Source organism: Homarus americanus, unplaced genomic scaffold (assembly GCF_018991925.1).
Source record: "Homarus americanus isolate GMGI-L3 unplaced genomic scaffold, GMGI_Hamer_2.0 scaffold51859, whole genome shotgun sequence".
Classification (NCBI taxonomy): Eukaryota; Metazoa; Arthropoda; class Malacostraca; order Decapoda; family Nephropidae; genus Homarus; species Homarus americanus.
This window is the reverse complement of record NW_024711292.1, coordinates 8,352,911-8,424,999: the sequence shown is the minus strand read 5'-3', so window position 1 is coordinate 8,424,999 and position 72,089 is coordinate 8,352,911.

The following is a 72,089-nucleotide window of genomic DNA, read 5'->3' as shown; positions in this document are numbered from 1 at the left end:
CCAGGGGTAAAGGACGTCTCGGGGTGTGGAGACGTCTCCAGAGGGTAGAGGGGTCTCCAAGGGGTGGGGGACGTCTCCAGGGGTTGGGGACGTCTCCAGGGGTGGAGGAAATCTCCGGGGTGGAGGAAATCTCTCGGGGGGTGGGGACGTCTCCGGGGGTGGGGGACGTCTGGGGACGTCCCGGGGTGGGGGACGTCTCCGGGGGTGGGGACGTCAGGGGGTGTGGGGGACGTCCCTGGGGGTGGGGACGTCGTCTCCGGGGGTGGGGGACGTCTCCAGGGGGGTGGGGGGGGGGTGGGGGACGTCTCTGGGGGGGGTGGGGACGCCCCGGGGTGGGGGACGTCTCCGGGGGTGGGGGGACGTCTCCGTGGGTGGGGGATGGGGGGGGAGACGTCTCCAGGAATGAAGAGACGTCTCCCAGGAATGGGGAGACGTCTCCAGAGGATGGGGGACTATCCTGGGGATGAGGGACGTCTCCGGGGATGGGAGCCGTCTCAGGGGATGGGGGACGTCCCAGGGGATGGAGGACGTCTCAGAGGATCGAGGACGTTCTCCAGGGATGGGGTATGTCTCCAGGGGATGAGGGACGTCCCAGGTGATCGAGGATGTCTCCAGGGGTGGGGGGACGTCTTCAAGAGGGTGGGGACGTCTCCAGGAGATGGAGGACGTCTCCCAGGGGATGGAGGATGTTCCAGGGGATGGAGGATGTCTCCAGGGGTGGGGGACGTCTTCAAGAGGTGGGGGACGTCCCAGGAGATGGAGGACGTCTCCAGGGGATGGAGGATGTCTCCAGGGGATGGAGGATGTCTCCAGGGGGGTGGGGACATCTTCAAGAGGGGTGGGGACGTCTCCAGGGGATGGAGGACGTCTCCAGGGATGAGGGACGTCTCCAGGGGATGAGGACGTCCTCCAGGGGATCGAGGACGTCTTCCAGGGGTAGGGGACGTCTTCAGGGGGTGGGGATGTCTTCAGGGGGTGGGGGACGTCTTTCAGGGAAGTGACAGGCGTCAGTGACGGACGTCAGGGGGGAGACGTCTCTAGGGGTGGGAGACGTCTTCAGGGGGGTGACGTCGGACGTCTCAGGGGTGGGGGGACGTCTCTGGGGAGACGTCTCTAGGGGGGTGGGGGACGTCTCTAGGGGTGGGGACGTCTCTAGGGGGGGTGGGGACGTCTCTAGGGGTGGGGGACGTCTCTAGGGGGGTGGGGACGTCTCTAGGGGTGGGGACGTCTCTCTAGGGGGTGGGGGGACGTCTCTAGGGGTGGGGACGTGGGGGAGACGTCTCTAGGGGGTGGGAGATGGGGGGGGAGACGTCTCTAGGGGGTGGGAGACGTCTCTAGGGGTGGAGACGTCTCTGGGTGGGAGTGTCTCTAGGAGACGTCTCTAGGGGGGTGGAGACGTCTCTGGGAGGGTGGGAGACGTCTCTAGGGGTGGGAGACGTCTCTTAGGAGGGGTGGAGACGTCTCTAAGGGTGGGGACGTCTCTAAGGGGTGGGGGACGTCTCTAGGGGAGTGGGGACGTCTCTAGGGGGATGGAGGATGTTTCTAAGGGGTGGGGGCCGTCTCCAGGGAATGTCTGAGGTTGAGATGACGTTTTCAGTAGAGAAAAGTTCATGCCTCTCTGCAGTTGCCCAAGAGGAGGCAGTGCGACGTACTGTCAGTATGTCTTAATGTGTCCGTCTTTCTTCCTCTACCTCCAGGCCCCACCAAGGGTCGGTCGGTCGGTCTGTCTGTCTCTCTCTACCTCCTGGCCCCACCACGGGTCTGTCTGTCTCCTACCTCCAAAGCCTCACCAAAGGTCTGTCTGTTTAACTGGTTTTCCCTACCTCCAGATCCCACCAATGGTCTGTCTGGTTTATCTGTGCCTTCCTCTACCTCCAGGCCCCACCTAGGGTCTGTCTGTCTGTCTTCCTTCGCCTCCAAGTCCCGTCCAGGTCCCATCAAGTCTGTGTGTTTGCCTGTCTAGTGTGTCATACTGTCGTGGGTTGTCCTACTTCGCTACATCGTTGTTGTGTGTTTTTATGCCTCATTGTCTCCAGCGCTTATCACAGGCCTTTGTTTGTGATGCGCGACCTCTCTTCTCTCCTCTTTCTCTCCAAGTAACAGCATAATATAGCGGTATACAATGTATCCATACTCAGTGAAGGGGTGGGGGGGGGAGAGATGGAATGAGTGGAGAGGTAAGTGAAAACGAAAGGGAGAGGAATGACGGGGAGGGCTGGGAGGTGAAAGGAGAGAGGGGGAGGAAGGGTGGAAGGCGCCACACACCATATTTGGGGAGAATATAAGGAGGAGGGAGGAGGGAGGGAGGGAGGAGGGAGGAAGGGAGGGGGAGAGGAGGTCATCGAGTAGGAAGGGGAGAGTGAAGAGGGGGTGTGAAGGAGAAGAGGAATAGTAATGGAAGAAGAGACTGAGTAGGATGAAAGAGGGTAGGGGGACATGGGTAGAAAGGCGAAGGCTGGAAGAAGGGGGAATGAAAGAGGGAAGGAAAAGAAGAGAGGCTGGAAGAGAGAGAAGGGGAGGAGGGCACGGAAAGGAGGCAGGAAGAGTAAAGGAAGGGGCCAGAAAGGGGTAAAGGAAAGGGGCAGGGAGGGGTAAAGGAAAGGGGCAGGGAGGGGTAAAAGAAGGGGGGCAAGGAGGAGTAAAGGAGGGGGTTGGGATAAAGGAAGGGGCAGGGAAGGGTAAAGGAAGAGGACAGGGAGGAAAATGAAGGGGGGCAAGGAGGGGTAAGGGAAAAGAATAGGGCAGGGCGAATAGTAGAGGAGTAGGGAAAGGGGGAGGTAGGACCAGGGGGGGGAGGTCAGTGGGTGGGATGATCGCGGAAGTGAAACGTCCCACCAAAATTTTAGGCATCCAGTCTCTCGCATGCCCCTGCCTACCTAAGACAAATTTCCTTTACTAATGACGTGAAAACCTGGACTAATTATCCTAAGTTCAAATTATCTCCTTACTGATGATGCGAGAAACTAAGGTACCCAAGTTAATTTTTCACTTAATAATGCGAAAAAGTTTGGCGTCGAAATCTCAAAGGTTAGACAGGCAAATTTCGTCATTTAAATGCATGGTATAATCTTGTCTGAGAACGCATCAAACTAGCCCGTTGGCACAAGTGTACAAAGGATAAAATGGCGTTGAAAATGCATGAAAACCCGACACTAATGATGTGCAGGGCTGATTAGAGATTACGATAAATTAAATATTAGGTAAAAAGAGAAGCCCCACTACTAAAGTAGCTCTCAGTCAGGTCAGGAGAGATGGAATATAAAACAAGCCGAAAATTCACTGACAAAATAAACAAATGCATCAACTGATATCAATCCAACCTTATGAAAGAAAAAACAACGGAACAAAAACATTAAATACTGCACACAACACACTGTTGCCAACGCGGCGTCACAACACTCTTGGCAGTTGACCTTGAAGGAGTGAGGGCCTCGGGTTCGAACGCCGCTCCGGACAACCCACGTGTGAGTGCGTCTACCATAACAACAACAGTAATAACAATTATGGTCATTGCCCACCACGTGCTGCTGGATGGAGTCTTTAAGTGGGCAATGATTTAAGCCCCTTTCCAGGCGTTGATTAAAGCCTCTTCACCTGGCGTTGATATAAGCCTTTTACCTTGAGTTAATTAAACTCTTACCTGATGTTTACCTGGCGTTGATTTTTTTTTTCCAAGGCCTCTTTCCTGGCATTAATTATAGCCCCTTACCTGATCTTTACCTGACGTTGATTTAAGACTTACCTAGCGTTGATTCGACACTTACCTAGCGTTGACTTAAGCCTCCTCCCTGGCGTTGACTAGAGCCTCTTACCTGGAAAAGAAAGAACAGATTCAATTAACACACTATTATACAGATTACAGTCAGCAGCTAGCATATATTAAGCATACTCGTATATACAACAACACACATATATATAGCTCCATCACCTGGGTAAGATTATGACATCAATTCATACCTGGAAACATTTACATACATATAACTGAAGAAATTATGTAATACCATAAGAATCATGACATTGAAACCCCAACGTAGAAGATAACCAGAGACAAACAATAACTACAGTGGGACTTAAGTGGCATACATGTGAGATCCATAAATACGGGTAAAAACGGTGAATACAGCATGAGTACAATCACCAGGTTCTGTAACGTTAACAAGTACAGTAATAAAGATGTGTACGTACTCTCGCAAAGAAACAAGAGTAGTATTAGACCTAAGTGGTAATTTCAAGAGTACATTCGAGTGATAAGAAATACCAATAGTACTATAGAAATACACTCCTCTGTTACCTCAAGTTAAGACTAATAAGTATAATGGAAAATAAGTTATTAATTTGAAATAATAACTTCCAGAACGATATTATATTACTTGGTGTAATAATAAATCCCTTGAATATTATAATTAACCACCAAGGCTTTTAGTACAACAACCCCTTGAGTACGATAACTAACCCAGTGAGTACGATAAGATTTAACTGCTTGAGTACGATAACGACTATCCCCTTGAGTATATCCGATAAAGACAAACCCCTTGAGTACGATAAGGACGTACACCTTGAGTACGATAGCTAACCCCCTGAGCACCAGGACAAATCCTTTGAGTATGATAAGGACAAACCCCTTAAGTATATACGATAAGGACTAACCCCTTGAGTACGATAATGACAAACCCCTTGAGTATAATAATAACTAACCCATTGAGTACGATAAGAACTTACCCATTGAGTATGATAACTAACCCCACATAGTAAAACGATACCTCCTGGGACGACTCAATCTTGGTGTATGATAACCATCTTGGCTGCGACTTCCTCACAGTGACGCACTTACTACCATCGTAACCAACAGGGATCTAATTCTTAGAAGACTTAGATTCTTACGTTGACACATTTCTTAGTAACAGGTGAAAAAAAAAATAGGCATCTGGTTATGGTAAAGATTCAATGATAAACAAACGTCATTGTCCACTTTCTTGCGTCAGTTGTTATGTTTTTCCGTCTCGTAAGTTATGGCAAGAAGTAAGATGATATTTTTTATTGTATCTCTGTCTAGTACTGTTCTCTAGAAGATTCGGTTCAGATAGTTAGTTGTGTGTTCTCTGAAGTCCTAGTTGAGGAACAAAAATATTCAAGGAACATGTAAAACAAATCTCTGTAAGAATCTCTTGAGCACGGATCTGTGTACGAGTCTCTTGAGCACGGATCTGTGTACGAGTCTCTTGAGCACGGATCTGTGTAGGAATCTCTTGAGCACGGATCTATGTACGAATCTCTTGGGCACGGATCTATGTACGAATCTCTTGAGCACGGATCTATGTACGAATCTCTTGAGCACGAACCTTTTTTGGTGCAAATCTTTGTAAGCAAAAATCTGTCAAGCACAAACCTCAAACACGAATCTCCTGAGCACGAATCAAGCAAAGGTTACGTCTAACTTCAAGTTTAGATAACGACATTTTGACAGCTCAACTAAGGAAGTAAAGATACATTCTCTCATTACCAGTTACGAGGAATAATAACACACGTAGGAAGTTCTGAGACTCAAGCCCCAAACTATATAAGTGCCTTCGTATCTACCTGCAGTGACGGGAGCAAAAAATTATCCTACTGATCTTCAGGAAAAAAAAAGGAGGAGAGTGATTAGAGGAGAGGAGAGGAGAGGAGAGGAGAGGAGAGAATTGTTCAGATCACACAGACACAGGAAAACCCATAGCTTGCTAATATTCCTCCAGTTTTAAGCTTACAAAACAATATGAATCTTCAAGCACTCAACTGGCTGGCCGTGTTCGTATCTCCTTACGGAAAAAAAAAACATTAACATACAAAGCTTTTGAGAATCTGGTCAGCGGTAGCCAGTGGGCGCCGTGATAAGCGGTTATAAACAAGGCGCCTGCTACTAGTGGACACCCAGGTAACAGCTATACTAGATCACAGGTAACAACTCGACTCGATCACAGGTAACAGCTATACTAGATCACAGGTAACAGCTATACTGTACTAGATCACAGGTAGCTGTTATACTGTACTAGATCACAGGTAACAGCTATACTATATCACCGGTAACAGCTATACTGTACTAGATCACAGGTAGCTGTTATACTGTACTAGATCACAGGTAACAGCTATACTAGATCACAGGTAACAGCTATACTGTACTAGATCACAGGTAGCTGTTATACTGTACTAGATCACAGGTAACAGCTATACTAGATCACAGTAACAGCTATACTGTACTAGATCACAGGTATACTAGATCACAGGTGCAGCTATACTGTACTAGATCTTGAGCTAGCTACACTAGATCTGGGTAACAGCTATACTAGATCTTTGAGTAAACAGCTATAGATCACAGGTAACAGCTATACTGTACTAGATCACAGGTAACAGCTATACTGTACAGATCACAGTAACAATATACTGTACTAGATCTTGAGTAACAATATACTAGATCACAGGTCACATTATACTGTACTAGATCATTAGCTGTTATACTGTACTAGATATGAGTAACAGCTACTACTAGATCACGAGAAATGTAATATACTAGATCACAGGTAATATACTGTACTAGATCACAGAGTAACAGCTATACTAGATCACAGGTAGCTAGCTATGCTAGATCACAGGTAACAGCTATACTGTACTAGATCACAGGTAACAGCCTACTAGATCACAGAGTAACAGCTACTAGATCTGGGTAACAGCTATACTGTACTAGATCTTGAGTAGCAGCTATACTAGATCACATTAACAGCTATACTAGTTCACGGTAACAGCTATACTGAATCTTGAGTAACTTGGCTACTGTACTAAATCACAGGTAACAGCTATACTAGATCACAGGTAACAGCTATACTGTACTAAATCACATGCAACAGCTATACTAGATCACAGGTAACAGCTATACTGTACTAGATCACAGGTAACAGCTATACTGTACTAAATCACAGGTAACAGCTATACTAGATCACAGGTAACAGCTATACTGTACTAGATCACAGGTAACAGCTATACTAGATCACAGGTAACAGCTATACTGTACTAGATCACAGGTAACAGCTATACTAAATCACAGGTAGCTGTTATACTGTACTAAATCACAGGTAACAGCTATACTAGATCACAGGTAACAGCTATACTGTACTAGATCACAGGTAACAGCTATACTGTACTAAATCACAGGTAACAGCTATACTGTACTAGATCACAGGTAACAGCTATACTGTACTAAATCACAGGTAACAGCTATACTGTACTAGATCACAGGTAGCTGTTATACTGTACTAAATCACAGGTAACAGCTATACTGTACTAGATCACAGGTAACAGCTATACTGTACTAAATCACAGGTAGCTGTTATACTGTACTAGATCACAGGTAACAGCTATACTAGATCACAGGTAACAGCTATACTGTACTAAATCACAGGTAACAGCTATACTAGATCACAGGTAACAGCTATACTGTACTAGATCACATGTAGCAGTTATACTAGATCACATGCAACAGCTATACTAGATCACAGGTAACAGCTATACTGTACTAGATCACAGGTAACAGCTATACTAGATCACAGGTAACAGCTATACTGTACTAGATCACAGGTAACAGCTATACTAGATCACAGGTAACAGCTAAACTAGATCACAGGTAACAGCTATACTGTACTAGATCACATGTAGCAGTTATACTAGATCACAGGTCACAGCTATACTGTACTAGATCACATGTAGCAGTTATACTAGATCACATGCAACAGCTATACTAGATCACAGGTAACAGCTATACTGTACTAGATCACAGGTAACAGCTATACTGTACTAGATCACATGCAACAGCTATACTAGATCACATGTAGCAGTTATACTAGATCACAGGTAACAGCTATACTAGATCACAGGTAACAGCTATACTAGATCACATGCAACAGCTATACTAGATCACATGTAACAGCTATACTACATCACATGTAACAGCTATACTACATCACAGGTAACAGTTATACTAGACCACAGGTAACAGCTATACTAGTTCACAGGTAACAGCTATACTGTACTAGGCCACAGGTAACAGCTATACTTGATCACAGGTAATAGCTATACTCGATCACAGGTAACAGATCTTAGGTAACAACACCGATACCTCACAAGTAACACGATCACAGGTAACAGCTATACTAGATCATAGGTAACAACACCGATACCCCACAAGTAACAATCAACTAGAACAAGTCGGCAAGAACAAACGTCAGTCGGGTGCTCGTTAACACTCACCGACCGCTGGAAAAAAAACAATGGTTCCTGTACGAGTATTTTCATCCAAATTAACTACCTGACTACCTACATGGCCACTGTAACAACGTGCCTACCTGTTACTACTTGGTTTGTTAGAATTAACTTCTGTAACAACCTACATGGAGGCAGCTACGACATTCTTCCTGCTCAAAGTTTCTTCTTCAAAATCTCAATTCACTATCTTGCTCAAAGTTTTAAAAATATTTTTTTTTTAAATTCCTAAACCAACTTCCTTAAAATATCCAAACAGTCGTCCTTTAAAAATACCCCAAACTACCTTTCCCAACACCTTATAACATGAACTACATCTCATATCAAATGGTCAACGTCAGAGGCACAAGACCAACCCATTGTTAGATCATCAAGGGCGTTGGGGATACTTGTGCACCACTGAGAACAAACCACGGTTCATTACGGACGTGAGGGACACCTGTAGGGCACCAGGCACAAAATAACACTGACCATGAACTATTTAGGACACAGGGGACACCTGTATGGCGTAAGGTACAGAGAAAACACGGGCTACGAGGCCAAGTAGAACATACCCCTGTAGAGGACACCTTTACGGCGCCAGGAACAAGTCGTGAACCATTAAGGACGTCGGGGACACCTGTAGGGCGCCAGGTACACGTCGTAAATCGTTAAGGACATAGGGGTCACCTATGTGGCGCCAGGAACAAGCCAATACTCGCCACGGACCATTAAGGACGAAAAGGATACCTGTGTGGCGCCAGGAACAAGCCGGGGACGAGAGTAAAAAGGTAACTAGGAGGCCGGCGCCGGGTCTAGCCTCATCTACATAGTCGCCTGGCGGTAAGTAAAGGCCACATTGTATTGTAATGTTGATGGTGCGCCCCACCGACCTTATACGGGGGTCCGGCGCGGGGCTGGTCCAGGCGCCCGTCTCCTGCCCTCCTCCTCCATGCCTTCCCTCCCTCCTCCTTCAAACCCTCCCTCCATCCCTACTCCTCCCATTCAAGCCCGCCGCCCTCTCCTTCCACCCCTCTAATCATCCCTCCCTCCCTCGCTCGCTCCCTCCACCTTTTCTGCCCTCCCAATATCCCTCACCCTCTTACACCTTTTCTCCGTCCATGCAGCGTCCTCTCCCAGCATCCCTTACTCTCTTGCCCTTCCATCATTCCTCCCTCTTCCTGTTTCTTACACCCTCCCTCCTCCTTCCTATGCCCCCTCTTCCACCACTTCTCCTTCCTCTGCTACCTGTCCTTCCTTCTTCAACCCTCCTCTTACCCTCCCACCAGATCTCTCTCCTTTGTCTCCCGTTGTTTGGGTTTATCTTTAGTCTTTCTCAACACTTCTTCCCTTTGTCCACTTCCTCTTCCTTTTCATCCTCCTAATTATCTGATTCCTTTTCCTACTTCCTATCTCTCCTCCATCTTCCTTGTCTACCCTCCCTGACACTTCCTTCTCTGGTTCCTCTTCCTATCTTGTTTCTGTCTCCACTGTCTTTTATTCCTGTATCCCACTTCTCCCCCATTTATCTGCTTCTCTCTTTAGTTTATCCATTCCTATCGTACGACCGTGTTTTGTCTTGTTTGTTTATTTTCGTTTCTCTTCCTGATACATTCAATACTCTTCTTTGTTTCAACCTTTTCTCTCTTAATGCATTCTCTATTGTTCTTCCTTCTCTTTATTCTCTTGTTTCATTATTCGTCTGCTTCTGCTTATTTTTCGTAGTAGTCGTATTTCTCGTTATTCAGTCGGCCATTTCATTCACAGTCAGTCAGTCGACCACCAAGCAATCCTTCACAGTCAGTCATAGGCAGTCGGTCAGTCAATCATAGTCAGTCAGTGTGTCAGTTAATCAATCAAATCAGCTCCTCCCCCTTGCTGAATTCCCCTGTACCACCTGATCCAGTTCTTAATCTCCCCACCACTACCTTAAGCTGCCATGATCCACGTATTATTAAACAGCAGACGCCACAAGCAAGACACATCCAGTTTTTGCCTCCCCAAGCACGACTCCCGGCACCGTTGTGTCATTCGCCAGTCAGACGGTGATAAACTGTACACATTGGACGGTGAGTGGTGCTCTCTGTTCCACGTAACTGAGGCGAGCCGTGAAATCTGACTGTATATGTAAACACTGAGTAATGGTTTGTTCTGTCTATCTTACGCCCGCCGCAGATATCGGACTTTTACAGACAGACGCTGAGTAATGGTCCGTTATCCGCTACATCGGCGAGGAGCGGATATCGACGCGGTTCTGATGGGGTACCTATACTGACGGGCGTAAAATGACTTTTACGACCTTTTAAAATTTGACTTTTTTTTCGGGGAAAACCCGAGAACCTCAAGCAATGTGTTTACACGTGTTCGTAAACCACCAATTTGTCTTATGGTCAAACAAGGCGAGAGAGAGAATGTGTGTGTGTGTGTGTGTGTTGTGTGTGTGTGTGTGTGTGTGTGTGTGTGTGTGTGTGTGTGTGTGTGTGTGTGTGTGTGTGTGTGTGTGTGTGTGTGTGTGTGTGTGTGTGTGTCATTTAGAGTCACATTACAACACCGTGGCACACTTTCATGGCAGACTCTCTATCTAGCCTATGGCGTCTAGACGTTAATGTTAATCATCTTCACAGACCGTGACACCAAAAGCATTATACACAGGCATCGGGAAGAAACCATGCACGTACAGTATTGCGACATGAATTTCTAAGGTGCTCCCTCCCCACCCCAGCTCTCATTTTTTTTTCATAAGTGTGTTCTTGGAAACGGGTTATGCTGGGGTTATGCCGAAAGCGCCTGATGACTGCCCGGGGGCCGGATATTCACGCTTGAGGCTCTGCTCCAGGCGACGCTCTTATTAACTCGACGGTGCAAGCAGTAACGCCAAGGAGTCACGGTATTAGCACCAGAAAAAAATGTGCCTCAACGACAATACGGTGAAGCAGCACTACCCGACCTTGGAGCACCACTACCCAACCTCGGAGCACCACTAACCAACCTCGGGGCACCACTACCCAACCTCGGGGCACCACTAACCAACCTCGGAGCATCACTTACCAACGTCGGAGCACCACTAACCAACCTCGGAGCACCATTACCCAACCTCGAGGCACCACTAACCAACCTCGGAGCATCACTAATCAACCTCGGAGCATCACTAATCAACCTCGGAGCACCACTAACCAACCCCGGAGCACCACTTAGCAACCCAGGAGCGCCACTAACCAACCCAGGAGCACCACTAACCAACCCCGGAGCACCACTAACCAACCCCGGAGCACCACTTACCAACCCAGGAGCGCCACTACTTATAACCCCTGAATCATATTTCAATAATAACAACCCAACTTTTACATCCATCTTAGTTAGGTTAAGTTATGACTATCTTATCTTTATCCTATGGTTAGATTAGGGAAGGAATATAATTATCCTGGTATTATATTATATTCGGTAACTTTTATCCCGGGAATACAGTAGGCGAGGTTAGGACTATAATCATCCAAGGATTAGGTTAAATGAGGTTAGGTTATGGGCTCATACCTCACGTATTGTTCCCTAAGTCCCGCCCAAGTTACTCCTTGTGTTTAGATTATTTACATTTAGGGATAATTGTGGATTGATTTACCAGTTAAGAAATAAACTATAAAATTTTAATTGAGTTTTATTTGTAAAAAAAAAAAATAAAGGATATAGCTAACAAGAGTCCATCACCATGAAATATTACGTTAATTCATTTTTTTAAATAATCTTATAAACATCAACGTGATCAAATCGATATACAGTAACAGACAAATAAAGAGTACATTTACACAACAAAAAACACCATTGACATTCCCTTCCGCAAAGCCTATTGAAGAAACTCATGACAGTTGGTGGAATCAATATTTATCTATAGTAACTTTGTTTTGACCTAGTCTCACTGCACCTCCCGAGTTTGTTTACTTGTGGCAGCCCTTTGCACCACGTCACGTGTTGTTTGCAGTCTGCAATGACTGCACTAAGTTTTTCAACATATTTACTTAAAATACTATAACATCCTTAAATATCCTAAGAGCAAACGAACAGGGATATTTGTACGCTTTACGTTCAAGTCTGCAAGTACAGAATACACGTTGTCCTTGTACCAGGATTTTATATATACAATTCGCAAATCTAGGAACTGCGGTATTCTAGTGATTTTCTTTATTGCAGATGATACTATTAAAACAAGTACTAACTAAAGAAATATGTACATAAGTGGACGCAACATCCAGGCCATCATCTCGTTATCTGGTGTAAAAATTCCCATAACATGTAGTCCTTTGTATCGCCCGCCAGCTTCACATCTTTGGCTTTCGCCGCCATGATTTTACGCAACAGTTTACTGCAGATGCGCGGGAAGTGACGTCACGTGTTTACATTCTAAAAAGTTCCCGCTATAAAAAAGCTAATGCCTCACATTAGCTTCAAATGTCTTATCCAAGCGGCTGTACTATATATTAAAGTTTAAGGTCAATGACATTGCTCTTTATCCTTTTTCTATTTAAAGATCTAGTAACTTAAAATAGACCAGACAGCTTTATCATTAGATAGCACAGCGTAGCCTAGCCCACCATCACCACACTGTACACCCTGCCCCAATTTTCTTGGCGTGTCTCATTGGCAACGCTGTCGAGGCGCCTGTAAGCTTAAGACAAAATCCTTTAAACCTTATAAATCCCCTAGAGCAATCGTGTAATCCCTATCCTCTCTGAGGTAAATACCCAGATGACTAAAATCCTATAAAGTTTGCCAGCCGACCATTACCCCTCCCGACAAGTTGTCTCCTAACCCAGAGACACTGACGGTCACGACACACCTACACACACGCAGCCATTTACGCCACCCTACACATGTAACCACCTACTCTACCATGTAAACAAGACTATGGCGAGGACCCACCCAGGTAAAGAGACGCCAGAGACACAACAGCCCACCAGCAAGAGACAAAGAGACTAAGCGAGAGGTCCTCAGGGGGTCCCCGCCATAAAGCCTTTGTCCTGTTGTATCATTACAAGGATCTGAACTTAGGGGAAAGTTTGCCTTAAGACCGTCTGTCTGTCTGGTGGCGGATGTGAACGGCGCCAGCTCACGCTTTCCTACTCCTCCTCCTTTACCCACCCCTCCCTCTCTCCCCCACCCCACAACTATCCCCTTCTCCACCCTAAAACTAACCCCCTCTCGCAATCTCCTCCACCACTCACATAACTACTAATCCCCCAATTCCTCCTCCCTCCACACAACTATCCCCCCCACCCCCCGTGTCCTCCGCTTCCACCCACACAACCACCCCATCCCCTACGCTGCCCTCCCCTAAAATATATCCACTTGTTCAATATGCTTGGGCAACGCACACGCGAAAAAGGTACCCTGTATTGCCGCTTTTGCGTACCGTACTGTACCAGTCATGGGGTTCAACATGGCGTATCTCAGGGTTTAAATTACGTATCTGATCTGGGAGTTCCACATGGCGATCTGATCGGGGAGTTCCACATGGCGTAAATGGGGTTCACATGGCGTGGGTTCCACATGGCGTATCTGGGGGCTACACGTGGCATATCTGGGGGCTACACGTGGCATATCTGGAGGTTACACGTGGCGTATGTGGGAGCTACACGTTGCGAAGTACCTGAGGGCTACACGTGGCGTATCTGAGGTTCAACATAATTAAAGACTAAGGGTCGCTCAGAGTTGCCCCCGTAGCCTCCCTCCCTCCCTCCTTCGTTGGGAACTGTAAACGCTTTTGCGCTTCACCTTACACAGGATATAAGGAGGTGCCCAATAAACTAGCCCCCTCGCGGGGCAAATTCTAATTCTCCCTCCTTCAATCCTCTCTTCCTTTCCCCCTTCCTTCCTCATCCCTCTCCCCCAATCCTATCTTCCTTCCCCTTCCATGCTCGTCCCCTTCCCTCTGTTATTCCTCCCTCTTTCACCCTTCCCCTCCAATCATCCTCCTTCATATCACCACAGTGACATCACCCACATTACTCAGACCTATATATACTGTTAATGAATATGATGTATTTCTTTGTGTGCGAGCCTCTGTCCTGCATGACAGTGAACAGCGACATCAACCCACATGAATCTAATATATATATATATATATATATATATATATATATATATATATATATATATATATATATATATATATATATATATATATACATATATACTGATAATGAATATGATTTATTCCTTTGTATGAACCTCTGTCCTGCATTGCAGTGAGTAGTGATACCACCCTCAGTGTCAAGACCTGACTGAATTACTCAGAATAGGCAAACTGTATTCCAAGCTTTGTCAAAATATTTGTTAAACTAAAAAACTAATCCTTTCGCTCTCCACCCCCTTTCCTTCCCCTACTTCCCTTCCCCTCTCTCTCACCCACCTCCAACCTTCCCTCTCTCTCTCCCACCTCCAACCTTCCCTCTCTCTCTCCCACCTTCCCTCTCTCTCTCCCACCTCCAACCTTTCCTCTCTCTCTCTCTCTCTCCCAATTCTTCCCTTCCATCCAGCCATTTTTATCTTAGTTGGGAGCGAAGGGGAAGTAGACGGAGACCAGGGAGATTAAAGGTTGAGAGACTTTGTATACTGTAGGTGTAGGGTATATGTTTCTCAAAGTGGGATTTGATGAATGTGATCTCTCTCTCTCTCTCTCTCTCTCTCTCTCTCTCTCTCTCTCTCTCTCTCTGCGGGCTTGAGTGGTGTGTGTGGTAAAGAGAGCTAGCTAAGCCAGGCTGGCCATTAGGCGTTCATTATGTGTATCAACAGAGGGGCGGTGCCTCTCTCAAAAGCCTTTGAGCTTCGGGGGAAACCAGGTGTGTTAGTCCATGTTTGTGACTGCCTGGTTCCTATCCTCCCTTTCTCTCCCTTTTCCCCTCCTTCCAATCCCATCCCTCCTTTCCTCCCCTACCTCACCTTCTCTTCCCTTCACAATCCCACACATCCACCGCTCAGTGTCAAGACCTCACTGAACTACTCAAAATAGACAAATTGTTTTTCAAGTTTTGTCAATAAAGTTGTTACATTTCCTCCTCCTTCCCTCTCTTCTTCCTCCTCCTCATCCTCCCTCCTCTCTCTTCCTCATCCTCCCTCTCTTCTTCCTCATCCTCCCACCCTCCCTCTCTTCCTCATCCTCCCTCTCCTCTTCCTCATCCTCCCTCCCTCTCTTCTTCCTCATCCTCCCTCTCTTCCACCTCCGTCTTCTTTCTCCTCCCTCACCCCCTCTTCCTCCTCCTTTCTCCCGGATGCCACAGCAAGGAGTGCCAGGCTGGCGACCTCTGCTCCGCCATAAAGTAAGGTTCTGCCTGGGTGGGTGGGTGGGTGGCACTGGGTGGTGATAATGACTCGAGTGGCAGCAGGGGTGGTCTGATTGTGGCAGGGGTGGTTTGGGTGGCGGCAGGGGTGACTGGGGTGGCGGAAGGCATGACTGGGGTGGCTTAGGCGGCTGTCTGGGTGCCGGCAGGGGTGGCTTAGGTGGCTAGCAGCATGGTAGGTCAGGTGTCAAAAAGATCGTGGCTGGCTGGTTGGCAGCAGGGTAAATCAGGTCATGCAGGTGTCAGGAGTTTCTGGTGGAAAGTGGTTCGGTGGTTGGAGGATGGTGGCTGGGTGGCAGATGGGGGGGGTGGTTAGGTGGCTGGAGGTGGGTGGCTGGAGAGTTGCTGGGTGGCAGGGGGGTGGATGTGGTTGGAGGAGGGTGGCTGGGTGGCACGTGGAGAGTAGTTAGGTGGTTGGAGGAGGGTTGTAGGGTGGCAGGAGGATCGCTGGGTGGCAGGTGGAGAGTCGTTAGGTGGTTGGAGGAGGGTGGCAGGGTGGCAGGAGGGTAGGTCAGGTGTCGGGAGGAGGGTGGCTGGGTGGCGCCGGGTGCAGATCAAAGATAAGGACTCGTCGCCACTTGGCTCCCCCCGCCGGCGACCGCCCATGATAAGTGTGCTGGGCGGCCACAACTTGTAAACAAGGAGTGGTCTTACCCTACACTCGAGTGAAGAACACCCTTGAGGGGAGGAAGGCAAGGGGTGGGGGAGTCGTCGTAGTAGTAGTAGTAGTATAGTAGTAGTAGAGAAAAAGTAGTAGTAGTAAAGAGAGAGAGAGTGAGTTCCATTACTCTCTTAATGAAACCCATCTTCCTTTAAACACAAGCATATCTATATCCTCAAACGTTTTCTAAAACACAGTGATGAATTTTTCCCCTTGTACTGAGTAACTGTGAATTAAGAAAAATAGTTATTTTTCCGTATTAAGGATGTTAAAGCCAGAGCAGTTTTAACTGTACTTATAGTTAAGTTAACGAAAAAATCCTTACAATGGGGGAGTAAGAATTAGCTCAAGGTGTGTTTACCCTTACGGAGGAATCGTGAACTAACAAAGAGGAATTAAGGCACTTCAGCTTCATCAACACAACACACTAGGCTGAGACTGGCGGGCAGCGTAGCCATGTGCGGCGCCACCATCCAACTTCACCACTCGACTCACGGCTTAATTTATTACGCCCCAGGGTGTCCTCACCTCTCAGCCAACACGAAACTTATAATACCGATGAATTTATGCTCGACGACGGCACCACGGGTAGCCAAAGTCATCCACACAGTGCTACCTGATTTTTTTCTTTTTCTTTATCGGAGAATTTATGAGTAACTAAGGCATCTCGGGTAGCCAGTCATCCTCACAGTATACTACATGATCCCCTTTTCACCCCATCAGAGAATTTATGGTTCACTACGGCATCACTGGTAGCGAAAGTCATCCTTATAATGCTACCTGATCCTTTTCAACTCGGAATAAATGAATGCCGGAGCCCCCCATAAAACTCAGTAAAATTTATAAACGACACAACAATAACCAAACGTCACAATGCGCGCGCTATAAAGCATTCGATCCCGCAAACATTAATATGGATCGTAAACCCCGCCAAAAAGCAGTCATGGCTTTTATTGCTCCATTAAAAAATTAACAGAAAAAATAACGACAGGAACGAGCTACCGAGACCCATTGCGGTGCATCAGTACTGGTTTCGCTTCAACCACAGGTATTTAAGTCGACAAAATAACATATAACGATCTACATTCAAGAAATACAGGACATTGAGAAGTAAAGGAACAAATTAATATCACAACTGACTAATCATATTCAAACGGAGACGACAGCTTCATAAAATAGCAGAGAAGGAAACAGATTGCAAACACCACAAGCCACACTGGTGAGCAAACAAGAGCACCCCGCCACGATCATGAAGCATGTTAAAAATGCTGATACGAGTTGGGTAAACAGGGCTGCCAACGTGGGCCAATAGGCCCGCTGCAGTCCCCACAATTTTTATGAACAAACAAGAGAAACTAATTACAAAACATCAACACTGGCAAACAAACAACTGATCTCCCCAGCACTATCAAAAGGTGACCAAGAAAAAGCAAGTAAACATACATACAAACAAAAAACAAGAAACTTAGTCAACAAACAAGACCTCCCCAGTACTATCAAAGGGTACCCCAGGCAGCCTTCACATGCCCAGCGGTCTGGCGGAGATTAGACACAGGCGTGTACCAGGCATGACGTTCCAGGAAAATGCCCACTTCTTTCGCCTTTGCTGTTGTTTCCTTCTTTCATTTCTTTTTTCATCCATTGCATATTTCCCTGTTGATTTAATTCTTTTGTGTCTTTTTGTGTTTGTTTCTTTTGAAGTCTTTTTTTTTAATTCATTTTATTCTCAGTTTCTCCCGGTGGCTATTAATGTCGCACTTTATCGTAATATATTTTTCATTATTTTCTTTCCTTCTTTTCTTTTCCTCCACCTCTCTGTCTACCAAAATATTCCCATTTTTCACTCCTTCCCACTCTCTTCATTCATTTTTTTTCTTTCAAATAATTTCCACGTTTCTTCGCATTTTCTCATCGTCGCTTGCTCAGTCAGTTCTTTGTATGAGTTAAACAAAGGGTTGCTTCCTCAATCAAACAACCAATCAAGGTGCCATCATCATGTCTGAGGGTTGGCGACGACAACCCTCCACTACAAAAAAGTCAACAGGCATCCTCCTAAGCCAATACAAGTACATAATCTGTATTGATTCAGAGGCTGAAATGATAAATACAAATACCAGCCAGACAACCACAGTGATAGAAAGACATACAGACACTGACATACTACCGTAATATCCCAACATTAGGTATATATAGAAATTGGTCAACTAGATTCATGACTCTTTTAACAATCATGATAACTTGACATAGACAATAAACAATTAACTGTAAGTAAAGAGCTACCAAACGACCCCAAACTACTCACGAGTTCAATCACAATGTCTTAAACTGCCTTACTCAATGACAACCTTAACCATGCTATAAATCACTTCTATGAATGTAACTATCATGCCATAAACTACCACACTAACGACCGTAACTACCATGCCATAAATCAACCCCCCCCCCTCCTCAACGACCGTAACAACCATGCCATACAGTATTGTTACCTCCCGAGCAATCGTAACACCATTTCGTAACAATAAAGTGTTTACTTTACTGGTTTTAGTGTTACATATTAAGTGGGAGCATACAGGTAAGTCGAACACCTTGGGTTGTTGGGGGTGGGTGAGGTACAGTGTGGAGATGGCGGAGAAATTTGGATCCTCTCTCTCTCTCTCTCTCTCTCTCTCTCTCTCTCTCTCTCTCTCTCTCTCTCTCTCTCTCTCTCTCTCTCTCTCAAATTGGCGAAGACTTAGAACAGCGACTTAGACATACAGACAAGGGGAAAACGAGGAAGGGAAGATTTAATCCACTGGCAAACTTAATTGCGGGAGATGAGGTGGAGAGAGTTGAGAGGGAGGTGAGGGGAGTTGAGAGGGAGGAGAGGTGGAGGTGAGGGGAGTTGAGAGGGAGGGGAGGTGGAAGTAGCGGGAGTTGTGAGAGGAGAGGTGGAGGTGAGGGGAGTTGAGAGGGAGGAGAGGTGGAGGTGAGGGAGTTGAGGTGGAGGTGAGGGGAGTTGAGAGGGAGGAGAGAGGGGAGTTGAGAGGAGGAGGTGGAGGTGAGGGGAGTTGAAAGGGAGGAGGTGGAGGTTGGGTGGAGGTGAGGGGACTTGAGAGGAGGAGGGTGGAGGTGGGGAGTTGAGAGGAGGAGGAGAGGTGGAGGTGAGGGGAGTTGAGAGGGAGGGGAGGTGGAAAGGCAGGAGTTGTGAGAGGGAGAGGTGGAGGTGAGGGAGTTGAGAGGGAGGGTGGAGGTGAGGGGAGGTTGAGGGGTTGAGGAGGAGGAGGAGGTGAGGTTGAGGTTGAGGGAGGAGAGGTGGAGGTTAGGTGGAGGTGAGGGGACTTAGAGAGGAGGAGGTGGAGGGTTGAGAGGAGGAGGAGGTGAGGGAGTTGGAGGGAGGAGGTGGAGGGGAGTTAGAGGTGGAGGTGGGGGGTTGAGGAGGGAGGAGAGAGGTGGAGGTGAGGGGGAGTTGAGAGGTGAGGAGTTGAGGGAGGAGGTGGAGGTGAGGGAGTTGAGAGGGAGGAGGTGGAGGTGAGGGAGTTGAAGGGAGGAGAGGTGGAGGTTGGGTGGAGGTGAGGGGGACTTGAGGGAGGAGGGTGAGGGGTTGCGAGGTGGAGGTGAGGGAGTTGAGAGGGAGGAGAAGTGGAGGTGAGGGGAGTTGAGAGGGAGGAGAAGTGGAGGTGAGGGGAGTTGAGAGGGAGGAGAGGTGGAGGTGAGGGGAGTTGAGAGAATGTTATTAAAGAGAGAATCAATTATTCAAAGCCTAAATTATTTTTAATGCACTCACACTAAATGAACACCACAACAATTTAGCCTAAACAAAAGGTATTACTTACTGACCAATACCATCGTCAATCCAGGCCAGACACGACACACGGGCCCGGCCACACACAGAACCATCCACCTCAAAAATTTAAGACATCTTACGACACTACTGAACAAGACAACACTAACGACCGTAACTACCATACCATAAACTACCACACTAACGATCTTAAGTACCGGTACCCTGCCATCTACCACCTAAAACAACGATAAATACCACAAAATTTCACGAAGGACCCTAATTACCACAAACTGCTACCTCATTAACGATCGTAACTACCACGTCTTAAACTATCTCATTGATTACCGTAACCACCATGGCGAACCACCCCACTATCAAAAACACCAAGACACCTAACAATACTCCAATAACAATCGCAAAAACCACGCCATTAACCATCATAGGCTAATTACTGTACATTACCGCATTAATTATCATAATTGGTAGGCCTTACTAATGACTGAATGACCAAATCACCACGGAACTACTCCTAAAACACGGGTGATTAACAGCAGTTCGACTCCCGTGTATAATTAAAAGCATCACACTGTTCGCAGGTGGGAGAACATTCATGTGACGCCGTAGCTTTACTAAGGTGAAAAGGGAGAAACAGGAACGCCTGGCGATGGTGAATGCCAGTGTTGACGGTAGCTTGTTATGGGTACGGGAGCCCAAAATTCAGTCCTTGACGTTATCGGATCAATGGACGCCTGAGTGGACAGGTCTACTTGAACGCTCAGATGTAAACAAACAATGAAATGCTGACGTTCGAGACGAACGGCAATGAAGATAAGGAAGACTTGGGAGAGAATGAAGAAGAAAAATAAGGTAAGCGGAAGAGGAATAAGAGAGGAGGTAACTGATGCGGAGAATGGAAGTTATGGAGAGAGTGAGAGTATGGGAGAGGTGCAGGAGAGAGAAGAGGAGAGGCTAAAACAACCTGTTGCAGGATCCACGTGGGATCTTCCCCGTCACACTCCCCCCACCCACCCTGGCTTTTCCTATCCCTCCCTGGCAGCAGACACACAGCCTCTCTCTCTCCTCCCTCCCTCTCTCTATCTCTTTCTGACCATACTTAACGTCTCCATCACACCACGGACGTCCTCCTCCCCGGCGCCATTTAAATCGCACGGCGGTGAACTCTGACCTTAGGTGTGAACTTGACCTTTGACCATCTCGGGCCAGAGTTAATGGCTTCTTCCACGGCCAACACACCAACGCCCACACGCCAAGTTTTAATAAATTCGGTCTTACCATTTTTAGGAGGCAATTTCTTCATATACAGACACGGACATACATAGATAGATACATACATAGAGAATAATAATAATAATAATAATAATAATAATAATAATAATAATAATAATAATAATAATAATATTAATAATACTAATACTAATACTAATAATAATAATAATAATAATAATAATACACAATCGAAAATAAGAATGTGCAAATGTACACAACCACAAACACACACTTAATAAACGATCATAATACCCCCCCCTACCTCTTCCAGGCTGGGGGAGGGAGCCAGGAGGGGTATCTAGGCCCAGTCTAGACTAGGTCATTCACCCCTCGACGTCGGGCAGAGGGAGTAGGAAGGGGGACCATGGAGAGAGGGAGGGGAGGGGGAGAAAGAGGGGATGGTTCAGGGTGAGAGGAAGAAAGTGGGGATGGTAAGAGAGTGGGGGATAGAGGGAGGTGAGGAATATATCCTCCATCACTACGCAACACACACACTAAGCACCATCTAAGCACTTGTAATCTCGGCCTGTCTAGATAAACTTTGAAGACAACACCTAGGGGTCGCTCCCTACACCACCCCATGTCGTCACTGCTGGACGACGTGGTCGGAATCTGTGGTCTGAAACACGACACTTGATGGTGGCCGTGTTGTTGTTGTTAATGATGTTATTATTGATCTTGCTGTTGTTATTGACATTGTTGTTATTATCAATATCATCGTCATAATTTTTTTTACTGTTAATACTATTCTTTTTGAGTCATTTTTATACTGATATTATTTGTATCTATAAAGACTAATCATTATTAATTTTTAACACATATGTTACCATAATATACAGTAGTTATTTCCAATATAATAATAAATATTTAGGTTCAACTGAAGAATCTTTACCCCACCTTAATTCACCGAAAGATTAACACCTAACACTAATGCTAACTACACCTAACCTCACCCCCCCCCACTAATACTCCGGTGTTTATTCTTATGGTGAAAAAAGCTAAGGTGGAGATTGTTCAGGCAATTCATTCTTTTTAACTATTCTTTTTTTCCCCTATACAGTTTCACATTATTACACAATATATTTTATAAGGTTGAAACTATATTCAAAAGTGACAACCCTTTAAATGTTATAACTCCCTTAACTGCGACAACCCCCTTACATTTAAGGGGTCGAATAGTTGTTAAATTTCAAGTTGTCACAAACGTCATACAATAATAAACTTCCCTATTTGGAGCCTAGAAAATAAAAAATAAATCGTTTAAGATTCTTCAGAGCAATATAAGGGTGGGGACGTTGCAATATAAGGGTCTGTATTCTGAGGGTGGTACCGCGCAATATAAGGGTTAAACGTTGAAAGTCTAAATTCTAAGGGTGAAGACGGTGCAATTTTAGTTTATTTTGTGCAATATAAGGATATATTCTTGGCAACATCATTGTTAACTCTAACTGCCAACGCTGCAACAAAGGGGTTCATGGCAAACGAGAGAGCCATGCAATTTAAGGGTCGCTGGGGTCATCACATCAAAATAATTCGAGGATGGCGGCATCCGCTGAAGTGTATTGTTGCGACGGCGTATGTAAACAAGATTACACAATCAGTCACACGTTTAGCCTCGATAAACCGACATGACAGCCGATACCCGGTAAATACCCGCGTAATTACAACCAAGTATCGCTTGTTATCGCCAGGAAAGCTTTAAAACATGACAAACTAATAAAATGTCAAATTTACGATGAATTTTGAAAGGTGACAGGAGAAAATTTGTAATGTCACACAAACTTCAATCCCAGCAGAATGAGACACCAACATGGCGGACCCACAAAGCTTTAAAAAAAATTGAATCGTATTTTCTAAAGAGTAGAGGCGGTACGTATAAGGGTTTACGGTCAAAGGAGTGAGCCGTGCAATATAAGGGTTTATTTTGCTAAGGGTGGAGTCGTAGCGATATAAGGATCTATATTCCAAGGGTGGAGTCACCATGGTATAAGGGGTTCACCTTCATACCTCCTCTCTGGAGAAGTTTAGAGGTCAGGTCTTAACTAACACACCACCACACAACTTGGTGTACTGTACACCGCCTGAAGGCCTCCACCACCTCTCAGGTAAACTTAACTGTCAGAGTAAATGTTATTAGTGTATTGTACATTACTACTACTGGAGTTATTATTATTATTTGTTAATTGAATTAATACCATTATTATAAATTATTATTAGTACTACTAATACTATTATGAATCACCTGAAGACTATCAACCCCAGCTTATTTCACCTAAAGATTAGCCACCCTTTAATTAAAATAAGCTGGAATTTATATTCTTTCGGTGATACATTATTAACATCATTATTATTATTATTATAACTATTAGTAGTAGATGTAATGCACTAATAGTAGTATCAAGGTATTACTAATATCATTAACTACTAGGCTCTCTCATTGTCACTTTAATTTCAAGTTCAGCAACCTTCCAAAATCAATTCGATTCAATTATTTATATCAACATTTCTTTGACATAAACAAATATGCATGTGTGTGTGTAAGTCTGAGCATTTTTCTCTCCACATTCCGATTGCGCAAGCACACTCACGCACGCACGCACGCGCGCGCGCGCACACACACACACACACACACACACTATTCCCACGATTACAATCAGATCTGACAAATCCTTCAATGTCAATCAGATACATCTAACACCAACGGACAACCAATCAGACCAGTCTAGTAAGTAAAAACAAGCACCCAACTCCTTCAGGCAACCAATCAGACTATTCTAACATTTTTTACAGACAAATCACACGTCCCTCTCTTCCCATAGAGGCAGACACACAGACGTGCAGCCACAGACATATAACCAATTAGTATAACACTCACAGACAAAATCAATCACACGTCCCGCTCTTCCAAACACAGACAACCGATCAGACAGTCTCGCAAGTTCCAGCCAGGACATCTAGCTAGGCTTCCTTTCCTCCCCTGTGTGTTTCTCAAGTTACCAAGCCGGTATCACCTCCAGGCCCTGCTCCGCCGCGAACCCCCCAACCACCACCACCCACAACCCATAAGGGAATCCATTTTAAGCGATACTATCTACCTCTTCTTGCCTATTATTCCAGCCTTCAATGTTTACAGCATCCCTGTAAACAACTATTTACGTAAACAATTATTCCTGTGTACACTTCTTGTAAACAAGCATTCCTGAATGTAATGTTTACCACATTCCAGTAAGCGATTCATGTTTATAGTGACTATAATCTAGTAAATAATGAATATTTTATTGTCTTTATTATCATAATCTCTAAAAGTCATCCATTCTACAATCATTCCATTGAAATAATTATTACCATGACCTAGTAAACAATAAATCTCGGGTACAGCTAATGTTTACCAAAGCCTATCCACGTAAAACAACATTCATCTGTTAACCCTTTTACACCGAATCCAAATATGGCACACATAAAAAAAAATGCCCTCAATTGTCACATGTAATTTTCTGGGGAACTGACCAGATTTCGTTTTATTCATTTACTACACGATATTAGAAGTCAAAATTAAAGGTAACAAAAATGGAGATTAATTTTACAGGGCAGCTAAAGATAAAGTTGGGTAGCCCTCCGTAAGCTAGGTGTCATACCGCTCTGCACCCTATTAAAACCAGCTATGGCCTCGGCGACAACAAAATACGAAGAAACACCATTCCTTGCACATCGTTTTACTACAGTTCAGATCTCTAGGTGAGTGTATCAGCCTTTCTAGAGCTTCTTTTTCGAGTATGACAAAGTTCTCCAGCTAGAAATGTAGTAACAAACAAAGCTCGGGGAGCGAGGGTTAGTTTGTGGGGCCCGCTATCCCCGCCGTGTCGCCACTGAGTCGCCTCTCCCCACACCCTCCAACCTTGCTGTGCCACCTAAACCACCCAACAGACCTTTCTATTGCCTTCAACCCTATGGAGTTCATTATACACTGTGTTAAATAGTGAATAAACATCTATTGTATTGAAGTAAGATGATTATTCACGAAACATTACTGAAAAAACTTGAAAAGTCCGCAATAGCGAAGTGGAGTCAGACTGGCGGCAAGAGAGTTACCAAATGCTATAATACCTCTCCACGTATCATGGTGATTTCACAGATAACGGGAAGGTCATTAACTGATCTAATTGATACTAGATATTCGATCTAGTGCGGGTTTACCCAAGGTACGAGTTAACCAAGCGGTGAAGCTCGCAAAATCCAAATGAAAATACATTCCTCAGGAGTGTCTTGCGAACTATGGCATTCAGGCCCGGGTAGCCAGTCTGTTGGGCGTCTGCCAAGGTGATGAACTGTGGCTCTCGAAACTCTTGATAAATGACAATAATTACACTTGAGACGCCACCCGCTCAAACCAGGCCACCCAAAACTAGTCTCGTCCTCCAGTCTGATCCACTACTACCCTTCACAACCCTAGAAACTGCAGGGAAATAAGTGACAAGGGGTGTAGGTTTGCCTGGCCTCCCCTCAACCCCAAGGGCAGCTGGCACGACTGATGCCTACTCGGCGCCGCCTCACCCCGCCTCCCTATAGTCACCATTCCTATCAAGTCCTCGCCACAGCCGCCGTCTACTGCTTTATAATTTACATGAATATGGTTCGAGAATACCATGACAATTACTTAGTCAACTGAGCTCGAAATGGTGAGGTCATTTCTTTATGAACACGCCGCAGTGCATGCCGACGACGCGCGCGAATACCAAGTGGCGTTGAGGACCATCATTATAGATTCCGGGTTTGGCGCGTATTGCTACGAGAGAATACAGAATGGGTGGCGTTGACGTAGTATGTGGATCAAGTGCGTGCGGCTCCAAGGGGATACGCCGGCGACCTTGTAAGGCTGGCCGCCTCTCCCTTGGCGTACACCAACTTGTGTGTGTGTGTGTGTGGGGGGGGTCGCGCAGTGATGCACGTAATACACACCTCTTGACGTCTTGTGTATGTAATGCATGTGTGGAACTACATGGTTTTCGCACAATGAAAAGGCTGCTAAGATTAGGGAGGCTGTGTGTGTGTGTGTGTGTGTGTGTGTGTGTGTGTGTGTGTGTGTGTGTGTGTGTGTGTGTGTGTGTGGGTCGGTCTGCAAGATTAGATACCGTATGTGCTCAACTATTTGGGGTAGAGTGCGTGCGGTAATGCATGAGCTATGAGCACACCCCTTGTGTGTGTATGTGTATGTATGTATGTATGTGTATGTATGTATGTATGTATGTATATATATATATATATATATATATATATATATATACTTTATATATATATATATACACTGTATATATATATGTAATAACAATAATTAACGGTTTATTGAGAGAACATGGCAGCCAAAAAGGCTGAAAAATATACAGATAACAGAAAGAGTGTGTGTGTGTGTGTGTGTGTGTGTGTGTGTGTGTGTGTGTGTGTGTGTGTGTGTGGTAAGCCCAGTAACTGCACCAACAAGCAGAATCTATCTTATATTACCAAGACACTGGGGCTCCTAGTCACAGGCCTGGCACTTGACATTATTAGGGACCTACGCTTTGCTATAAACAGATGAAGAAATGTGCAAAATTCCCCCCCACCACACTCATCATTCTGTCCTTTATATAACTTGCTGACAAACCTATGACCCTTCAGATCTTCCACGCCCTTAATGCATGAGTCATAAAGGCAAGCATGAACTTAACATGCTTCCCAGTTGGGCACTGCAAACGCTTTGCGTTTCACCTTGCACAGGACGTAAGGGGGTGCCCAATAAACTAGCCCCCTCCGGGGCAATCTGAATCTGAAGACACTGAGGAACCAACCCTACACTCCTCCACCTCATTATGAACCACACAAATCTTCCTCGTGTTGGCTGGCTCAGAGAGGGAGTGATGGAAAAGGGGGAGGGGGAGGGGGAGGAGGGGGTCCAGGACATGAGGGTGAAGGAGACGATGTGAAGAAAAATGTGAAGCAAATCTGAAAAACATATAAAATAAAAAAAGATGAGGGGAAGAGGAAGAGGGTGTAGTATACATTGGAAGAGTGGAAAGCCAATTACCTTCATTCTTATGTTCTATGAAAGCCAGGATGGGGAGGAGGAGATGAAGGAGAGGGCGAGCATGGAAGAGGAATCGGTACGAAAGAGAATGAGTAAATACTACTAGAATGATTAATAACACACATAAAGATCCCCCAGAAAGGAATATTATTCAAATATAAACAACACACTGCATGTATTTATAAAAATTTGCAGGGATTTTTTTTTAAATGACTTACTGGTCATTTTGATACTCTTGTAGGTAAGTTCTCTGCACGAAAGTGTTATTAGACTTGGATCATCACAGTAGATGATGGTATACTGTATACTAATCAAGTCCAAAACTAGTGAACTAACACTGCTCACAAAACCACGAACCACATCGACCCCATAGGTAACGCTACTTTTTTTTTCTCGTTTTTTTTTTCGGGGAGGGGGGGGGCTACTGTGTACATAAGGAGCAACTAGGCTCACTCTCGCACCTTAGTCTGTAGACGACGTAAAAAAAATACAAATACCAGACTCACTTCAGCTAAGACACAAATATGGTGAACAAAATGGCATTATAATTGTACTGGGATTCTTACCGTTACTTTTTTTATTCCCAATTACCAGAGAACCAACGGGCCAAGGACCTTCAAAACCCAAGGGCACGGTGCTCCTGACAGGGTAAGTATAAGTCTCTTTAGTCTGCACCAGAACCCATCACCCTCACTTCCTCATTTTCCTCCTCTAACTTTCTTTCTTTACCCCTCACCCTCTTTTCTTTCTTTCACTCACTTCTTCACTCTTCATTTCCACTTACCTACCTCTATTTCTTCCCCTCCCATCCTGCCTTTTACTTTACCAATTCCCTCCCGTCCCCCTCTCCACTCTTCCTTTTTTATATCTATCTTTCCCTCTTTTCCCTTTACCACTTCCAGTCCCCCATTCCCCCACCCTTCCTCCTCCCCATTCCTTTCCCCCATGTTTCTCTCTCTACCTTCGCCCCCTTTCGCTCCCTCCATTCTCCTACTCGTCCTTGTAATAATAATAACATCGATATTGATATTCATATCAATGATATTAATATCAGAACAGATAACAGTGCTCCGACATCAGTATCGACTTACAACATCACACGATCGATATCACGTTTTCCATTTATCCGTGTATGTGTCAGTCTCTGTGTGTGCAAGTGTTTTGTGTCTGGAAATATTCGTGTGTACCCTTGTTAGTCTGTTTCTGTGTTTATACATATGAGTGTGTGTGTGTGTGTGTGTGTGTGTGTGTGTGTGTGTGTGTGTGTGTGTGTGTGTGTGTGTGTCCGTGCCTTTGTCTGTGTATGCAGATGTACGTGTGTGTGAGTGTGTCCATTGGAGTTTATTTTACGTTTAAGTGTTTTTTTAATGTGTAGATGTGTGTTTGTGTATGTGTGTAAATATGTACGTGTATGAACGTAACGTACATGGGTGTATGTGTAAGTACAGTATGTATGTGAGGAGAGGGAGGGAGAGAGAGAGAGAGACTGCTGTATGATCCTTGGCACCCAACACCCTGGGCGTCGTCGTTGACAACACTGCCGTCACTTTGTTCTGCTCAAACAAGAAAAACTTGCCTATGTAACCGATTTACAAATGGGAGACTTCACCTTCACCATCAACGTACAGGGCCAACATTCTATCACTGACGTCAATATCTTACGTCACTCTAGGGTCATATTCTCACGTCGTCCTTTGGGACCAAATCTTGCTACCCTGGGGTCAACATCTTGCTACCCTGGGGTCAACATCTTGCTACCGTTGGGTCAACATCTTACTATCCTGGGGTCAACATCTTACTACTCTTGCTGTCTTGGGATAAAAAATGTACCTCACTATTGGAGGATCAAAATTTTGTCACACCCACCACCACTTTACTACAGGTCAAGACCCTTCTAGAGGAGCCAAAATAGTCAATACACATTTTTTTTCGCCGAGTTAATAAGGACAAAGAAACGAGAGGAGAGAAAGATAAAAAAAAAGTTCAACAAGAACAAAAAATGAAAATACGAAGAAAAATAAGTAAGGAAGTAAATTAAGCCTATGGGGGCTAAAAAACCGCTTGTGGATAATATTTTAACTGAGGCAAAATAATTACGGAGTTTTTGATGGGCTGTAGCCTAACACACTGCTCAGTTTCCGTGATAAAATATAACAACCACAGATGGTCCACTTCCTTTCACAAATGAAGTATACTGTACAGTATATCACTTTAACCCATTACTTTAAGCTAAGTTGTGTTCTTAACCCTTTACTTTAAGCTATGTTTTTCACCCATGCCTTTTTAAGTTAATGAACGTTCATAACCTATTCATTTTAGTTAATAATCCTCCTTAACTCATGTTGTAATCCTGTTTCCAATTTTGCTAACTTCACTCACGGGAAGACGGAAGGGGAGGCGGAGAGAACAGAAGGGCGTGTGAGTTGGATGAAACAAGGATCAAAGTTGTGCAATGAAGACATTCAGGAACATTCAGCTGGCATGCAAGAGGATACTATACCCAGGAGATAAGATATGCCATTTCTGGAGAGAATATACTGTGACCTTGTTCCTAAGACCTATTACAAATGGCGATAGCAATGCTGCATCCAGTTATATTTAACACGGGATGGAGAAAACTGGCTACTCTCAACAAAGGATGAAGAATGGTAGCTGAACATACTTGAGTTAGGACGGTAGTGTCAGGAGCGTATTATCGAGCAATGTACATGACAATAAGGAAAGGTTAACACTAAGGGTCTCTAGACAGATGTAACAACTATTGTGTCACAATCAAATGAACAATAAATTATTACAATAACTCGTTTAACTTCCTTCAAAACACGTGGCAAGTTACATATTAGTGGCCACACAATAGTTTGTTCTAACAGGAAAAGCTAAAGGTACGACACCTATTAAGAGAAGAGTTGATAAAGTTAACAAATAGGGACATACCTGAAAGAAATGCTGATGCAGTGAAACCTCCATATAACGGACATACATCTCCAAATACTCCGTCAAATGGGGGTTTCACATCTACTAGACCTTCGATATAACGGATTTTCTTCTCTATATAGTCCCTTAAATAGAGGTTTCAATGCATATAAAATCTCTACGATTTCACACTGGTTTTAAAAAAGATATGTATTTCATCAACGTATAGTCTTCATAAAGTGTTGTGCTTATGAAATACCCCGTCTCCACCAAGTATGGTTTCCATGAGCTATTTTATATTCAAAATGTTGTTCATTAGAAAATATGGTCTTCCTATAGGACTCAATTTCTATATTTATATAACTATTCTATTTCCACATAGTATCGTATTTCCATAAAGTATAGTTTCATTCTAACATCTGTGGTAAAGCCCGAAGGTTTACTGAAAATTGAAGAAAATGACCGTGTGATAAGTTTAAAGAAGACAAATGCTGGAGTACTGCAGGGGAATATCTTGTCACCACGGCTGTTTACTTTTACAATGAAATGGTGACAAAAGGTTATAACTTGTCGTGGTGATATATAGTGTCATGATGGTGATATATAGTGGTCATGATGGTGATATATAGTGGTCATGATGGTGATATATAGTGGTCATGATGGTGATATATAGTGGTCATGATGGTGATATATAGTGGTCATGGTGATATATAGTGGTCATGACGATGTATAATGGCCATGATGGGTAATGACTTTAGTACAATGGAGGAATATACAACATAACCAACACCAAAAGCAACCACCCCCCCCCCTAAATGAGTACAATAACAACAACAATCATTCCCTCCAAATAACAGCAGCAGCAACTATCCTAAAATCAACAACCACTCAAATTACAATAGCACTTTACAACCATAGCTACCTACACCAATCACAACCTGCAACACCGTACACAACAATCACATCGAACACTACCAAAAAGTAAAAAAAAAAAAAACCAAAGTCGCTGCCACCACCAAACAATAACAATCACAACCATCACCACCACACTATGTCAACAAACACTGTAAGTACACCAACAAGACCTCAGCACTGACAACCTAACCTACCACCATCCCTACACCCCCTCCCTGACCACCACCCACGTCACACCCACAACAATCAGCCATACGTTTCCCAGGCCTACACATTTATGAATGAAGGTCGAGTAAATGGATGAATAAAAAGGATTCTGAGCGGTGAATGACAAGCACATGAATGGGCGAGTGGAGGGTGAAGGGGGGGAGGGGGTTTGTGGCATAACTGAGCGACCGTGCTGGCAACACTGCTGTCAGCGACTTGGGGATAGGGGCAGTTATCTTATGACGTAACAAGCTGGTTGTTGGAGGGGGGAGGTACTGTAGTGGGTACCAGAGTCAAGCGTTGTGGTGATGGTACATTTTTGATGGTGAGTGATGGTAGTAAATGGTGGAGATTGTGATATCATGTTTAGGGGGGTGGTGGTGGATTTGATGCTGGTGGTGACGTTGGTAGTGCTAGTGATGATGGTGGTGGTGATGCTGGTGGTGATGGAAGAGTACATGCAACCCCCCCCCCCTCCTTCACCTCATTTCTTCCCCCTTGGCCCTTTCCTATCATTCTTTTCTTTTTTTCCTTCCCTTTCCTCTCCCCCAAACACACAAGCAGAGAGACCAAACAGCCTTAATAACACTAATGTAAGTTTCTCTTATCTATCTGTCTGTGTACAGTCACCCAAAAAAGTCCTGTCGGGAACCACGAACCCCGAGATTCAGACTCGTGAACCCGAAGCAGTAGACACTGATACATTATTCTGTCCATAAATGCTTCGGACAGGACTTTTTGGGTACTATTACCCTTATCTGTGTATGTCTGTGTACCCCTTTATCTGTGTATGTCTGTGTATCTCTATACCCGTGTCTGTCATACACGTCAAATTCTCATACCCAGGCATCACTACCACGACAGAAACAGGTATCGTGATGGGTAATAAGTATCATCTCAGTGAATCGGTGGCTGGGTGGGAGAGAATTCGAACTCAGGTCATTGTGTTGTGACCGGGAGTGGCGGCCGGCCGAAAGAGTACGAGGAGCAACCTGTATAAAGAAGAGCATCGCGTCCTACTGCAGAATACAGCAGCGACCCTCCATATGAATACGGCGTAAAACTAAAGCATGGTGGTGTAGCATGACAGACGATGGAGGGTGGGGATAGTGTGGGGGAGGAGAGGAGGGATAGTGTGGGGGAGGAGAGGAGGAGAGAGTGTGGGGAGAAGAGAGAGAGAGAGTGTGTGTGTGTGTGTGTGTGTGTGTGTGTGAGGAGGGATGAGTGGAAAGAACCATTTATGGGATAGGGTTGACTTCTATAAGTGGGGTTGGGTAAGGCAAGAAAAGGAGATCATGAAAAAAAAAGAGAAGTATTGTCATTCCACTGTCAAGGTTGCTCTTTCACCTCACCTCACATCACATCCACTCTCCCCCTCCCTATCGATTCTCTGCCTGCACTGAGTCCCCCGCTTGATCATTACCTCCTCTCTTCCTAACCCCCTTTCCCATTATCCCCTCCTCTTTTACTTCTGCCCCCCCCTTTCCCCCTTCGTACTTCCCGCCCACTTTCTCCTCTTATTTCCTGTCACCTTTCTCCCCATACCCAATGACATCAAAACATAAAGAGCCAACCAAGTGCAGTAGTTTTGCCAACACTCTCAGACGAGTACAAATTCAATGCCAAAACTGAAATTAATTCATAAACTTAGATCTTAATTAAATCCTCAAATAAACATGATCAAAGTCAAAATCTAAACGAATAAAAAAAGATCTGAATCCAATCGAGTCAACATGTAAATAAACTGATGGGCATATAGAATATATTTATAAGTCTGAACTCACATATTATAATTAAGGTCTTTAATCACGAATGAGCTGCAACCCGTCAAGATAATTAGCATATAGAGAATTAAAACGTCCTGAAGGTGAACAACTTGTTGCTGCACTACTGAATTATCAACTGAGAGAGAGACCCAAAACAACTTTCCCTTCTGTAAACTAACAACCTCTCTCCGACACGTCGTCCGGTCATAAGCTTTCCGTCTTTTTTTTTTTTTGCTTTCCCTTCCGCTCTTTATCAACTTCAGTCCAATCATCCGTAGTCTCTCCTACACCCCACAAATATCTCATATACAATAACACACTTTAAAACTGGGCTTAACTAAGAATTTCCCTTTTTTGTAAGATACCATATTTAAAGAATAGTGATATATTATACGCCCAATGACCTTGTCCTTTGACACAGAGACGCGTTCTTAATTTTGTCTAATGATAACACAACATTTAGGTCAAGTCTGTAAAAATAACGTCATAGATACAAGAATTACTCGTATCACATGCAGATTAGCCCCTCCTACTACTAACATAGGTCGCCTAATGATGAACCACCTTAACGATATCTGGTTGAGTTGGGCTTAAGTTGGGTTACGTTAAGATTAGCATTTAGGTGTTTAATGATCAGATGAAATAACCTGGGGAGGCTAATCTTCAGGTGATCTAATTATTGTACAAAACAAGTAAAACAATACTGACTTCCTTGAAGACATCAAACACATAGCTCAGCATAATACAATATATCCACTTTTTTTCAGCGCGAACATAAAACCCATTTATCTCACTTCAACGGACTCGTGAAAACCACTTACAGTATGTAACTTGAACAACGAGCTTACACAAACTCTTTATCTAAACTTCAACAATGGCCATATAAAAACGACCCATCTGACTTTTACTTAGTCTGCACTCACGTCAGAAGCTGTTACCTCGTCTTAGAGCAGCGTGGGAGTCAAGTTCACCCCCAAGTGGCACACCGGAAGGCACTTTACCTGTGGAAGAAGAGGATATTTTCATCATAGGTTGAACAATGATGACGTCTTGGCATCATACCACGACTACATGGATTACCTGAAAATTAGACAACCCAGTTTATTTGACCGAATGATTAAACACTCTAATGCTACCTTGATATGGGGAGGGTGGATTAGGTTAGCGTGGTTGATTATCAGGTGATATAACTTGGGATGTCTTCTTTTACCCACAGGCACGCCGAACCACACTGAGGACCAAGTTTAATGAGGAAGAAACTTAGCAATGGAGACGTGACCCTCAGCACACCTTGTTATAGTTCTACTCATCTCAACTTCAGTCACCTACACACGACACAGCTTCAGTTCTTCACACCGCAGCTTGTCCTCAGTCCTTACACGGCACAGCATAACTCCTCAGTCCTTGCACGCCACAGCTCAAGTCCAAAGTCCATACACACCAAGAATGCCATTGCTTAAGACTATACACACCAATAACACCGCAGCTTAAGTCCATACACGCCAATAACGCCACAGCTTAAGTCCCATCCCACACCCAAACCCCAACCCCAATCCCCCACATATAGGACCCAATAATCCCACCGTCCTTAACCAGCCTGAGGTAAAATACACCAGGAGTCGACAGAGAGACACAACAACCAAATGAAAACAATACAGTTTCCAGCGACGGAGTATAATAATGGTGTGTCTCCAACCATGGGGTTATTTTTAGCCACGGGACCTTGGGTGGTACTGTGGTGGTGCCGACGGTGACGGTGGCTGGTTAGTAGTGGTTGTGGTAGAAGTAGTGGTGGTGGTAGGGGTGGTGTAGGGGGGAGGTGTTGAAGTAGTCGTAGTTGTGGAGGGCGGTGGTTGTGGCAGAGGTAGTGCCGAAGAAGCTGTGGTAAAAGAGGCGCTATGTGTTTGTGGCTGAGGTGATGGTGTTGGTGAAGTTAGGTGTGGTAGCGATGGTGTTTGTCTTAAGACTTGGTGAGCTTGTAAGACTTGGTGAGCTAGGTTAGTTGAGGTTAAAACAGTATCGTTGACGTGCGAATGGTCTCGAGTGGGAGGGGCGATGCGGGCAGTGTTAATGGGTGGGTGGAATAAAGTAAGGGATGGGTAGGTGAGATGGAGTAGGTGTTTTTTTTGGGTTTTTGATAGTAAGTAATGACTGTCAGAGCCTAATAAGGAGGTAAGTGACAAGGTGGTGGTGGTGACGAAGACGAATGACAGCAAACAGCAAGACACACACACACACACCTTCAACACGACCAACAGTTCTTCCTCTCTTCTCCTCCCTCCTCTTCTTCTGAGGATTACCTCTTCCATCCACCCTTTCCATTATTAGCCCTTCCTTCTCCTCCCTTTCTCCAACCTAATCTTCCATCCCCTCCTACTTCACCACCCTCTTCTTCCATCCTCTCCTCCTTCACCCTCTTCTTCCTCCTCCTCCTTCACCCCTTCTTCCTCCATCACCTTCATGTTTATAGTACTAACCTGGCAACCTGCCCACTTGTCTCCCTCTTTTACTTCCTCGTATTACCCTTCCATGCTACCCCTCGTGTTACCCCTTCATCCTACCGCTTGTGTTACCCCCTCGTGTTACCCCTTCATGCTACCCTCGTGTTACCCTCTTCATACTACCCCCTTGTGTTACCCTTCATCCTACCCCCTCGTGTTACCCCTTCACATGCTACCCCCTCGTGTTACCCCTTCATGCTACCCCTCATCCCACCGTGTTACCTTTCATACTACCCCCCTCGTACCCCCTCATGCTACCCCTCCCTCGTGTTACCCCTCATCCTACCCCCTCGTGTTACCCTCATACTACCCCCTCGTGTTTACCCTTTTCATGCTACCCTCGCGTATCCCTCATGCTACCCCCTCGTGTTACCCTTTCATCCTACCCCTCGTGTTACTCTTCATACTACCCCCCGTGTTACTCCTTCATGCTACCCCCTCGTGTTACCCTTTCATGCACCCCCCCCTACCCCTCGTGTTACCCTTCATGCTACCCCTCGTGTTACCCCTTCATGCTACCCTCGTGTTACCCCTTCATGCTACCCCTCGTGTTACTCTTTCATGCTACCCTCGTGTTACCCTTTCTTGCTGCTACCCCCTCGTGTTACCCTTTCATGCTACCCCCTCGTGTCCCCATGCTACCCCCTCGTGTGTTACCACCCTCTTTTCATGCTACCCCTCGTGTTACTCTTTCATGCTCCCTCGTGTTACCCCTCATGCTACCCTCCTCGTTACCCTCTTCATACCCTCGTGTTACTCTTCATGCTACCCCCTCGTGTTACCCTTTCATGCTACCCCCTCGTGTGTACCCTTCCTCATGCTACCCTCGTGTTACCTCTTCATGCTCCCCGTGTTACCCTTCATGCTACCCTCGTGTTACTTTCCATCTCCCCCGTGTTACCCTCATACTACCCCTCCTCGTGTTACCCCTTCATGCTACCCCCTCGTGTTACTCTTTCATGCTACCCTCATGTTACTCTTCATGCTACCCTCTCATGTTACCTTCATGCTACCCCTCGTGTTACCCCTTTCTGCTGCTACCCCTCATGTTACCCCTTCATGCTACCCCTCGTGTTACTCTTTCATGCTACCCCCCTCGTGTTACCCCTTCATGCTACCCTCGTGTTACCCCTCTTCCTACCCTGTTACTTCTTCATGCTACCCCCTCGTGTTACCTCTTCATGCTACCCCTCACATGTTACTCTTCTTTCATGCTACCCCTCGTGTTACCCTTTTCATGCTACCCCTCGTGTTACCCTTCATACTACCCCTCGGTTACCCTTTCATGCTACCCCCCTCATGCTACCGTGTTACCCCTTCATGCTACCCCCTCGTGTTACCCCTTCCATGCTACCGTGCTACCCTTCATGCTACCCCAAGTGTTACCCCTTCATGCCTTTATCCTACCCCCCGGTGTTATCTCATCAAGCCCTCGGAAGTTTTAGCAACTGTATTTTAGGACAGCTGGCCACTGGTTGAGAGCGACAGTGCTGCACTGCGCTACAGGTGGGTTTTGTTGGCAGCGGTGGACAGCTGCACCTCGACACAGCTGGCCACAGGTGGGTGTTGCTGGCAGCGGTGGACAGCTGCACCTCGACACAGCTGGGTACAGGTGGTTGGTGAAAGGCAAGGGAGCCGCTCAACGTAAACAATTAGCACAATAATGTTTACTATATATATCATCGGTCCACCGGCGGGCCCAAGAAGTGCTCAAGTGTCGGTCGTTGACGGGCAAGTAGCTTATTATAGCCCAGGGTCAACACTGTCACGCCCACGTATAGCATCAACACCCGCTAATTATAGCATCATGGGTTATCTATCCCACTTGTGTTATCTAGCTGTGATAGAACTTATCCCTTACCTACCATACACCTGGACAATCGGAGTCACCTTTAAGTCACGTGTACTACCTCTACCTGTCCAGGCAGCACCACCTTCTAGCTGTTGCTGTTCAGTACCATTCTCAACCTGTATAATTAGTGCCATCCCCAGGTGTCAATCCTCCATCTACCACCGTAAAAACACCCCTACATAAGATACTTCTACGTGACCACACAACGAACTTCTCCCCTACGTGGCTCCTACAGTGCACCTCCCCTACGTGACCCTTACAGTGTACCTCCCCTACGTGGGCCCTACAGTGCACCTCCCCGTACCCTACAGTGCACCTTCCCTACGTGGCCCCCCTGCACCTCCCCTGCGGCCCCTGTACACGTGCACCTCCCCTGTGACCCCCACAGTGCACCTCCCCTACGACCCCTACACTGCACCTCCCCTACGTGGCCCCATTACAGTACACCTCCCTACGTGACCCCTAAAGTGCACCTCCCACGACCCCTACACTGCACCTCCCCTACGTGACCCTGACACTGCACCTTCCCACGTGACCACTACAGTGCACCTCCCCTACGTGACCCCTACAGTGCACCTCCCCACGTGACCCTACAGTGTACCTCCCTACGTGACCCCTACACTGCAACTCCCCTACGTGACCCCTACAGTGCAACTCCTCTACGTGACCCTACACTGCACCTCTACGTGACCCCTACACTGCACCTCCCCTACGTGCCCTACACTACAACTCCTACGTGACCCCTACAGTGCACCTCCCTACAGCCCCTACACTGCACCTCCCCTACAGCCCTACACTGCAACTCCCCTACGTGACCCCGCACCTCCCTACAGTGACCCTACACTGCACCTCCCCTACAGCCCCTGCAACTCCCTACGTGAGCCCCTACCTGCACCTCCCCTACGTGTCCCCTACACTACAACTCCCCCGCCCCCTACAATTGCAACTCCCCTACGTGACCCCTACACTAACTCCTCCGTGACCCCTACACCACAACTCCCTACGTGTCCCCTACACTACAACTCCCCTACAGCCCTACAGTGCACTTCCCTACGTGACCCCTACAGTGCACCTCCCCTACAGCCCTACACTGCTCCCCTACAGCCCCTACTACACCTCCCCCTGCTGAGCCCCTACAGTGCACCTCCCCTACGTGAGCCCCAGTGCACCTCCCCTACGTGACCCCTACACTACAACTCCCTACGTGACCCCTACAGTGCACCTCCCCTACGTGACCCCAACACTGCACCTCCCCTACACGTGCTAGTGCACCTCCAGCCCTACAGTGCACCTCCCCTACGTGACCCCTAATGCACCTCCCTACGTGACCCTACAGTGCACCTCCCCTACGTGACCCTACAGTGCACCTCCCCTACATGTGACCCTACAGTGCACCTCCCTCGTGACCCCAACCTGCACCCCAGTGCACCTCCCCTACGTGAGCCCCTACAGTGCACCTCCCCTACGTGACCCTACAGTACCTCCCTACGTCACCCCACTGCACCTCCCCTACGTGGGTTCTACAGTGCACCTCCTACGTGACCCCTACAGTGCACCTCCCTAAGTGACCCCTACACCATCCCCTCCTGTGGCGTCTTGATCTAACATCCATGGCAGACTTTGACCTCATCGCGTTGGGATGGAGAGAGGGGCAAGGTGTAAAGGCAGGAGAGTTACAGTAGGCAAGGGCGGTGGGGGGAGAGAGGGCGCGAAGGAGGGAGTAGAGGCGAAAGAAGGGGGAGCATATGAGGGAGGAGGAGGGAGGGAAGGAGGGAGGGAGGTAGGGAAGCGAGGAAGGAGGCATGAAGATATAGGTTGGAACTGGAAGGCCATGAGACAGAAAGGTACGGTGGAGGAAGGGGAATGTGACAGTTGAGATTCAGACAGAGGATAAAAGGTGTGTGTGGGGGGCGAGTAGAGTGGAGGAGAGAGGAGCGGAATTGGGGAGGAGAGGATGAATGTCACAGAGAAACATTTAAAAAAATTAGTTATGTAGTGGGCCTCACACCACAACAACCTACGTCCCCCTGTTTACATTTACGTTTCTCTTATTTATTTTGGTTTCAGGTAGTTTGGTGAGCCCCACCCCTGGTTTACCTGCACACAGTTACCCTCTCCTATATACCTCCGTTAATCCCCACTATATATCTCCATTGACCTGTGCTATGTTTCAACATTAACTTTCGCTAAAAAGCTCCATTCAAATCCGCTATATATCTCCGGTGACCATTGTTATACATCTCCGTTAATCTCCACTACATAGTCCCGTTAACCTCTGTGCTATGTATTTATCTTATCCATTTAGTCAGAACTGAATATACTGACTTAATGGGATTATCGTCCTCTTTCTCCCATTCGTGTGGATTACACCTTTAACCAGATTAACCAGCCCTATTACTCTCACAAATGTGGAATACACGTTTACAGGTAATTGGCACTATTTCTTTCACTTATACTTGTTTAAATCCGACTAAACCTGATTAAAAGACCCGTCGGCTCAGCAAGTCCTCTGAATGAAGCAACAGTGCAGTATTTCAGTGGGTGAGAGAGGAACAAATTTAAGTGACACTAAGCATCGAGAAAAAAATATCTCGTGAACATATGAAACGCCCACATGCTTCAAGTAGCTACGGAAAATACCCCCAAAAAATTATAATACTGAGTTGAGAAATGTACACTCCATCACTTAGTCCCAAATCAACATTTTAAAGTAATCACATGCAAAGAAGATGTGGCCGGGATATTAAACCTGTAAATGCGTACTTATTTAATATTTACTTTTCCTTTCAGATTAAATACGTAACAAGATCTACTAAAACGCCTTATATTAATAAAATTATTTCTACTATGAACTCCATCCACCTTGTGTCCCGAAGGCTTGGTATACAGTGTGCTGCATCCACACTATATAATATCTCTAACGGGACCGTCCGGGCTAGAAGACCCACTTTCACGTGTTTCATGGTATGCCTAAGAAATTACAAGTTTTGGGGGTTATATACTAAACCCATGCAATGAAATTTATATTTGCAATAATAGAGAAGAGAAGACCCAACATACACGAGGAGGTGGAAGAGAACAGCCACTATCAGCAGAAGACCTAACTGGCAAATTCAATAACGGGACGCCTTCCACCACCACCACCAGGAATAAAAGACCAATGGTACAAAGAAGCAGCAGCCGTCGCCGCCACCACCACCGCCACCAGCAGGAAGAGTAAAAACCCTCACCACAATACCTACCACCATCAAGCGTACCACCACCACTCCCGCTCTTACACGGTCCAAGGGGGGCGGGGGTGTCATGGATATAGTTGATGAAAGCGATGCATAATAAATCAGGGGTTAGGGAAGAAGGAAGAGAGGGGAGAAGGGACTAGACGAGGGACGAGGCAAGTATGTAGAATAGTAGATGAAGGCTTAGGTGCAGGTCGGTCAGAGGGTCAAAGTTGTGAGGGTACCTGTTAACAAAGCACGGTGGCGGGCACCTTGATGCACCGACCATGAGCTCGTCACACAGACACATCACCTCATATGGACTGGTGACGATGAAGGTGATAATGAAAGTAAGTGAAGGTGATGAAGATGCCGATGAAATTGGTGACGATGATGGTGAAGGTGAATGAGATGATGACGATGAAGATTATAACTAAATGTGACAATGCAAATCAATCAGTCAGCCCAGTGATGATTCACAGCGACTCTGACAGACACGCAACTCATATAGTGTCACCCTCCACGCTATCACCCCAACTATAGGCAGGCAATTGCGTCATGCTGAAGCTGCCACTGCAATCCCACTCCCGGTATTGCATGGCCCACTCTGACACTACATGACCCACTCCAGACACGGCATGATCCATTCCTGGCACTGCATAACCCATTTTTGGCACTGATGTCCCATTCCTGGCACTACATGTCCCATTCCTGGCTCGCATGATTCATTCCTGGCACCGCATGCCCCATGGCATTCCATGACCCATTCTTGGTACTACACGGCCCACTATGTCACTGTTATACAGTATATACTGCAGTGCATGGCCAGAATGCATGCGAAATCTTAGGCTGCAGTGCATGATGACTGGTACGTGTAAATTACCCATGCATGACAATCATGGCAAAGGCTCAGAGGCTTAGTAAGGACAGCACGCTTGGCAGCGTCCACAGGCCGTGACAAACATACAAGCTGCAGTTACCAACACATGTACACACAGAGAAACGTTAACACAGCAATGCATAACAAATGTACCGAGAGCAGTGACTGACACACACGTACTGAGAGCAGTGACTGACACACACGTACTGAGCGGTGACTGACACACACGTACTAAGAGCAGTGACTGACACACACGTACTAAGAGCAGTGACTGACACACACGTACTAAGCGGTGACTGACACACACGTACTATGAGCAGTGACTGACACACACGTACTCAAAGCAGTGACTGACACATGTACTGAGCAGTGACTGACACATGTACTGAGAGCAGTGATTAAGATGAGATGTTGATGCAGCAGTGCCTCTCATACACATCATCTTGATTTATAGATACACTCGTGCATAAAATATATACAGGCAGTAGTGCATGAGAGACGCCCATACAGCAGTTCATGACTGGCATACACATACAGTGGCACATGACATTCATACATACATACAGTACATATACAGCAAGGCATATCAGGCATACAAACACCGACGCATGACGGAGTATCATGATGACGTCAGCGGGAAAAAACTTGTATTATTGAAGGTCTCAAACTATATCTTTTTTTTTTATCTTGGTCGTTTATCAGTGTGTGTGGTGTTGTGTGTTTTCATGATTATAATGTATATTTATATTTTTTTACTTTATACATCTTTATTAATTTATTAATTTCAATCTGTCCTTGCATTTACAACATGCACGTACACGTAAATGTGCAGCTCCTGGGGACGTTACGTGCACAGGTATCATAAACAAATGCGCGTCGTGGCCTCACACACAAAAAAATGCTTGCTAACTGTTGCTCCAGGAAAACTCTTACTCAGTATAATCCAACCGAATAACGGAAAACGTTCTTGTAGCATTCCAGCTTAAGTTGACGTCAGGAGAGGTGACGAACGCTCGCCGCCATGATCGGCCTTTGCTGCATTCCGTCCGTCACCCCCTCCCTCACAGCACCCTGTTCTGTATGGCAGCTCCTTGGGACCTCTATGTGCGAGATGGTGCAATATAGTCTCATCCCGATTAAGTGGTGTTGATGGAGGAGTCAGTCGAGGTCGTGATGTATATGATGAATAAGCGGCCACGCAAAATACTGCCTTTGCATTCCTAAGCTTGGCAGGGCTATTGTGGCGCGCGGTTGTACTTACTACCATAAAACATTCCGCTATCTCGACCAAATATTGACCCATACATCCTATCTCAAACACCAGTTTATGAAAACCCGCCGAGACAGGATGTTATCTCTCAATGTATTACTCTAAGCCAAGGTTAAAAGCAAACACGCCGGGACATCACAATAAACAATCCCACAATGCCGAACTTCACAAACATTCCCACGCGCCAAGCAGCTCTTCACTTTCATCGCCTTTAAAACCTCTAAAATTAACCTTTCACCTTCACTTATAACACAGGAAAAGGACGTCAACTCGAGGTTGTTTATTATACGAGGTGCTCAAAAAGTTTGGGGTTGAAGTGGGCTGCGGAAATATAGGTTAGCTACCTATTGATTTGAGCGGCGCGTGATATCTGGATTAACAGTGTCAGCGGCTGGTGGTAGGGGATTGCTTGAGTGTGTAGTATCCCCACGAGCTGACAACGAGTATCTTGAAGTACACCTCCAGTTCCTAACTCCTCCTGACGCTGAGTATATTATCGTCTAGCAAGCAGAGTGAATACTTAGGTGTAAAAGAGAAGAAATTTTGTCGTTGCTAATACGTTGTTACTCTCGGGTTACACCACGACGCTGTCTTGTCTCATATCATAAACCCTTGGAGAACGAAAGTTAAACGATCGTCCTCAAAGTGTCGAGGAGCTGGTGCTGACGTGACCTGGGGAGGGGAGGCAGACATTGCACCACGTGAGGATCAAAACACATCAAAGTGTACCGTGTGCCCTGTAATATACCTCACAACGCCAGACATACGAGAATAATTGATCGAGATGCAGTCACGTGGCGTGGCGGTGGCGTCACTGTGTCAAGACAGTCTGATTGGTTAGTTTCATGACGTCACATGTTCCAGGTACTCAGCTGTGGTGCTCCCACGTTTTTGTTTACATGTCTTGGGTCAATATATGGATGTAATTGTGGACTTTAAAAACTAATAAAATATCATCGTCAATGAGGAATCCGTTACGCTTGTAGGTGTATGAGCCATGGCGCAAGTATATCTTGACCCACATTAATATATCTAGACCTGCTTCTCTTTCCAAGTTGTTCCACCTTCTCTTTGGTTTAATTTCAATCCTTCTCTCTACTTGGGTTGAAAACCCTGTGAGGACTTGGACGCGTAATATGAAGAAGTCCGAGGCCAAATGATCACCGAACTTGTCAGCCTTTAGAGACCCATCAGGCTGCCTGGAGAACTGGCGAAAACTCGAGCTTGTGCTTAAATGGTGTGTGACTTACCTGTGACTATGCCATCACTGGCCCTATGAATGGCCCTTGTTCTCCCGTTAAATGGTTCCTACTCACTTACTGGGCTCCAATTGCCCAACGTTGGTCAGGCCCTTTGATTTACGAGCAATGACTCAGGGTATAGTATGAAACAATTTGTTGAAAGAGGCAGGCGATAAATCAAATACATTACAGTACGTCTGAGTTATGGTTGAGGGAGCCAGGAGTCGAAGAAATCTGGATGCGCTTCCATGCATCTCAGAGGGAATTTGGATGTCTTGGGTGTATCTGGATTCATCCCTCAGGGTCTGGAGGAGTTTCCAAGCATCTCAGTGGGATCTGGATGCGTTGCATATGTCTGAAGGACCTAGGTGCGTCTTGGGTGTCTTAAATGCGTCATTCTACCGTCCTCAACTACCCCACCACACTTGACGACCTTCCCTCCACACAGTCATCCATTGAGACCCTACTCGTAACTCCCCTCTGCCTCCCCTCCATTATCCTCCCCCTTCCAACCTCACCTCCCCTCCCCTTCCAACCACCTATTCTGTTACCCCCTTCTCTCTTACCCCCGAGGTTAAACATCAGTAGTGCCACCGTCAGTCAGCGGTTCATTCCCTTATCTTAATTATCGACGCTTACTTCCCGCGCCCCGTGTTGACGTGGGTGGCGCATCCTCACATGGCCGCCCACGCCACCCCAAACATGGCCACCCACCCCCTAACATGACCACCCACGGCACCCCGAACATGGCCACCCACACCACATTATATTGTACTTAAAATTAAAAAACCCGGTACGCATCAAATGCAAACAAAAATCAGGCAAAAAATAATAAAGTTGAGAGTAAAATCTATTTCAAGGATATATATTTCTAGTTGCTATCCTCCACGTACAGTGCGAATCAGGGATGCGGTCAAATACGGATTTGTATTTACAAATACAGAAAAATTGGTATTTGTATTTTCTTTGCATTTGGTGCTTTTATTTGTTGTATTTGCTTCAAATACAGTTCAAATAAAATACCTGTGATAATTAAGTAAAATTACCGAAACTTGTTTTATTTTCCACCATACAGATAAAAAAATAAATAAAAACCCCAACCGCCAGTCAAGAGTCGTCCAGTGTATATGGTAAATTCCTTGAGAACCTTGACCGTTGTTGACTTTTTTAACTTCACCTGCAAAGCGTAGAAAATCAATGTACACTTAATAAAATACAGCACAACACCAAGCACAAGCCTACCAGAACAGTCAGACGGAAAATTGTGCCACATGACCCACATGTTGGTTAGCACCAGTATTGTACTGTACACTATATTAAAAATACGAACAATGTTCTACAACCATACAGTAGTAACAAAGCTATACAGTACAGCAAGTGTTGGCAGCAGTTATTTGAGCTGCCATAAAATAAACTGCATAATTTTCTTATTACTATACGACGTATACATTCAAGTTTTCAACACATTACATGAAAATTATGGTAAAATACCTGTATATTCGTAATTGGAATTTATTTGTATTTGAAGGATAATATTTGGTTTGTACTCGAAGCTTCGTTTTGTATTAAATTTCATGTATTTGAGGGTTTCAACGGATAAATATTTGTATTTAAATTTCATATTTTCCTAGATTATCATACTTTTATTTGTAGTTGTATTTGACCAAGTGTATTAGACACCATCCCATGCCCACGGATGGCCCTGTAAAAATATCCAAATTGAGGTTCGGTAAAGTCTCGAGCACAAGTGTAAAGTAAGTTTCAGCTTGTGACTAGACCGGCGCTCTATTTTCATCGGATCGTACCAGTTGCCTCTAGTTGAAACAAATACCAGGCGCGCCACCTTTCTGTCAACCGAATGCTTAATATACGATGTGCTTTTCATTATATATATTTCTGCGCTTCAACAATTCAGGTATTTAAACACACTCACGAAGACAAGACATCATACAACGAGTTTAACCCCCCCCCCTCTCTCTCTCTCTCTCTCTCTCTCTGTATAGTTTCCGGATAAAAGTGTTTCAACTTCAGAGTTTTATTCGACCTAAACCAGACTAATCTAACAATAACCTAACCTAACCAAACACCAACTAACCAAATATTAACTTAACCTTAAGAAAACCTAGCCCATATGAGTGTAACTAACGCAGCTAAAAATATATTACGAGGAAGCTCCGTCAGATAGTATGCATCCACTCTTTTGACCAATCGTCCGAACCTGCGACTGTATGTGTGGAAGTCACTCACATTCAACAAACCATGAGACAAGTCTTAACTGTTGCTATATGAAGGCGATCGGGCCATCGGTGCCAAAGATAAATGATCGGAAACTCTGGCGGCAACTAATAGACAAACAAACGGACGGAGATGACACCAGTGAACAAAAATGTCTCCAACAAAGACGTAATGTAACAACTGCCTTAAAAATTGGATCATGCGGGAGGAATATCCATCCGTGACGTCCGGCAAGGCGAGAGTTGAGCTATTTAATGCAGTGACAAGAGAAACAGCCGAGATACAGGGGCTTTCTTGCCAACGCAAAACTCACCCCCCACACCTCCAGTCCCCGTGAGGCACAACAGATATCGATGGGTGACGGTAGTAGTTGTGATACATGTGTATGCAGGCATATAAACACGCGGAGACAATGAGGCACACACTCCTCGTTATATATATATATATATATATATATATATATATATATATATATATATATATATATATATGCTGATAACCACAAGGAAAGAAGAAAACACGAAGTTCCCAAGCGCTTTCGTGTAATTCACATCTTCAGGGGTGAGTACACTAGCAGAAACGCTCTTTCGCTAGGCCACGGTAGGACGCCACCCTCCGGGAGGCTCCACATTGTGTCACTGTTCAGTCCCCAAAACTTCGTCTTCCATCAAGAGTAGATTAACGGTACAGCAAAGTACATTTTTTTAGCATTAAACTGTTATTATTTTATTGTCTAATCATCACTACATATAACACCACCCATCATCACTACATATAACATCCATCATCACTACATATAACACCAACCATCATCACTACATATAACACCATCCATCATCACTACATATAACACCACCCATCATCACTACATATAACACCACCCATCATCACTACATATAACACCACCCATCATCACTACATATAACACCATCCATCATCACTACATATAACACCACCCACCATCACTACATATAACATCATCCATCATCACTACATATAACACCATCCATCATCACTACATATAACATCATCCATCATCACTACAGATTGGTAAAGTAGTTTCCGATCACCACATATAACACCACCCATCATCACTACATATAACATCATCCATCATCACAACATATAACACCATCCATCATCACTACATATAACACCATCCATCATCACTAAATATAACACCATCCATCATCACTAAATATAACACCATCCATCACCACTACATATACCACCATCCATCATCACTACAGATCGGTAAAGTAATTTCCGATCACTACATATAACATCCATCATCACTACATATAACACCATCCATCATCATTACATACAACATTATCCATCATCACCACATATAACACCACTCTTCATCACTACATATAACACCATCCATCATCACTACATATAACACCACCCATCATCACTACATATAACACCACCCATCATCACTACATATAACATCATCCATCATCACTACATATAACACCATCCATCGTCACTACATATAACACCATCCATCATCACTAAATATAACACCATCCATCATCACTACATATAACACCATCCATCATCACTACACATCGGTAAAGAAGTTCCCGATCACTACATATAACACCACCCATCATCACTACATACATCATCCATCATCACTACATATAACACCATCCATCATCACTACATATAACACCATCCATCATCACTACATATAACACCATCCATCATCACTATATATAACACCATCCATCATCACTAAATATAACACCATCCATCATCACTATAGATCGGTAAAGTAGTATATGATCACTACATATAACACCACCCATCATCACTACATATAACACCCATCATCACTACATATAACACCATCCATCATCACCATATATAACAACATCCATCATCACTACATACAACATCATCCATCATCACTACATATAACACCATCCATCATCACTACAGATCGGTAAAGTTGGTTCCGAGATTCTCGTGCGGACACACTGACACACACATACTTCTTTGTGAGATATATATATATATATATATATATATATATATATATATATATATATATATTTAATAATAACCACAAGAAGGAAAGAAACAAAGTTCCCAAGCGCTTTCGTGTAATTCACATCTTCAGGGGTAATTACAGACTGCTCACCCTGAATAATGAGCCTAGCACTGCTTCGTATTTTAATGATTGTATACCTCACCTTACAACTACAGTGATTTACTTATTATTATATATATATATATATATATATATATATATATATATATATATATATATATATATATATATATATATATATATATATATATATATATATATATATATATATATATATATGTGTGTGTGTGTGTGTGTGTGTGTATGAGAGTTGAGTACACACACTTCTTGTGACCCCATGATAAAATTCCCCTTCTCATATATTTTCGGTCTTTCAGTTTGTATGTCTTTACTAGTTCTTTATTTATTTCCTGTGCTGTGTGCCTGTATGAGGCAGAGAACCACTACAGTACGTCACTCACTATTGTCCCTCGAACTTGTGTCTTGGTTGGAAACATCAGCTAGCCACGTGACACGGGGAGCCACATGCTGCACGTGTGCGGCGTGTGGGGAGAAGGGGGCTGGGTCGTGCACTCCAGGTAGATGATCACATGTGACGAATATTCTCAAACTTCGCCTGGTTGCGTTAGATTTTCCCTCACCAGGCGATGACGTGAGAATGCATCTAACCGGCTGACTTGAAGATGGGATACCATGTCAGAGAACAATATGGCGTCGTAATTCCACACTCACCATAACTACATTTGATCTCTCAACCCCAGGTGTAAATATCTTCTATCACCATCCCACCACACTATTACTGCCACCATCCCACCACACTATTACTACCACCATCCCACCACACTATTACTACCCCATCCACACTATTACCACCATCCCACCACACTATTACTACCACCATCACCACACTATTACTACCACCATCCACCACTATTACTCACCCACCACACTATTACTACCCATCCCACCACACTATTACTGCCACCATCCCACCACACTATTACTACCACCATCCCACCAAACTATTACTACCACCATCCCACCACACTATTACTACCACCATCCCACCACACTATTACTACCACCATCCCACCACACTATTACTACCACCATCCCACCACACTATTACTACCACCATCCCACCACACTATTACTACCACCATTATTACTACCACCATCCCACCACCATCCCACCACACTATTACTACCACCATCCCACCACACTATTACTACCACCAACCCACCACACTATTACTACCATTATCCCACCACAATACTACTACCACCATCCCACCACTATTACTACCATCCACCACCCCACCACCATACCACTATTACTACCATTATCCCACCACACTATTACTACCATTATCCCACCACAATACTACTACCACCATCCCACCACACTATTACTACCACCCATCCCACCACACTATTACTACCACCAACCCACCACACTATTACTACCATTATCCCACCACAATACTACTACCACCATCCCACCACACTATTACTACCACCATCCCACCACATTATTACTACCACCATCCCACCACAATTACTACCGCCATCCCACCACACTATTACTACCACCATCCCACCACACTATTACTACCATTATCCCACCACAATACTACTACCACCATCCCACCACACTATTACCACCATCCCACCATTATTACTACCACCATCCCACCACACTATTACTACCGCCATCCCACCACACTATTACTACCATCCCACCACATTACTACCCACCACCCACCACCTACATTATTACTACCACCATCCCACCACTATTACTACTTTTACCGCCATCCCACCACACTATTACTACCATTATCCCACCACAATACTACTACCACCATCCCACCACACTATTACTACCACCATCCCACCACATTATTACTACCACCATCCCACCACACTATTACTCCCACCACATTACTACCACCATCCCACCACATTACTTACCAACCCACCATCCCACCACACTATTACTACCACCATCCCACCACACTATTACTACTACCATCCCACACACTATTACTACTACCATCCCACCACACTATTACTACCACCATCCCACTATTACTCCCATTATCCCACCACACTATTACTACCACCATCCCACCACATTATTACTACCATTATCCCACCACACTATTACTACCCATCCCACCACTATTACTACCACCATCCTATTACTATTATCCCACACACTATTACTACCATTATCACCACACTATTACTACACCACACTATTACTACCACCCACCACTATTATTACCACCATCCCACATTATTACTACCATTATCCCACCACACACTACCACCATCCCACCACAATACTACTACCACCATCCCACCACACTATTACTACCACCATCCCACCACAATACTACTACCATTATCCCACCACTATTACTACCACCATCCCACCACATTATTACTACCATTATCCCACCACACTATTACTACCACCATCCCACCACACTATTACTACCATTATCCCACCACACTATTACTACCACCATCCCACCACACTATTACCACCACCATTATCACCACCACATTATTTACTACCATTATCCCACCACAATACTACTACCATTATCCCACCACACTACTACTCCCACTATCCCACCACACTACTACTACCACTATCCCACTACATCCTTGCAGCACATCCCACGCTCCTGACACAGTGGTGCCAGCTTGTCAATCATCAAGTGGCCGGGCCTGGCACTAATTATAGCCGCCCTCCAGTCATCGGATTCCTCGCTGGAGCCAGCAAGGGTGCCACCCCCGCCATGTAGCTTACGGCTGGCCAGGGCCGCTCCCCAGCCATGTGGCTTAACACGGTTACCGGTACTCAATATTGATTTTTTTTTATTGTTTACTCTCTTCTTCTGTTCCGGGTGCCTTCCCTGGAGCCATATACGGAGGTTAAAGTTCTTGTATTTTTTAATGAGGTATAATAATAATAATAATAATAATAATAATAATAATAATAATAATAATAATAATAATAATAATAAAAATAAAGCACCAGGATCGTTCATCAGACAAATGGCATCCCAGGGTCAATGTCGTGTCTAAACTTAAGATCCTGAACTACGTATAATGTACGTAAGAATTTCTTACGTCAACTTAAATGTTTCTGTTGGCCAATAGTTGTTGTCGTTGCTGTTGTTGTTGTTAACAATAATAATAATAATAATAATAATAATAATAATAATAATAATATCATTATTACTCAGGGTATCATCATGAGTATTATTAGCATTATTATCTTCCTTCCCATCCCACTCACTCTCCTCTCTTCGACCATCATCCTCTCCTAGAATACTTCTACAAAGTTTCATTAAGATCCTCCCACTGGTTTCTGAGAAGTACTTAGAAGGAATGACGGGTAGAAAAAACGGCTGACTGTGCTCACTGACTGACAGACGGACTGGCTGGCTGACAGTGACTAGACAAGTGGCCAACTCACATGTACAGATATCATCAACCAGACATCCAGAATGACTCTACTCTGAAACACAAAGTCTAGGAGCAAACAAACACACGAACACACACAAAAATAGCCATGGCGACTCTGCATTAAAACAAAGTCTAAAAGTACAAATCAAAAGCACAGGGAAAATAACATTAATAAAAAACTGACTTGGCATTCATGCGGCCCCGATGACTGACTTGTCAGGTGGGCTAATTATGACCCATTAGTAATGACATGTACCCAGGTGATGCGAGACCGCCAGTGACAAGGCTCAAATCAGCTGACTGTGGGTCCATACCTTTAAATAGCCACCTGACGGGCCCCATAGCTTTACGTGTCCAACCGAATGAAACGGAACTGAAATTCAAATAGTCTATAATGCCATAAAGTTACAGCTATAAATTGGACAACAGTATTATTATGAACTTTGCTAAGCAGTTCGAGAGCAGTTGGCCAGCTTTCCTGGAGATGCCCCTAATATACTGTATATACCACATGATAATTAAGCATAATCTGGTATACAGAAACCATGTGGTGTATATGTGGGATTGGACTCATAGCTCTATACTGTACATGCAGTGGATATAATTTTATTTAGTTATTAAGTTTGCAACTTGGGACTGACTTATCGTGCTCCGCGTCTCCATCCTGTGGAGTGTAGACGGTAGTGCAAAAAGTTACCAGCAGACAATAGCTAGACCAAGGAGTCGAGTCTCTGATGAATAAGTATACAATAGTTATAGAGTATATGAGTTATTTACAGTACGCAAAATAAGAATATTTTTTCTGAGAGTTTAGGTAAGACATTGACACTGAAACAGGTAGACATGCCCTGCCCTTGAGTGTTATGTTCCCTATCCCTGATTTTTTTAATTTTTTGACAAACTAAAATAAAGCTAATGACGGTGGCCAGTCCTGCCCGACGTACTTGTAGCCGAGACTCAGCCTGGCTGTTTCTCCCTCTGTTAGTTTACTCGGTGTTTGTCGTTTCTTATATGTGTGACTCCCGCTACATCACATTATGATGGGTTGTGAATAATGGTTATCTGAGGTTTTCATAAGACCCGGTGGCACAGTTTTATTATATGTTTATATTGCCTTGGGTAATGTCTTGCCTGGGCCAATGTGTGGGTATCTTTTAGGAGTGACTTTTACAAGTTTTACACTGAAATAAATATGAAAATTTACTATTCCAAGTTTCTATCTATTTTAAAGTTAAAATCTCAAAAAAATGGTTGACAGATGAAATTTAAACAAGGCTGACTTATATATTTTGATGCCAGGAAGACGCCGTCGATAAGTACCCGGCAGCTGTTGGCACCTGTAGTCTTAGTTATCTTGTGTACAAAGGTGGTAGATGAGACACTAGATAATAGGAGTAAACATATAATGATGTTAAACAAATGAGAGCAAAGTAGTGTGGAGGGAAGGAGTAAAGGTGGAGTAGGGGGGGGGGGATATTTTCCTGGGAGGTGTTTACGCCTGTGTCGGTGCTGACCTACAGTATATAGGAATGTGTCGACCCAGCTTGACCCTAGTTACCCTTCCTCTTCATCTCACCCACCACACCCCCCGCCTCTGTAACCTTGGTGACCTGGGTCAGGCAAGGTCATGAAGGCCACGCCAAACAGCTCAGCGTTGGGGATGGTTGTGATACAGGAAGGAACAGAGGCGGATACTAGGCGTGTGTGTATGAAGATGGTGATAATGATCATAATGGAGGCAACGATAATGATGATAATGATGGTGGCGATGATGATAATGATGGCGATGATGAAGATAACGGGTGGAAATGGTAGCGATGACGATGATAACTGTGGTGGTAGTGGTGGTGGTAATAATGGTGATGAAAATGATGACTGATGATGATTATATGGCTGTGGTGGAACAGGTGGAGTTAGTAGTGGTGAAGATACTGCAATTAGTGGTGCTGGTTGCATGGTGGTTCTCATGCTGTGAGGTGGTGATTGGTAGTGACGGGAATGTGGTACCCGGTAGGTATTGACGATGGTGATACTGTGTGGTGGTGGTGGTGGTGGCGACAGGGTATGTGATAGTGGTGACAAGGGAACGTGGTGGTAGTAGTGACGGAGGTGGTACTGCTGTGTGGTGGTGGTGGTGGTGATGGGAGAGTCATGGTGAGAAGGTGGTGGGCGCGTGGGAGGGGCGCCGGCATATACAGGGACGTGGGCGTGGTGGGCATCACGTAATCGAGACTTTACAGAGAGATTCATTTGTCGTGTCTCGGGTAACACCACCACAATACCTGTGTGTGTGTGTGTGTGTGTGTGTGTGTTAAAATTACTGCTATCATGACATGCCCACTTTCTTATATCAAACTAAAATACTACACACACACACACACACACACACACACACACACACACCCCGACCTTGCCGAGGACGGTGAGTTAAGGGGGGAGGGAGGGGAGAGGGGGAAGAGGTGGAGGTGAGGTGAAGCGGCAGGTTGATGACTAAGTGTTATTTGAGAGAGAGAGAGATGCAGTTCAGTTGGTGCATGGTCTACCTTTTCCAATGTGCTCTCACTCACTCACTCACTCAATCGCTCGCAGCCCCCTCCCCCTCACTCCAGGAACACACGACCGGCCATGAGGACCCACAGGTAGGAAAACATTTATAATCTAGCTATACAACCATTGACCCAAAACACAAATCGTACATTAATCTTAGCAAGGTTCTCGCATATGTCGCATGGCTGTGACCGGTCAACTGGGCCCCAGTCCAAATAGGTCTCAATAAAACTAGTTATGTTAGGTTATAGAACGAGACAAAGTAATGATTGGGTATATTAGGTCGAGAGTCTGTAAGTACCGGGACCCATGGGATAAGGGCCTGTTAGGAATGGGGCCTACTATGACTCGGGACCTATTAGGACTGATGCCTCTGTGTTAGCCCCTGTCTAACAGTCAGTAATACTTATATAAATGTGGACGACATACATTATGTTTATATAATTACTACACACACGGTAATTAAACCATTGAGCAGGTGTCCAGCAGTTTCTCTCTAATACTGAAGCGAGTGATGTATGGTAATTAATCTTGTCTAACAGATGACCTCTTGACATCTGACCTATAGCCTCCTGCCCTGGCTATGTAAGACCAAGCCCCTGTGATTTGATTTTTACCCTCAGACTGCCACAGTCCAACTCACTCTCTCGCCCATAGGAAGCTCTCTACACACAAGTTTCCTGTTTTATTAAGGCCCACAGCTCATAGCGTTAATTTTGGTGATAACTTAACTCATAAAAATTTATATATGATAATTCCAAGGAACCTGGAAGACTCACGTTAACGGACATTCAACAGTGATTGCCACAGGTAAACGGCTAATTGGGACTAAGACCTCTTATACCTGAGACCTATTATGACTATAGGACCTTTTTGGACTTGGGGTCTATTGGGACTTGAGACCTATTAAGACTGGGGACTACTAGCACAGGAGCCTAGTAGGACCATCACCAGGGTTGTGGATAATTACAGCTGGAGACCTTTTACGACTCATTAGCCTTCAACCTATCAGTCTAGCATACGAGTTCTCGAAGATTTTTGCCATCTTTTTTTCTGTCGAGGGATTTATTTGATTTAAATTAGATTTATTCCATTTTAATTGGATTTCTTATTTAAAACAAATTTGAAAAAAATCCTTGTTGATGGACAACTGTTCTCAGCCTTCTCCCCCTACGGACTTGTTCGTTGAAAACTAAGGAGCCGCCTTGGTACAGAAAAAAGCAGCCAAACTTGTCTTTCTTTTTTTAAGTACAGTATTTGAATGCTGGTACTAGTCTTGGTCACGAAGATGCTTAATTATATCAGAACTTGTTGCTTGTAATGTGTGATGTAGCAAAGACTAAGAGACGGTAGAATTCGATTTTTATAAATAGTAATGTCATGTTGCATCCAAAAGTGTTATGATTTAGTCGGTTTTGCTTTGTTTCTCTATTTGCAAGGGCCTAAAACAAGTTATAAGTGCCTTTAATACAACCCCTACATGTTTGAAGTAGTACAGTACATGTAAGGTAAGCAAAGTGGTGTTACTTATCTTAAACTTGTGTTCGTTGTTTCAATTACAAAACAAATATTGCATTTTCTGTAATGAGAACACTGTACTGTACAGTGAACATTAAGAAAGTGAAGGTTTCTTGTGGTTAATTATGTTGGCTACTGTGATTTAGGCATAAGATACTTTGTTTCTTTAACTGATTAGTTTATATCAATGCAGCATATAAGAAAGTGTTTAAGTTTTACTTTCTTCCCTTTACATTTAGCAAATAAAACCAAACTGTGATTTAAATAAAACAACCCTGACGCTGCTTAGTCCAGATGAGTACCTCCTCCACCACCCCCTCCCCGCACCTCCAGTAATCTAAATCACATGAGGGATGGAGGGCCCGAAAGATGCTATTTCTGGAGCGAGGTAATGACCTGCTGCCTCGCCACGACGTGTGGGGCCGCCCTCCTGGAGGAGGAGAGACGGTGGAGGAGGAGGACAAGGGAATGTTGGTGATGATGGTGGTGGTAAAATAAGACGAGGGATGGTGGTGGTGGAGGAGGAAGAGAGCTGGTGGTGGTGGTGGTGGTGGAGAAGGAAGAGAGGTGGTGGTAGTGGTGGAGGAGGAGTAGGAAGAATGAGGGTGGTGATTGAGGAAGAAAAGGGAAGGTGGAGGAGGAGGAGGAGAGATGGGAGTGGTGGTTGTGGAGAAGGAAGAGGAGGAACAGGAAGAGAAAAGTGGTGAGGAGCAAAGATGGAATCGAAATGTATAAGTTATGTAGTTCTACCTCAGGACCAAAGGGGAGGGAGGGGAGAGGGGGGGAGTAGAGAAAGAAGATGGGAGGAGAGGGAGAGGCAGGGGTGGAAGGAGGAGAGGAGATAGAGTGAGACCTGTTAGCTGAAAGAGAGGGAGGGAGGGAGGGAGGGAGGGTGGAGATGAGGGAGGGAGTTGGAATAATGGAGACATTGAAGGAGGTGGAGGAGGAAAACCTCGAGGCTGATGGAATTTACCCAAGATAGTAGAATGGAGGAGATGGCGAGATACCTGGTGAGTGGCTGATGGTGGAAGATGAGTGACAATGACAGGGTGAGTGACAAACCGGATGGTGGTAATGACGGGAGCATAACTATGAGTGGGTAAAGCCAATTAGCTACAGATATCCTGAACTCTAACCCCACCCCCCTCCCCACAATCCAACCATTGGGCGAGTTACTACCATGACCCCCCACCCCCCCACCAGACCGACAACGAAGGATGACGCATAACAAAGAGATACTAACCTCGTATTATCACAACTCTGACCTAAACATGGCTTGATCTTTGTCTATGCTAAAACTACAATTTGTATTCATCAGCAAGTAGCGTGATGACGTGCGTGTCTCTCTCCCTTGCCTATATTGGTGCACTAAAAATGTCTATTTATGCTGTACTTGCTACCATCCATCAATTACTTCCCTTTGTAAGACAGACGGATAGTTCTCAGGGGAATTATGAATTGTTAAGCGAGGTACTGGTGAAAGTGTGTGTGTGTGTGTGTGTGTTGGTGAAGTGGGGTGGTGAGGTGTGAGCTGGAGGTGTGTGAACTGGAGGTGTGGTAAACTGGAGGTGTGAGCTGGTGAGGTGTGAGCTGGAGGTGTGTGAACAGGAGATGTGAGCTGGTGAGGTGTGAGCTGGAGATGTGTGAACTGGAGATGTGAGGTGTGAGCTGGAGGTGTGTGAACTGGAGATGTGAACTGGAGGTGTGAGCTGGTGAGGTGTGAGCTGGTGAGGTGTGAACTGGATGTGTGTGAACTGGAGATGTGAACTGGAGGTGTGTGACGGGAGGTGTGTGAACTGGAGGTGTGTGAGTTGGAGAGGTGTGAGATGGAGATGTGAGCTGGAGGTGTGTGGGCTGGAGGTGTGTGAACTAGAGGTGTGTGAACTGGAGGTGTGGTGGAGTGTGTGAGCTGGAGGTGTGTGAAGGTGTGTGCTGGAGGTGTGTGAGGGGGTGTGTGAGCTGGAGGTGTGTGAGCTGGAGGTGTGTGTGAACTGGAGGTGTGTGGAGCTGGGTGTGTGCTGGAGGTGTGTGGTGTGGCTGAGGTGTGTGAGCTGGGGTGTGAACTGGGTGTGTGAACTGGAGGTGTGTGAGAGCTGGAGGTGTGTGAACTGGAGGTGTGTGTGAGCTGGAGGTGTGTGAGCTGGAGGTGTGTGAGCTGTGTGAACTGGAGGTGTGTGAGCTGGAGGTGTGCTGGAGGTGTGAGCTGGAGGTGTGACTGGTGTGTGAGCTGGTGAGCTGGTGAGGTGTGAGCTGCTGGAACTGGAGGTGTGTGAACTGGAGGTGTGAGCTGGTGAGGTGCGAGCTGGAGGTGTGTGAGCTGGAGGTGTGAACTGGAGGTGTGTGAGCTGGAGATGTGAGCTGGGAGGTGTGAGCTGGTGAGGTGTGAGCTGGTGAGGTGTGAACTGGAGGTGTGTGAACTGGAGGTGTGTGAACTGGAGGTGTGAGCTGGAGAGGTGTGAGCTGAGGTATGTGAGCTGGAGGTGTGTGAACTGAAGGGTGTGTGGAGGTGTGTGAACTGGAGAGGTGTGAGATGGAGATGTGAGCTGGAGGTGTGTGAACTGGAGGTGTGAGCTGGAGGGTGTGAGATGGAGATGAGGGCTGGAGGTGTGTGAACTAGAGGTGTGTGAGCTGAAGGTGTGTGAGATGGAGGTGTGTGAGAGGGTGTGTGAACTAGAGGTGTGTGAGGTGTGTGTGGAGATGTAGCTGGAGGTGTGTGAACTGGAGGTGTGTGAGCTGGAGAGGTGTGAGATGGAAGGTGTGAGATGGAGATGTGAAGTGGAGGTGTGTGAGCTGGAGGTGTGAGCTGGAGATGTGAGGCTGGAGGTGTGTGAACTGGTGTGTGAGCTGGAGAGGTGTGAGATGGAAGGTGTGAGATGGAGATGTGAAGTGGAGGTGTGTGAGCTGGAGGTGTGTGAGGGGAGGTGTGTGGAGTGTGTGGAGACTGTGTGAACTGGAGGTGTGTGCTGGAGACTGGACTGTGTGAGCTGGAGGTGTGTGAGCTGGTGTGAGCTGTGTGTGAGCTGTGTGTGAGCTGGAGTGTGTGAGGTGTGTGGGGATGGAGGTGTGTGTGGAGAGGTGTGTGAACTAGAGGTGAGGTGTGAGCTGGAGGTGTGTGAGATGGAGGTGTGTGAGGCTGGAGGTGTGTGAGCTGGAGGTGTGTGAACTAGAGGTGTGTGAACTAGAGGTGTGTGAGCTGGAGAGGTGTGAGATGGAGTGTGTGAACTAGAGGTGTGTGAGCTGGAGAGGTGTGAGATGGAGATGTGAACTGGAGGTGTGTGAACTAGGGTGTGTGAGCTGGAGAGGTGTGAGATGGAGATGTGAACTGGAGGTGTGTGAACTAGATGTGTGTGAGCTGGAGAGGTGTGAGATGGAGATGTGAACTGGAGGTGTGTGAACTGGGGGTGTGAGCTGGAGGTGTGAGATGGAGATGTGACTGGGTGTGTGTGAACTAGAGGTGTGTGAGCTGGAGAGGTGTGTGGAGATGTGAGCTGGAGTGTGTGAACTAGAGGTGTGAGCTGGAGGTGTGTGAGCTGGAGGTGTGAGCTGGAGGTGTGTGAACTGGGTGTGTGAGCTGAGGTGTGTGGAGAGGTGTTGAGATGGAGATGTGAACTGGAGGTGTGTGAACTGGAGGTGTGTGAGCTGGAGAGGTGTGAGATGGAGATGTGAACTGGAGGTGTGTGAGCTGGAGGTGTGTGAGCTGGAGGTGTGTGAAATGCCTTACACTACGATGGGTCCAGCATACACGGTGGCACTTGTGAATCACCAAAAAAGTACAGCTGGTGGTGGCCCGGCCGATGACCTGCACCCTTGCTATGACTCAATACATACTAAAACTTATTATATATGTATACTATCCATGACACAAGCCGGTGTAAATTAATACCTACACACAAAAATGTAAGCTTTAGTTGATTTGTATTCTCTTTTCTGAGAGAGAGAGAGAGAGAGAGAGAGAGAGAGAGAGAGAGAGAGATGCACTAACTTAAAAAAAATTTCAAGACACATCTTGGATAAATCTTCTGTGAATTAGTTGCGTCTCCTACAGTCAGTAATGCAATAGAAAAATGTGACAAGGTATAGTGGTTGATGGTCGTCCTTCGCCCACTCACGTACGACTGTGGCGCCATACAGAGATCGTGCTGCCGGCAGTGATGTCACGACAGCTCAGGAGTCACGTACCTTTGTAGGTTCACATGCGTAACCCTACCCTTTGAGCTTATTATCAGTGGGTAGTCACCTTAACCTACACACGATAAATAAAGATATCAATGCTGCACAACACAGACAGAAGGACTCGCACATACATTACTAGTACAAAATACTCCCTCCCTTAATTTAACCTCACTGGGAGCGACAGTAAAAAAAAAAAAAAAAAAAAAAAAAAAAAAAAAAAAAGACGTCATTGTTTACAGGTTATCCTTGGTATATTATGAACTCTGAATACTTTCAATAACAAACTGTATCAATAAGTCAGTTGTAGTTATATAGTATTAGCATCTGACCAGGTTCTGCATCAAGCACATTTTACAGATTGCCTTTAAAGGTTAAAGTAATTAACTACACCAACAACTATTGAGTAACAAGTCTGACTTGTTTGTAAATCTAAACGAAGACTGTATCCAACTGATGTATCCAAGAATGTTCCAACTGAGTAACTGGCGAGGCACTTCCCAGGCTCTGTTTCGACATCAACCTCCGGATCTTGATGAGGTCTGATGGACGCCTGTCACTGTCTTCTCACAACTCTTCTTGAGTAAACTGTTGTGTCATCCTAATATGGAGAGCTCTATGCTAGCCCTTGCACTTCCATAAACATGTCTACCAATCTCTAATGTAGTTTTAATACTGCCCAAAACACGACTGTCAAACATCCAAGAAACGTCCTCAAGGACCCCATAACTTAAGTGGTTTTTTTTTTAATACCGCAATGCACTGTAATGAAAATAATTTATTATTTAGGATGTATAGTCAAGCTACAAGAACGAGACTTACGAATCTCTTGACACCCTGGCCACACTGTTACGACAGATGGAAGTTTTAATATTACGAGCCGACTGCTGATCACATTGCAGAATTAAGTCACATCAACGAGGTAATTACAAGAATACAATTCTTGGTGGATGGGAACGAGTAGGTAGCAACCACTGGCGACATATCAAGGCAAGCCAGCCCTTTACGATCAGTTAACAATATCCAGGAAAATTTCAGTGAGTACTGACGATATTTTTAATAATATCCTTTAGACCAACTGGATCTTGAAGAATACTAGCAACATATTTGAACAACTACTCACTCCCTCTAAAAACTCTGGCAAAATGTCTTGCACTTACTGGGAGGTTAAAGTATACTGACGACATATAAAACCCAACTCTTTACAGTGACTTCAAGGCTCAAGAAGACTGGCGATATATAAAGGGCAATCCCTTATCGAGACTCGCAGCTTAAGAGGGAGTTGGCCACACGGGAGCAAAGTTGTGTAACCTTGTGTATGGAACCCGCCCTCCTCCACCTCTGAGTCACCACCGCTTCACAGAAAAATGTCGTAAGCCTGGATCACATCACGTTATTCAACCCCCTCTCATGATGCCAGCTTACGACACATAAAGAGTATAATCGTTCTTCTATTATATTAGTAGCGGTTTTCATTTTCATTATATAAGGCTCGGCTGCAATTTATAAGTAAAGATTCTAGTAGGATGGGATTAATTGATGATGTTCCCGGAATGACTGAGCTACCAAGAGCAGCAGTTCCTAGTGACATCAATATAGCGACTAGTACGCCTGCCACGAGCTGTTCCCAACAACTGTTGAGGAAAGTTTAAATAACAAAAATAAATAATTTAAGAATGTGGCATAAGAGAAAATCAATTTAGCAAATGAGTGAGTTGTGGTGTCCAGGATCCGTGTTGTGAGAACTTGCACCCAGCTTCGGATCCCAAGCGATTAAATACGTCAAAGCTCTCCAGTCATGAATAAATAATATGTATATAACAAGTGATTCATCACAATTAATCCATAAATTTACGTTGTTTCTTAATACAATGAAGAAAAGAAAAGTACCAGGGCAGTGTGGACTTTTAGTAGCATCATTATCATATTGTTTCCCTCTTGTAGTGGTCCGTCACACTGCGCCCTTCCCACTCCACAATCCTGCCCCACCCGGTCCACTCTCTGAGACATACTGCCTCACTGCTGTACTCAAGCAGTTGCGAATAAGTTAACATTTATGTCTAGAACTAAACAAAGAATTTAACGGAAATAGTATTTAAAATTCAATGCCATAATATCCTGACCACGGGGGTTAATTATTCTGACCCCTTGTAAACCATACTCTGTAATCCTTTTGTGCTACTGCTCACAGAATGAGTATGGGGTGCGCAATAAACTAGCAGCTGTAAGCGGCAAATTTGAAAAAAAAATCAATTGCCTCTGCCATCCCTCCCCTATACCAAAGAGCAAAAGACCACCAGACGAGTCACCTTCAGAGAAAACCAAACCTTCCTCAAATGTCAGTCTGGGGTAACAGTGACAGCCTCAAGCCAGGCAAGATTTGTTCGACATGCACATGGTCCTGTCTGATATTGGCGGAATTCCTTTAAATTAGAATCATCTACATTTTCGTTGCTAAAGGATAAGCAATCTTGATCAAACGTACAATGAAGTCCATGTATACATGATATTCCCAAGGTGGCTTCCAAAGTGGTTTGTAAAATATTTTGGGAGTTTATTGTACATACGGTATTATAGGACAATACCAAGTCTATTCAAATTATCCAGTGAATGTCAACAAAAGATCACAAAAAGAAACACCACATCGGTATCTGGTGATTCGGACGGCACGTGAAAATATTGATAAATAATCCAAGCAGTAAATGGCTGATAACTCGGACGTATATTGATCCACACAATAAAACCCCGTTGCCGACACCGCACCACTTTGTCACAACACATGTGCCACCAAATTTCATCACAAATTCTCCAATTATCACAAATTGCTCGTACGATATGTCTACACCCCTGAAGCCCTTAACAGGTCTCGTCACGAAAGGCGTACCACAACCTATCATATATTTCCTCCTCAACGACACAAAACTATCAAAATCGTCGCATTAAGAGAACAAACATGAGAGCGGCTGAAGGCTATGGACGGAAGCCACCACACGGCCTCTTTTGTTTAAGACAATAGTGGACAAAAAATAAATGGCTGATATGAAAATGACCGTAATCTGTTCGTATCCTTGACTGAGAACACTACTACAGCCTACAGCCCAACACCACCACGATCTATCACCCACCACCAAGTTTTATCACCCACAACCATTACCACATTCCATCACCCACAACCACCACCACGTTCTTCACCCACAACCGTTACCGTTACCACACCCACCACCATTAACCACGTTCTATTACCCTAAACCACCACACCACATTTTTTCACCCACAATTACCACCGCCACCACCATTACCACAATCCAAAACTCCCACCACCATCACCACGAGTCTGTGATGGATAACAGTGAGGAGTTTAGATACTGATTGTGGAGATGGTAGAGATGGTGGGGGTGTGGTGATGGTGGGGGTGTGGTGATGGTGGGGGTAAGCGATGGTGGGGGTGTGGCGATGGTGGGGGTGTGGCGATGGTGGGGGTGTGGTGATGGTGGTGTGGAGGTTGTGGTGCTGTGGTTTTGGTTGGTGTAGCTGTGGTGGTTGTGGTGATAGCAACACTGTATGGTGAGAAATTATCGTAATTGCCTTATATGCCACAAGGAGAAGGAGGTGAAAAATGCGAGAAAATGTCAAGTTTCTAACGATAACGAAGAACGATGCTTAACCTGGGGTGCACAGCCAGATAAAGTAAGGGTGGAGGCTGAGAGTGAGGAAGCGATAAGACATTATCAGTTAGTGACGGTGGGGATGATTCTTATCGGGAATTAACTTTGAGATATGAACGATAATTACAGGTATTTAAGAGGTAGAAATGAGGTATTTAGTCAAGGTTATATACACTTTTGTTTCATTTGGGGGAAACCTTAAGCGTTTATATGGTGGGGTAATCATGGACTGTGTGTAGCGGATAGTCAGTCAAAGGTACATTTTGGTATATGCCAGCCATATTTACGAACCATATGGGTTAGTATGGAGTTTAAATGATAATTACAATTAACTACACACAGTAATGGATTATTGCCTATGGTAGTTTGCAGTGGAATGAAGTGTTCTACTAGAGGTTTAAGTAATAGTTAAATTACAAATAGAAAACTATGGTTGCTCCAGCAGGAACAATGTGACTAGTAAGGTGTAGGAACAGCTCTAAAAATCTCAGGCGGGCCGCACCCCTGGGTCAGGTGCGCCACACGTTGGACGCCCCTAGGTTAGGTTATGAGTAGGGTCCAGTAGGAGTAGGACCAACGTGACCAGTAAGGTGTCGGAACAGCTCTCGAAACCAAGGCCAGGTAGGCAAGAAATAAAAGCGGAGAGATTGAACGAAAAATTAGATCTACAATGAGTGGCATAGTTACTAGGGGGAAGATAGCAGCTAGGATTGGGAGGTTAGGACTGGGGAGGGGAAAGGAGGGAGGGAGTTGGGAGAGAGAGGGTGAGGGAGGGAGGGAGTTGGGGAGGGTGAGGGGAGAGGGTGGAGAGAAGGGTGTTGGGGAGGAGGGGAAGAGAGGGGAGGGAGAGAGAGAGGAGGAGGGTGGTAGGAGGGAGAGATGGGAGGAGGAGGGAAGGGTGGTAGGAGGGAGAGATGGGAGGGAGGGGAAGGGTGGAAGGGGATGAAGTAGGTGTTGGAGGGAGGGTAAAGGAGGGGGAGGGGCAGCAGACGACGCGAATATTTGTGTGATGATAGTCTGTCACGCCAAGCACACATCACTGCCACCCAGTCCACCCCACCGCCGCCTGCCCCACTACCCATCTTGCCACCCTCTCCCCACAGCCAACCACACTAACCCGTCCATCTAAGACACTATCATCCACACAATTATCATTTATGCACAATATCCTTTCACCCAACAGGTATTAGTTTTATTATCGTCAATTTTAATATCACTATGACCACACCATCCCTAATATGGGTTCACCTCCAGCATCACCCTTGGCCCCTTTCACCCTTACCACTGACCAGGAGTCACAAAAAAAAAATCATAGAAAATGTCACAATTTTGGCTACGATAGGGTTGGTTGGGTGATTTTTTTTCTATAATCTTTTTTTCCTAGATCCCCCTCTCTCTCTCTCTCTCTCCTTGGCGCCAGTTATCCCCCAATCCTAGTCAACACGGCTTAAACAATAATATATGGGCAATTAATCAAGACTAAAAAAAAATTTTAAAATTTCTTCCTAATATTAATATATTAGGACCTAGAGAGTATGGTTGCGAAAGCTTGTATATAGGGTAGTGGGTGCAAATGCACGAGTTGCGTCTACTTTACTATCATTACCCTTATTATTATCGTCACTACATTTTATGTACCCAAAGGTATCACCTTTCAACAAATGACAACACTGTGTTTCCACGCGCGTTCCTCCCGCCCTATACTTGAGCCCAAACACTCTCTATTGTTTAAACGCTCACCTAATCACATTCCCTAACTCATTCCTGCTATTCATAAACTCATCCTCTGACCTGTTACTGCTATTCTTCAGACACTGCCGGGAAAATATAATCATAATAGCCTTAATGTTCATCTTTGGTTTTCTTTTAAGTAAGGTGAATGGCAACATTTTCTGATAAGGCTAAGATAAGAATTCCAAGATCAGTAAAAACGGAATTCCATAATCCAAAGGGTCCTAAATGGAGCTTGAGGTAAATCCACAGGCGATATGCCAGCCCCACCCACACTGATAAAAACTTCCCGACGCAAAATATTATTGGAACCTACGTGCCGTGTTGCCGTACTGCGTCCGGTACTGACGGTCTTCTGTTTTGGCAGACTAATAATAACAAGAGCCTCCCCATCCCTAACACCACCTTCGTCTTTATCAAACAGAGGTTTAAGGGAATAGCCCCAGGAATTGTCTTTTTAAATACGTTTGTAAAGCTCACTGCAGCGAATTATCAGGCAAACTAATTTTATTGTAATCCATGGTTGGTGCTTACGTTCTGTTATCAAGCAAGCTCACCCGAAAACAGAGATCAGTGGATTTCATTCGTCATTCAAAACCAACCCAGAACCAAACTAATTAAGCAATCAATCAAAAGTGTTATCCTCATACCTGAAAGTTGGCGACCACAGTCCTCCGCTCTAAATGTTTTTGCTGTTTTTTTACCAAACCTCTGTGAGTTTGCAACTGTGTACCCAGTTTATAATTTCGTTCATCTATCCCATTCTCTGCCTTCCCCTAGCCCCCCTGCCCCGAACTTTGCATATTACTATTTCCACTATTATTCTCTCATCCCGAATTATATGACCAAAGTATCTCATTTTCCTTAATTTATAAATTTCAAGTTTTCTCTTGAATTTTTTTGCTAATCTTAGTTACTTCTTTGTTTTCTTGTCAATGTAACTTACTTTTAACATTCGCCTATAATACATTTCAAAGGTATCTAACCTCTTTCTGGTGTCTGCTGAAAGTGTCCACTCTTTTGACCCATACAACAGTCCTGACCATGCGTAGCATTTCAAAAGCTTTTTTCTCAAACTGAAGTTAATGTTCCTTTATTTGGACATTTAGATAAATAAATGCATTTTTTGCCTGACCTATTCTTGTTTTTATTTCTTCCGCACATCTACCATCACAGTTAATATTACTTCCGAAATACATTTTTTTCCACTTGTTTAAGCTCCCTGTTGCCCATCATAATGTTTATTTAAGGATTTATTTCTAATTTCGAAACAACCATTACTTTCGTCTTTGCAGCATTAACACTAACTCATGTTCTGCATCTTCCACTAATCTGTTAACCAGTTTTGATAATGCCTCTTCACTTTCCGTGATGGGAGCAGTATTATCTGCATAGCGTATATTAATTTTGACATCACTGTACTTTTATTCCTTCACTGTTACTTATATTTTCTCTCTCTAAGAATTCTGAATATACACACTATTGAAGACAGCACTAATAATATAACTTTAAACCATTGACAAACCAAATTTTACTTCACACAGCCTTGCCTGGATTAACCATAAAAAATCACATTAATTTAAACCTTCAGCAAACACTCCTTGCTTTACCTTCCCTATTTAAGCCAATCATGTTACAGGTAAAGATAAACCACTCTTTTATCAAAATCTAACCATGTTCTTATGATAACCAACCTAACCCAACTTAGCCAAACCAATTATTTCGTCGTATATAACCTGACTTAGACTTAATTTCATTGGATTTATTTTTAATCCTGCAGCATTTACGTTTTAACTAGTTGTGTACTCAAGTGTATTCAAGGGTTAAAGTTCTCCTACCTGCATTCATTGTACTCGGGAGGCTCATGCAACATACAGAATCTTACAACAAAAAATAAAAATGTGGAGCTTTGCTAGAGATCACAATGTACGCCCAATCAGTTTAACAAGTATACTGATCCAGCGATGCATAAAAAAAAAATATTTTGGCAGTCAAACTTGTTTAAAGCGCCAAACCAGTTTAATATTAGTTAATAGCTGAATAAATCTGACTACTACTGTTTACTACACAAATATTTTCGGAAAATCAACAAATTGAGAGAGAGAGAGGTATCAGCTGAATAATAGAGCCATCGTGTAATTCTGGTCCCATTTTCGCCACTGTATACAACAGCTGCTGTAACTGAACTGTACCTTTAAATCCTCGGTGGAAATATTCTGTGAAACCAACACTTTTAAAAATCGGTGACTATGAAGGGGAGAAAAGAAGGATGAGAAAGCGGGAGGGGTAGAGGGAGAAAGATATGGAGAGAGTGGGAAAGGAAGGGTGGAAGAGAGAGAAGGAAGGACGGGATAGAAGGAAGGTGGAAGGAAGGAGAAAGAAGGAAGAGGGAAGGAGGGAGAAGAGGGGAAGGAGCGAGAAGAGAGGGAAGGAGCGAGAAGAGAGAGGGAAGGAAGGAGAAGAGAGGAAATGAAGGAGAAGAAAAAGAAGAGAGGGAAGGCAAGGAGAAGAGATAAGGTAAGGAGAAGAGAGAAGTAAGGGAGGGAAGTTGGTTGAGTTGGGGGAGTACGTCACCGAATGGCAGCGGGAGGGCCTCTGCCTGCCAAGATCACCACTACCGTCATCTGTATATTTACACACCGCTCTGATATACCAGTGTGAGAGAGAGAGAGAGAGAGAGAGAGAGAGAGAGAGCTTTAGAGAGAGACAGAGAGACAGAGAGAGAGACAGAGAGAGAGAGAGAGAGAGAGAGAGCACTATCATTTGCCAGCTAGAATATACACCGAAGTGGTTGTGGCTGTGTGTGTGTGTGTGTGTGTGTGTGTGTGTGTGTGTGTGTTTGTTTGTTTGTTTTAGGAGACGAAAGTAAGCAAACTGTAAAACTGCAAGGACATACAGGTAGAAGCAAGAGTATTCATGATAACAACCAGGATATACACGTAGCAGCATGAGCATACATTGTAAAAGCAAAAAAATACACGTAAAGGCATTAAATCATTGTAATAGCCTACTACACGCATTGTAGTAGGACGAACATTCACTGAAGAAGACAATACACATGTACTGTAAGAACATCAGTGTACATAAAGGAACTAGGACACGTAACAACAAACATTTGCATGAAACAGCAAGACTAAACGCGTAGCTGCAAGAAATTTCACTGTATCGAGCAAGCAGTACACCTAGAGGGTGTCGGGGCGGATGAACGGTCAATAGAAAAGAAAGAATTTACACCTTGGCAGTTGAGTGTCTGGGCGGAGAAACGCTCAGTAACAGCAAGAATTTACACGTTCAAAGAGGATATAAGGGAGGGTGGGATAGGTTAAGCACGGTCTTCGTAAAAGCCCTGAGACATATATAGTACAGTACTGTATATGGTGGAAAGTGCAGCAGCAGTCAGACCTACAACAGCAGGGCTTCGCTAACAAGGACAGGTAATGTATTAAGAGTTATTAATGCTTTACCGGTACCTGCTGAATAAAAAATGAGGTAGTACACGTAGATTGACTACAAGAACAAAACAAGGTACAGCAACAAGAGACTTGAAGCAAACACCCCTCGAATACAGATATATTGAAACTGGTGGACTTAACCCAGGAAAGAAGGAAACTTACAGGGACCAATCCAGAAGAGATACAGGAATGAAAGGTTACTCCTACAAGGTCGACAACCTCCCATGTAAATACCCGATACATATCTCAACTTGAATAACAAAACAGGAGAGGCAAACCAAAGACTTTCAATCACAAATATCAAGTGAAAACATACACAGGCAGGGGGACAGGGAGCCGTATGTAACCTTATGATAAAGGATTATGAATAAAATGGTAGCGAAGGGTCGAAGCCAAGGAGGGCGCCAGTGTAATATCTCCCTCGTTGCTGAACCAGATGGAGCGACGGATAGAAATGGGTGAGAAGGAGGAAGAAGAGATGATGGTGGTGAATGAAGGAAAGAAAAAAACGAGGACGAAGAGGATGGAAAGGAAAGAGGACGAAGAGGATGGAAAGGAAAGAGGACGAAGAGGAAGGGTAGCGATGAGGAGGAGGAAAATGGGGTTGAGACAGCAAAAAATAAACACAAGAATATGTGGCCTGTTCGAAGAAGAGAAGGAGGAGAAGACGAATAAGATGTATCGGCAGAAGAATATGGCGAGGTGGTGGAGGAGGAGGCTGTCTAGATGGCAGCCGACACAGAAGAGAAGGAAAGGAAAGGAGAGAGAAACACACAATGTGGAAGAACAAAAAGGCGGTGCAAACGGAGAGTAAAGATTTAGGTACAAGTTTTATTTCAAAATCTACCGAAGCTAAAGTGTCTTTTCATTTTCGTAGTAATTGTGTCTGCCATCTTTACGACGCAGTTTAAATATGATTGCCACCTTTGTATCGATCCTGTCTCGTAGCTTAAGTGAACAAACCAGTTTGATGCGACTTCGGCACCTAAAACCATACGAAATACAATCCACCGAAGTTGGGGAGAGCTCCGAATCAACACACGACCACCACCAATAGAGGTCCTTTACGTTAAGACCCTGTACTGTACACCCACCTGGGTCTTGTCCACTGTCGGGTGAACCTGTAAATGACATCATCTTCCACATTGGCGGAAGGTAGAAGGTAACAGGTGTGGTTCTGACACAATAAAGAGTTTCGTCAAGTTCCAGTGAGAGCCAAACTATACAAAAAAAATATTAAAATTAAATACCTGAAAATAATAATAATAATAATAATACTAACGGAAAGTAAATAAATCAGTAGCGCTAACATGGCAAGTTCGCGGTTAGGAAACTCTGCGTCAACAGTTATGCCAACCAATACACAATCAGCATAGCAACTACAGCAACACCAGGGGGCATAACCTGCAAAAACATAACATCATTAATAACACTCCACTATTTCCAAATGATGGAAAAGATGGCAAGTAGGCTAACCTAGTCTAGCCTACTCATGACAGGACACCGTGACAGTTAAAATCCGTAGCTATACTGTTTTTCAATTTACGTGGGCATGACGTCACATTACAGGACGGGTTGAGGCAGAATAGGAACAGTTTCTTCCTCTGTGATCTGAAGATTTAAAAGGCATTTTCGGTGTTCATGACATGCTAGTGAGTGGAATATAGTACACTAGGTACTTGGTTATTACCGATTATATCATGTCACACAGGGTCTACCCCGAGGAAGATTGAATCCTGGATTAAATGGGCTGCCGGTCTAGTGAGATATCCACTACGCCATTGTATTCTACTATTATCATAAAAATATCATTACATCAATAATAAACACTTCAATATTAAAGACATCAATATCTGGAATATACAGCAATAGTAAGTCAGCACCGACAGAAGCTGAAAGATACAACAACAGCATTACCATCATCAACAATACATCCAACATCACTACCAGCAAAAACATCACCAATAGTTGTAACACCACCAAGAGGAATACAACTTAAGTTACCATCATCAATGTCAGCAGCAGCGGCATCAACGACAAATTACACCATCATCAACATCACCCATTATAGCAAAAGAAGTAGTAGTAGTTACAGTATTAACAACCTCAACAATAAAGTCACCAATACGAGTAACAAATTAGTGCACATCATAATCATAGCCATCATCATTAACACCACACCAACGAACAAGCTACATCATTAACATCATCATTTTTGCATAACTAACAACAGAGACCATTTACAACAGCCTCGTCAACAGGGGGGCAACAAGGGGAGACTTGTGGGGGCCCTAATACACTACCACGTATATAATATGTAGTGTAACTCTGGAGATAAGATAAGAGGAGATAGCCGAGGCCCCACTTAACATCATCTCCCACAACACACTAAACTAACACCACAAAACGTTCCACATCCCTACACTCCAGCCTACCTAATGGAGATGTCATTGATATTTCGTTTTAAATAATAATAATGACCGTTTTCTTTTTTTAATACAACAAACTTCTGAAATACTTTGCAAATATTCGTCAACGTATACGTTCATCCATTCACTTATCCAACGACCAAGTCAATCATCCATTCGTTCAAACATTCTTTCACATACTTATTCATCCATCTGAACCTTCCATTCAACCCAGCCGTTTTTCATCCACTCACTCATTCCTTCATTCAACTATCCATTCATCCACCTATCCAGGACACAAATTCGCACAATGCTTTTTTTTTCTTCACATAAATGAAGATACGAACACGTGTACTTAACTATCTTAAGAGCTCACAGTCCCCCTTTTCCCTGCCCCTGGAATAAAACGTCCCCATATGGCGGAGTGTACAGTATATACACAGAAACTATCTTAACTATATGAAATTACTTAGCACCACTTGGGAGACAAATTAAAACATGCAGAAGCTTTTGTAAATCCAGGCAATCAATAATAAATGCCCGCTACATAAACAAACAGTGGTCAGAGAGACGCTCTTGAGATTATGATACCCTTCTCCACCAACGCCCCACCGCCACTATATTCATCACTTTATACTTTCAGTTCGAGTGTGCGTGTGTGTGCATGCGTGTGTGTGTGTGTGTGTGTGT